Source organism: Triticum aestivum, chromosome 3D (genome assembly GCF_018294505.1).
Source record: "Triticum aestivum cultivar Chinese Spring chromosome 3D, IWGSC CS RefSeq v2.1, whole genome shotgun sequence".
Lineage (NCBI taxonomy): Eukaryota > Viridiplantae > Streptophyta > Magnoliopsida > Poales > Poaceae > Triticum > Triticum aestivum.
The window spans coordinates 348,794,104-348,865,087 of NC_057802.1; the positions used below are offsets into that span (position 1 = coordinate 348,794,104).

A 70,984-nucleotide genomic window follows, 5' to 3' on the forward strand; every position below is an offset into this window, starting at 1 on the left:
AATGAAAATATAGCAGCATAACTGATTCGCCCACCTTTCCTTCGTTGGTACAGAAGAAAAATGGCAGAAGTGAGTAGCCTGGAGTGAGGTTTTCTTCAAGAAAGGGAAGAAAGGGCTTGAACGAGCGTTCCAGTGAAATGATGGTTGCTTCGTCCAGTCCAACTTGGAGGCCACCTTACCACTGCTGGTAAAGGTGTGGGTTTTGTGATATGACGGGTCATGACGGCCACACCGGGGTGACAGGTGAGTCTCGACTGTAGCACCTCGCTGTGATTTGGTGGATGGCACACGGGCCTGGATGCTTTGAAATGTCCCGCATGTAGATAGAGCGGCTAGTCGTATAGGAGTGCTCAATATTGTGCACCGCGACCAAGGCGGAGAGGAAAACGAGAGAACTATGTAATTAATGCATGAGTTTAATTAGGGTAGTTTTGTAAAGTACGAGATACATTCCTCCAATCGCAAAATGCCTTGGTTCATGAGATTTGAGCCCTATAAACTGGAATGGAGGGAGTACTGCACACGGTGTAGTCTAGTCACTTGTTGAAATCTCTAGAAAGGCAAATACTCCTTTCCGGTTTACAGGGCTATACTACTCCCTCCGTCTAGGTGTGTAAGTCATCTTACGAAAACCAAATAGTCCCAAAACACTTAGGCGCGGTGCATTAACTTCTACCTTGTTTCTTGTTTCTTGACATATCAACCAATAAGAGATGAGAGGTGTGCATGCTTTTAATGACTTGCAATGGCTAGTTCATTGCATGCAATGCTATTAATTAGCAAATAAAAATTGGTGACCCCAGGAGGAAACGGTGCTAAGCGCGTGGACCTATGCAGAATGAGTATCAACCAATGGATAATGGAGTTTAATTGTTAAACAATAGCAATTTTGTCTCATACAAGAGCCTGGCTAGTACTCCAAGGAACCGCACCACGCGAGCGTTCGCAACTGCCACGTTCAGGTTGCGCTTGGCTCTTCGCCTCTTCGAGAAGACGAACAATGATGTTACTCCTACTTCTACAGTATCGAATCCACTGCTGCATGTCCGTCCACCTCGTGCGGGAGGGATAGCGTGTAGAGAAAGCTTGTACTTCTTGCTCCTGCCTTTGCGTCTATGACAGGTGGGCCCAACAGGTGGTTGGCCCTCCTGTCATGCAGCCAAAGGCAGGTGCAGTTAAGGCACCGGAGCTCAGTCCGTGAGGGAGAGGGCGTTGTAGTAATCAAATTTCTCGGTCTTGTACGAGTTGACGCGACACATCAAAGCACTGCACTCGATATAAGTCTTTTTACACATTTAAAATGGGCTACTTCGTATGTAGGAGTAGACATATTCTGCTTCGTATGTAGTCACTTGTTGCAATCTCTAAAAAGACTTATATTTGGAAACGGAGGGAGTACAACGCATGCATGCATGCATGCCGTGACTTTCCTTTTGATACTTGCATGTGTTGATTTGATGCACCTTGCCAAATTTTGACTATAAATTTAACTAACCAAAATTTCATGCATGTCACAAAAAATTACGGGGCTGTTTGGATTGTGACTATGTTTGTCTTATGTTGCCACATTATTTTTCCCACACTTGCCACACTTGCCTAACCTGAGTTGCTCAAATTGTTAGACACACTTTGGCTTGCCTAAGGGAATCTTGCCACAATTTTTGTGTCTATGACATGTGGGGTTCACTGCTAATAAAAAAATTCTTGTCTTAGGTGTGGCTTATAAAAAAGACTTATATTTAGGAACGGAGGGAGTAGAAAATATAAATAATAATGCATGTTGGGGCAACCCACGTTTCTGCTAATTTTAGCCGTGGGCTTGTTCACAATTTTTACGAGGGGTTGGTTGTTCATTTAATGGAGGGACTTGTAGTACCAGACTTGAACGATACAAAGTGCGACCTGGCACACCGTATCACCACTTGGAACAAGCGGGTAGCCATCTCAAAAAACAATCAACAACTAAAAAAACCACGACCTGGCATGTAGTAGTACACAATTTTAAACGATTGTTTTGATGGAGTGAAAAAGGAAAACTACCCCACTACGTATATATAGGCCAGAGCCTCCGCGCTTGCTTGCTAGGGTTGCTCTATTCACACACTCTCATCCTCTCCAGATCTAAACAAGATAGGGGTAGTAACACTGTCTTTATCCCTTCAAAAAACACTGGCTTTCTATCCTCACCGCTGGTTACAGATCCGGACATATCCCCCTCCGCCAGTGAAGGGGAGGAGGGGTAGCGTTTAGGCCGTCGTCGACAGCGAGGGAGGAGACCCACTGCCGGCCGCACTATTATCTCTGGCCGAGCGCCGTCGCGGGAGGTCCTCCGATCCCTTCGTCGTTGCCTGTGGGCGGATCCGGCCTCCCGCCGCCCACCTATCCACATCCCGATGACCTTCAGGTATATCTTCGTTCGAAACCGCCTTAGCTCTACTTCCCCAGCTCACTACGTCGCTGCATGTGCATCATTTTGTACCTCTCAGCCCCTCTCGATCGGATGGTCCAACGTCACATATATTTTTTCTTCTATTGTTAGAGGTAAAGCTACTTCATGGAGTCGAATCTTGTAGTCCCTCCGTCCGAAAATACTTGTCATTGAAATGGATGTATCTAGATGTATTTTAGTTCTAGACACATCCATTTTGATGACAAGTAATTCCGGACGGAGGGAGTACTTGGTTCAAACAAGAAATAAAGTGGGGGTGGGGGAATTTAGTATGTACATCGGACTTGGTACAAATAGGAAGGAAAGGGAGTGAAAGTAGTACAGACTGGTCATCCAACCGGTCTCTTGGTCGAAAAGGGAAATATAGGGGTAACGTTGTACACAGTGGTATGACCAGGACTAGATTTGCTATCCACACATAGGAGTAGGTGGCTAGAGTGAACAAAAATGGGACCAACCCAGATATGTTTCTTGGATGTTTGTTTCTCGGGGCAACAAACTATGAATCACCACTTTATGCCCCTGTTTACGTACATGGTGCTGGACTGCTGGTGCACCCACTGTCCCATGCCCTTATACCAAATATTTAGGCTCCATTCGGAATAAAGGGGCAGAAAACATAGGTCTTGATGAAAATAGAGGAATAGGAAAGGAATGTAGGTATAAAACTATGGAACAGCGAACCGGAGGAAACTCTCAAGAGAATGTGTTCGGATGGACTACGAAATGTACAGATTTGTTTTTTTAGAGTAGCATGCTTGGCAGTATGAGATGCTATTTGTTTCTTCAGCTGCACAGTGACTACTCTTGTCCTCACCTCACGTACCACACATAGGTTGATTTTTTTATTCCGGCAACACAGCACAGCAACCTGTCTAATGCATGGCAGCGAGCGCCTACCTTGGGCTTCCGCCCAAAAAATGAGCAGCACGTGGATGTTTCTAATCCTATGGAATCAGTACTACCAGACCAGCTTTCCTATGAAACACTATTCACCTTTCCCGTGTTCCGAACGGTTGGAAGGGAAAGAATACCGTAGGAATTGTGTTCCTACGAAAATCCTGCACCAAACCTGTGAACCGAACGCAGCCTTAGCTGTTCTTAATCTAATGTCCCTGGTAAAAATGAAGTCATGCCACTGTTATAAGCCATGACAAGTTTAGCCAAATGTTTTTGACTGTAATTGTTTGCGACTATGACTGTTTCCTCTGTGCCTTTTTGTGCAAACATGGATATCCAATTCACCTGGTTGCTGTTGTGACCTTTTGGTGCACTACACAAAACTCTTCTTAAAAGAAGTGACTTTTGTGCTGTTTAACTGGAATGTCAGAATGGAACAGTTGGTTCATTTTGGTGGAACTGCACAAAGGGAGATCTGTGTTCCAATCCTCATCATCCATATTGGCGCCATAACCTTCCTTTAGGTAAGAATGATATTTAATGCATGTGTTCATCTCTATTTTCCGACTGCCATGAGAAAATAATGTTGTTTTTTACTAGTACACTTGTACTCCCTCACTGACAAAACCAATTCTGAATTAGAAGGCCAATCATGTACTTGGTTTCACCAACTGGTGAGGAGAAAGAGAAACAGATCATGAAGAGGAGGAAGAAGAAGAATAAACAGTGCCAAGGCGATCTTGCTGAAGCCAGAGGCCTCAGTCGAGGCCATTCAAGGGCTCCGGCAACGACTACCTTACATGTGAGACGATCCTCCAGGGAGCCCTTCCACTTCTGCTGTCTCACTTAATTAATTAGGAGTACTTAAGTACCACTAATTTATTACTGCCTAATTTTCCTGTTGGAGTTAAACAAATCTTTAGTAGGACCCTATGCCTGAATCATGTACGTGTGTATGTTTGTCTAGGGAGGTGAATCATGTGGTGGAGCAGGGAGGGAATATTATTAGTGTCATGACATAATAGTGCTATTTTTTGCATGTCAATTTATTGCCATTGGTTCAATGAGGCAATGTTTTGCGTATTGTCCATCATGAATTTGATGCCGCTGTTTGAGTAATATGCTAATGTCTTCTTATCCTTTCTCACTAAGCTAATGAAGGTTTCACCTTGTTCCTACTTGTGCAAACAGGGATCATGTTGTGCCAATCATACATTTTAGTGGAACTACACAAGACAATACAATGAACTGTATCCCAGCCAGTGCTTTAACTCTGCTGGAAGTTTCTTGATAATCTTTTGATATAATCTCAGCACTGGTAAACAAGAGTGATTTCAACCATACATTTGAAGTGCACAAAAATATATACTATTGTGTGATTCCAGTGAGTGCTTTATCATCTCTTATGGGACTACATGAATAAGTTTTTTTTCTCACGTTGGTACGGGCCTAAGGCCTTCATCCATATTAGTTTGTTGTCATCTCTATTTGTATCGTGCTACCTGTCATGAGAAACTCCTTTATCTTTGCACGTTAAAGTTTTGCAACCTATGATAAATGGCAATGCTTTGAGTGTTGAGTTGAGTTAATTGGCACTGATTAAATAAACTAATACCTCTCTCTAAGCAAGACTACTATGTTGCTAACTTTACCCATTAAGATAATGAGGGTGCTTCTATTTGTTAGTGTATGTTTCATCAACTAGTCCCACTATTACAGTAATCTCACTCTCTCAATATATGTGCCAACAGGGATGCTCGATTTTGGTGGAACTGCCCAAAAATTTGGGTGCTTCATTGCCTCGACAGCTTCCGTCCTTTCCTGTCAGTCGCTAATCTCCGCTTGCTTTCCTTCCTTTGCTGTCAGTCGCTTGGCTTATCTCGGCTTCCAGTCAAAGGAAATAGTAATTGATATGCTACCTCACACAGGTTGGTACTGGTATTTATCCTGATTATTGTGCCTGTCATATGTATTGGTAATTTGGTATTGTGCTACTGTTTGCCGATTTCATAAAGGAGTAATTTGGAGCCTGAACTCGCAGGCAAATCATTACATCGGGGTGATTTCAGTAGAACTGCACAAAATGATCAGATGGACAGGTACTTATGCTGCTGCTATGTACTCCAAAGTTCACTCAGACAAGCATCGATGTTGACAAGAAGTGCCTATATTCATTCGAGTATCAACCGGCATCAACCAATTGTCAAACGTCAAGTATTAGGAGAGTGAACGCCAAAAATATTGCTTGGTGCATAGCCCAGAAAAACGCAGTCCAGTCTTTGGTCCCAACTTGTGCCTTTTGGTTATCGGCACATATGGTAGCGAACTATATGGCATGGAGTCTAAAGATTCCAGACAAGTTGGTTGACGCGTATATTCATCTGGCACTTAATCAGTCTGCACGCCAAGGATGCTCCATTTCAGTTGAACTGCACAAAAAATTTGGGTGGTTCATTTTCTCAACCGCCTCCTTTCTCGTTTGGAATGTAGAATTTTGGCGAGATACAGGACCAAGATGAGCCAGTAAACTAGTTGGATGAAAGTAGTGGCCAAGTTGCTCAAACCTCCCTCGGCACGAGGCCACTATTTGAGGATAAACCTACAAGCAAAGTTCAGATTGTCTGTGCTGCCTCTTATGTACTCGAAAGTTTACTCGTACAAGAACTAATTTTAGCAAGAAGTACCTCCGATTGAACACCATTTACCAGTCTGTACCCTAGGTAATTAAAGTTCGTCCATGGATCATATTGGCTGTGATCTCAATCATTTGGATGCATAAACATACTGAACATGTGTATATCTGAATCTTTTTGTGAATTATGTATGAATATTGTCGTGTGATCTATCAATCATTTGGATGCAAAGATATGCTGAGCTTGTGTATATATGAATCTTTTGAGTTGTTGATAGTGAATGTTGGCTATGAGTATGAACGTGTCCTGTGAACCTGAGTTTGATATGAATGTTTACCTTTTCTGTTGTATTTGTGTGTGAACTTGTTAGTATGCGTACTGTGGGGTATAAAACGCACGTCTCTTATAAAAGTAATGCTGTGTCCAATTTATGTTTTCCCTTCTAACCACATTATATATATTTATATTATTACTATTATCATATATTTTATAGAGACTTATATATACATTATGAAAACATCCCACGTGTTATTAACTTATAAAAGTAAATGTTTAACGGAAGTTGGCAAGGAAAATCCTGGTTGTTTTTGACTCACAGGCAAGGAAAATCCTGGTGATTGCGTACAAAAGCTTGCGAAGATTTTAAGGACCAATTTAATAATAACGCGCTCATTTTTATTTTGAGCAATAACTCGCTAATTTCTTAATTATATATATATAATGTGCCTCTCCGGTTTATTCTTTGATATTAATTGCTCCTTATAACATAACATTATATATATAACGAGCCCACCTAATACGTGTATTTCAAGGAGGTGCAAATGGGCTGGGTGTTCTTAGAAAATATAAATGGGCCTGATTGACGTGAATTATTTGTTCACCCAGCCCAGCAAATGGACTGTACATTCTAGAAAACATGGGTTAAATATATGCCACATTTTTGCAGGCTGACATGTGGGCCAATAGGTCGAAGCCTACGCAGGGCGTTGTCAACTTGGTCAACAAATGATTGTGTCATCCACAGCCATTGAATTTATATCCAACGGCCGGCATGCACCTTCAATCTCTCGTTTTCTTCCTCCAGCGTCGCCGGGACCGCCTGGTCCGGCCTCCGGCGGCTAGCGACTCTGCTTAGCACGCATCGCTGTGAAGCGCTACCCCACCGCCGGCCAGGCTATCCCTCCACCCCTCGACACCTCCTGTTATTCTCCACAGACTACAGCCCCACGCCGCAACAGAACCAGTTATAACCCTTCTCCTCCTCTCAATCTGCGACTCCACTGCCGTGTTTTCCCATGTCCGAGTCATTCCCGTCTGGAGCCTCGCTGTCGTCCACCGCCTCGCTGCGTTCGGTGCGGCGTGGTCAACAAACGAGAGTCATAGGAAGAGGACTGTACATGGAGAGCCTGACGGCTGGGACCCACGAGGTCCATGGTCGCACGCAAGGAAAGTTCCTCCTTATTAAGCTGAAAAAAATGTTTCCTCCACCTGACAGCTGGGACCCACCGGTTGTATCTTCGCACGGAAGGACGTGCCTCCTTGTTTTGCAAAAAAAGTATTCATCCCGTTGACAGCTGGGACCCGTCAGATTTGGTGACTGACTTGTGGGCCTACTAAGCGGACGTGTACGCACGGCTTTGTCAACTTAATCAACAAATGATTCTAGCAGCTGGACCGTTGGATGTCGCGGCTGTGCTTTCGCGCACCCGAACCAGTGAAGTTTCCCACTCCTCTCCATCTGCGACTCCACTGCCCCGTCTTCCCCATCTCCGGGTCATTCCAGTCTGGGTGCGCTCGGCACGGTGTGGTCAACGTGGTCAACAACCGAGAGTCATCGGAAGATGACTGTACGTGAGAGGCTGACAGTGGGGACGCACCACGCCCATGGACGCATGCATGCAACGGAACGCGGCGAGGTCAACGTGGTCAAGGAACGACTTCCATCGGAAGTATACTGTACGTGGAGAGTCTCAGCTGGGTCCACGGCCGCAGCAAGTAAGTGCCTCCTTATTACGCGGAAAATAATGATTCCTCCAACTGACCGCAGGGACCCACTCGACGGGCCACCATATTTTGTGAAAAAACGTTTGCCCCCTGACTGCTGGGACCCACCTGACGGGCCACCATATTTCGCGAAAAAAACGTTCCCCCCGCTGTCATCTCGGACCCACCGGAAGTGCCTCCTTATTACGCACAAAAAAATGAATACTCCCCCGGCTAGCTGGGACCCACCTTGGTGGGAGGCTGACTTGTGGGCCTACTAAGTTGACGGGGACGAAGGGCTTTGTCAACTTAGTCAATATGAACGATTCTAGCTCCAGTGACCGTACGATGTCCATCCAACGGCCGTAGTGCTTCTTCAACCTCTGGTCTTCTTGCTCCAGCCGCCCAAAGCAGCGCTGGTCGTGTCGCATGCTCCTGCCTCTCGTGGCCGGCTGTGCTGCCGCGGAGGCCTCACCGCCCCCTACTATTCCCACAGCTGGCCAGGCCCTGCGGCGACGGCGGCCTCACACCGCAGCCGAACCAGTGAACCCTCGTACTCCTCTCCGCGCGGGCTTCCACTGCCGCGTCTTCCCCGGCTCTGCGTCGTCCCCTTCCTAGGCCTCGCCATCGTCCACCGTCGTGGTGCTCTCCGCGCGGCGTGGTCAACGTGGTCAAGGAACGACTTCCATCGGAGGAGTACTGTACGTGGAGAGGCTGACAGCTGGGTCCACGGCCATAGCCCAGTTTTTTTGTGATTTGCCAAGTAAGTCGCTTTGTTAGGCCTGTTGGGCTACAAATCTTTCAAGACGAGGAGAGCTTTCATTCGGCTGGCCGAGAAAATGGCCCATCAGTAATGAGAAATGGGCTGTACATTTTTAAAACACATCAAACCGGCAATTAGTTTCAAATATCTTTTTTTCATTTCGAGATTTTAAATTACATTAAATTTTATGCGTGGAGAATTTGTTGGATTTTATATTGATATACATTTATTTTTAAAATCAGTTTGAATGTGAGTCGAAATTTTGGGATTAAAAACAGTTCGGACCGCACCGAAATATGCAAAATTTCGTATAATTTTTTAACCGTGGCCGCAATATGGGCTGTAATGCTAACAAAAAGAATATGGGCTCCAAAAAAATCTCAATAATTAGCAAATGAGCTGTAAATTATTAGAAATAATGGCAGATGGGTTGTATGTTGTTTTCCATAGATTTGAGGCTTTCCTAAAAAAAAGGTTGACGCACAAGCAGTGACTGTTGGATGGCCATCCAATGGCCGTCGTGCTTCTTCAATCTCTGCTCTTCCTGCTCCAGCCGCTCAAACAAGCGCTGGCGGAACTGCCTGCTCCCTCCTCCCCGCGGCCGGCTCTGCTGCCGCGCAGGCCTCACCACCCCACCGTACTCCCATCGCTGGCCTAGCCATCCCTCTACTCACCCACACCTGCTGTTATTATCCGGCGACGGCAGACGAACCAGTAAACCCTCGTACAGTCGTATTCCCCTCCGCGTGGGAAACAACTGTCGAGTCTTCCCTGCCTCCGTGTCGTTCCCTTCCTAGGCCTCGCCGTCGTCCACCGCCCTAGTGCTCTCAGCGCGGCCTGGTCAACGTGGTCAACGACCGACATGCATCTGAAGTGGACTGTACGTGGAGAGGCCGACAGCTGGGTCCACGGCGGCACGCAAGGAAATGCCTCCTTATTACGCGCAAAATAATGGTTCCTCCACCTGACATCAGGGACCCACCGAAAGGGCCTCTGTATTTCGCGAAAAAAACGTTACCGCCGCTGACAGCTCGGACCCACCAGCTATATCTTCGCACGCAAGGAAGTGCCTCCTTATTACGCACAAAAAAATGAATACTCCCCCTGCTAGCTGGGACCCACCATGGTGGGAGGCTGACTTGTGGGCCTACTAAGTTGACTGGGACGGGGGCCTTTGTCAACTTTAGTCAATATGAACGATTCTAGCTCCAGTGACCATACGATGTCCATCCAACGGCCATAGTGCTTCTTCAACCTCTGGTCTTCTTGCTCCAGCCGCCCAAAGCAGCGCCGGTCGTGCCGCATGCTCCTGCCTCCCGTGGCCGGCTGTGCTGCCGCGGAGGCCTCACCGCCCCCTACTATTCCCACCGCTGGCCAGGACTGCGGCGACGGCGGCCTCACACCGCAGCCGAACCAGCGAACCCTCGTACTCCTCTTCGCGCGGGCTTCCACTGCCGCGTCTTCCCCGACTCCGCGTCGTCCCCTTCCTAGGCCTCGCCGTCGTCCACCGCCGTGGTGCTCTCCGCGCGGCGTGGTCAACGTGGTCAAGGAACGACTTCCATCGGAAGAGTACTGTACGTGGAGAGGCTGACAGCTGGGTCCACGGCCACAGCCCAGTTTTTTTGTGATTTGCCAAGTAAGTCGCTTTGTCAGGCCTGTTGGGCTGTAGATCTTTCAAGACGAGGAGAGCTTTCATTCGGCTGGCCGAGAAAATGGCCCATCAGTAATGAGAAATGGGTTGTACATTTTTAAAACACATCAAACCGGCAATTAGTTTCAAATATCTTTTTTTTCATTTCAAGATTTTAAATTACATTAATTTTTATGCGTGGAGAATTTGTTGGATTTTATATTGATATCCATTTATTTTAAAATCAGTTTGAATGTGACTCGAAATTTCGGGATTAAAAACAGTTCGGACCGCACCGAAATATGCAAAATTTCGTATAATTTTTTAACAGTGGCCACAATATGGGCTGTAATGCTAACAAAAAGAATATGGGCTCCAAAAAAAACCTTAATAATTAGCAAATGGGCTGTAAATTATTAGAAATAATGGCAGATGGGCTGTATGCTGTTTTCCACAGATTTGAGGCTTTCCTAAAAAAAAGGTTGACGCACAAGTAGTGACTGTTGGATGGCCATCCAACGGCCGTCGTGCTTCTTCAATCTCTGCTCTTCCTGCTCCAGCCGCTCAAACAAGCGTCGGCGGGACTGCCTGCTCCCTCCTCCCCGCGGCCGGCTCTGCTGCCGCGCAGGCCTCACCGTCCCACCGTACTCCCATCGCTGGCCTAGCCATCCCTCTACTGACCCACACCTGCTGTTATTCTCCGGCGACGGCAGACGAACCAGTAAACCCTCGTACAGTCGTACTCCCCTCCGCGTGGGAAACAACTGCCGAGTCTTCTCTGCCTCCGTGTCGTTCCCATCCTAGGCCTCGCCGTCGTCCACCGCCCCGGTGCTCTCGACGCGGCCTGGTCAACGTGGTCAACGACCGACATGCATCTGAAGTGGACTGTACGTGGAGAGGCCGCCGACAACTGGGTCCATGGCCGCACGCAAGGAAATGCCTCCTTATTATGCGCAAAATAATGATTCCTCCACCTGACATCAGGGACCCACCGAACGGGCCTTTGTATTTCGTGAAAAAAAACGTTACCGCCGCTAACAGCTCGGACCCACCAGCTATATCTTCGCACGCAAGGAAGTGCCTCCTTATTACGCACAAAAAAATGAATACTCCCCCTGCTAGCTGGGACCCACCATGGTGGGAGGCTGACTTGTGGGCCTACTAAGTTGATTGGGACGGGGGCCTTTGTCAACTTTAGTCAATATGAACGATTCTAGCTCCAGTGACCGTACGATGTCCATCCAACGGCCGTAGTGCTTTTTCAACCTCTGGTCTTCTGGCTCCAGCCGCCCAAAGCAGCGCCGGTCGTGCCGCATGCTCCTGCCTCCCGTGGCCGGCTGTGCTGCCGCGGAGGCCTCACCGCCCCCTACTATTCCCACCGCTGGCCAGGCCCTGTGGCAACGGCAGCCTCACACTGCAGCCGAACCAGTGAACCCTCGTACTCCTCTCCGCGCGGGACCCACTTGGTCGAAGCGTACGTAGCATTGTCATTCTGGTCGCGAACGTGTACGTACATACTGGTCGATGTAGAGGCGCGCACGTGTCATAGTAGAGGCGCGCACGTAGCATGTACACGTACGTACAGCGGCCACTGTGCAAGAAAGAAAATACGGCCACATATGTACATACGGGCAGGGTCTCGAACGCCTACTCGCGCATATGTACGGCCAGGGCTCGTGTACATGGCTGGGTCGGAACGGAGAAATAGCGTTGTCGTCGTGTTCATGGGGAGCCAACCGGCTGGGTCGGAACGGAATGCGTCGTCGTGTTCATCGGGAGGGCTTGGACGGAACAGCCGATGGAAACGAGGCCTGACGTACCGCAGAACGGAGGAAACGGCCTTGTGTTTGACCGGCCACATTTGAAACGAGATCCTGTTCATCGGGAGGGGTCTGGCGTACCGCAAAACGGAGGAAACGGACCTCCTACGGTCGAAACGGGGGTCCTGTTGATCGGGAGGGGTGTGGCGTACCGCAAAACGGAGGAAACGGACTTGTGTTGGAGCGCTACGGTCGAAACGGGGGTCATGTTCATCGGGAGGGGTGTGGCGTACCACAAAACGGGACTCCACGGGATACTGTTCATCTCAACCGTCGACCCCCTCCAGCCTCCATGGGCTACTGTTCATCCACCGTCGACCTCCTCCAACCTCCACATGCGACTGTTCATCCACGGGCTCCTGTTCATCCAGCCTCCACCACGCGCTACTCCACCGGCTATTGTTCAACCAGCCCTCTCCACGGGCTCCTGTTCAACCACCCCTCCACGGGCTACTGTTCATCCACCCCTCCACGGGGTGGTCCTGTTCATCCTGCCCTCCACGGGGTGGTCCTGTTCATCCTGCCCTCCACGGGGTCCTGTTCATCCTGCCCTAACCGGCTCGATCGATCGGGGTCCTGTTCATCCAGAGGCAACACCACGGGGTCCTGTTCATCCACCCCACCGGGAACTATTCATCTAAACCCCCCCCCCAGCAACGCTCACTGTTCATCCAGAGGCAGCATCGATCGGCTTCAGTTAGCAGCAGTAGCAAAGGAATCGCTCGATCGGGTTCAGTTAACAGCCATCGATCGATCGCTCGGGTTCAGTAACACGTAGCCTGCAGTGCAATCACTCGGGTTCAGTTAGAGCCCAACGCCTCGCTCGGGTTCAGTTAGAGCCAACGCCTCGCACACACGCGCGTACGTGTACGAGAGAAACGCGCATCGCTCGGCCCCCGACCTCCCACCGTAACCGGGAACTCCCCGAAATTTTCCTCGCCCTCGCTTCTACCACGGTTTTTTCCGTCATGGACAGCCCAAAGAATGTCATGCAGCTGCGTCTCCGGCCCGCCCAGGACGAAAAGCCCATTTTCTGTCATGATTTTTTGTCATAGAAGTAGGAGCCCACCACATCTATGATGATACCGGGTTTTGTCACAATTATCGTCATAGAAGTGTCATATGTCTGACAGAAAAAAAATTCGTTCGGCCCAAAATGTCACGGATGTGTCTTTTTTTTGTAGTGGTACAAGTTATAGTTGGATGTGACTACTAAAGTATACCTTCAAATTCTCACCTCTTTGACGAGGGACCGGTCATGTCTTCACTGACCTTCCTTTTGGAAGCCTTGCTCGGCGCCAGAGCCGCTCTCTTTGGAGCCACCCCCGGAGTAGCGTGACGCGCCGAACGCCTCCCCTGTGGAGCATGAGACAGTGCGATGGGTGAGGCAGTGCGAGGAAGCTCTTGCGAGTGAGATTTTCTCTTGATGACTTACGTGGGAAGCAGGAAGAAGACAGGGTAATCGGCGATAATGGCCACTTCCGTGCCATCGTAGCTCGCCTGGTAAAACACACCTTCCGCGAGTACCACGAATATATCCGGATCTTCTTCAAACCCAGGATCCAGCTCCCGGTTGTGGTTCTTAGGCTGTGGGGCGGGGCTATGAAACCCCTCGGTGATTTTTCGCCAATGCTGTCATAAGCGGATTAGAAATTTATCAAAGGTAATCCGGGAGGCAGAATGAGTAGAGCAGAAGGATTGGGGCTTACCCGACTGGGAGGATTATACATAGAATATCCATCTCTGCGATTGATGCGAAGAAATTCCTATTCCTCCCCTTTGAACAGCTCGGCTAGTATCTTGGCTAGAGCGGCAGGGGTGTCCGGACCTTTCCGACCACAGCGGGAGGCGTCGTCCTCCCCGTTGTAGTGCCACATCGGGAGCCCTCTATATTGAAGCGGCTGAACCCCCCACACTAGGGAGATTGCCACTACCTCAACCATTGTTAATCCAGACTGGGCGAGCGTATTTATCTTGCCCAGGAGCTGATGAACCTCTGCACTATCATCCTCTTCAAGGCTCCGGGGACGCCAACTATGGTGTTTCTTTAGCGGGACGCTTGCAAATTCAGGAAGGCCCTTTCGAACTGGGTCGGGAAGTGCAACGTCCTCGATGTAGAACCATTCGGAGGGCCATTCCTTTGCTGCCCTCCTTGGTGTGCCGGACAGGTATCCGGTATCGGTGATGCGCCACACTTTGGCTCCGCCCACTTCAAATATTGACCCCTCGTGGTTGCGCGGGACAAGACAGAATATTTTTCTCCACAGTTCGAAATGGGCTTCAACACCCAGAAATAACTCGCATAGAGCGATGTAACCTGCGATGTGCAGGATAGAGGCGGGAGTGAAGTTGTGAAGTTGGAGGCCATAATATTCCAGAAGCCCTCGGAGGAACGGATGGACGGGAAATCCAACGCCTCTTAGCAGGTAGGGGACGAAGCACACTCGCTCCCCCCGGATGGATTCGGGAAGTCCTCCGCCTGAGTCACGCTATTGAAGGAGGCCGACCCTGCTCGGACAGGGACCAGATCCATGGGAAGAAGAAATCCCTGCGTTTGCAACTTTGCTAGTTGACTATGAGACACAGAGCACTTCTCCCACTCGCTTCCCTTTGAGCTGGAATGGGGGGAGGAGCTGGGAATGCTAGCCATGATGGAATGGTTTCTCCTGGCGGTCTCCGGGGATTTTCTCGGCGCAGTGTCGCCTGGATCTAAGATCCAGTATCTTTAATAGGCGCTCTGTCTTGCGTGGACGGGGTGTTATTAGCAAAAATACCCTGACTTTCCGCATTTGCTCGACACGTGGAAGACGAAGTTATTAGCGCACAGAAGCCGAGGGGAGCGATACTGGATCAACGTCCGAATATATTACTTGGAGAAGGAACCCAAACCCCATGGATCGTACGTCCGGATAGGGATACTCTTTACCATATTCACATAGGCTAGACTTCTAGGGTTTAGCCATTACGATCTCGTGGTAGATTAACTCTTGTAACACTCATATTCATCAAGATCAATCAAGCAGGAAGTAGGGTATTACCTCCATAGAGAGGGCCCGAACCTGGGTAAACATCGTGTCCCCCGTCTCGTGTTACCATGGATCCTAGACGCACAGTTCGGGACCCCCTACCCGAGATTCGCCGGTTTTGACACCGACAGCCATCTTCCAAGAAGGGTGGGCAAACCCAGGCTGTTGCACATTTTAATGTACCTTCATAATGTGTAAGCACGCCCTTCAGTCTATCTTTCATTCCAGATAGATCAGATATAGCATCATCATGAGCAGCTGCAGTCTCAGTGTCGCTGGGGTCAGCTGATGCACAACTACTCTTGTGCAGTGTTGTCGTGCAATAAGCAGCATCCTCCATGCCCGCCTCCCCTCCCATCTGCTGGCTATCTGTCAGTGTTAGAGTCTTCTGCATCATCATTGACTCCTCAACATCCTTTCGAATAGCCGGATAAATCTCCTTCTTCAACCTTTCATACAATGCATTCTGCTTCATTTCACTCCTCGCTTTTTTAATGCCGAGCCTCTCTTCTTTGCTGAGTGTGAAAGCCCTCTTGTGCGGGACATTAACACCTATCCCCCTTGCACGGCCAGGGGGCACTTTTGTTTCCAGAGCAATGGACAGAATGTCACATGGCCCTGAGTTCCTGTAGAACCTTCCAGGGATCTTGCAAGCCTCTAACATCACTTCATACAGTTTGGCATCACGTGCGTTTTCAAAGTAATAAGTTCTGTCATCACGCCTCTTTGCACGTGCCCGCAAGTAGTCTCTGGCGCGTTCGCCCCTGATTTCACTAAAGGCCGGATTCCCACCCGCCGCTACTGCTTCTTTGTCCTCCTGTTCCCATATCAGTTTCATGTCGTAGTATCCTGCCACACCCATACGGTGGGGGTGTATGTTCTTCTTCTGAAGTTCCGATTGCTTGAAACTCTTCTCAGCAAACTCTTTAGTTGCCCTGGCCCTTTCGAATTCTGCCCAGTCTGCCTTTGTAATTTGGGGGTATGCGGGGATTGGGTCCTTGCCTTCACTCAAGTACTTCTTGTACAACACGTGCTTCCAGTTTCTCCAAGCATCCCTAGCCTTCTTCAGTGCAGCGTGTTCCACCTGCATTCTCCACTGCTCTGGAACGTTGAAGTGATCCATGATCTCCCGGACTATCCTTCGCCGTGTTTCTGTGTCAGCCTTCCGAAACCCCGGTAGATTAATGTTGAGCCTTGCCTGCCAACAAATCCACACACACTCCTGAACCTCATGCGTGCTTTATCTGGTTTAGTTGGAGCCCAAGACTTTAAATCAATTTTGGTTACTTCATATACACCTTTAGCCTGGTGTGTGGGCTTCCTTGGAGCGTTCCTCCGTGTCCTGACCGGAAGGGTAATTGCTGCAGCTCTATCCCGTTCAAGACTACTTGATCCCTCACAATCTGCTGAAGACCTAGGGTTGTCCAAATCAGATGAAGATACATGGCCTGAAGCATGAGTGTTGTCGCTGCTACTCGGCATCTAAAGAGAACACATGCGAAACTCAGGAAAGGAGGATAAGCATAAAACTAACAACTTGGTATCAAGCTTTCTAAACATGCCATGCAATAATCTAGAAAATGTACGGCTAATTTGTTAAGTTTGTGTGACTCGGGCGCCCGCGATCTGTAAATAGGCAGTAACTTATTGGAACAAATACAGCTTATATGTAGTAAGGAAGGTAGATAATGAACATATATACGCTCTCCGTTATTTTATAGCCAATTTGGGAACATACGGAACAAAATTGGAAGAGGGATTGCGAGGAAATATGCCTCACCGCGATGGAGAGCAGTAACTAATAGGCTTCTTAATGCAAACCCGGCCGGACCACAAGATAGGCGAGGGTTACTGCATCGATATGCTCGAGGGTGGCTGGCGAGCAAACGAAGACGGCGAGGCACGGGCCGCCGCGTGTTGGGAACGGCAGTGGAGGTAGGCTTGACGTCGAAGAGCGGGCACACGGCCGGGGTGAGCACGGCGGCACCGGAGAGGGTTCTGCTCCTACGATAAACCGTCTGCTAAGCAGTCCGTCCAAGCTTCACCGTCTGCTCGGCAGTCTACCTTGCAGGCAACCAGACGTTCTGCCAGAAATGCTTCAAGTACCAAGAAGGAAGTGGCCAAAAAGGCTACACCCACGACCACGAGGAAGCGCGCGGGAGAGTGAAGAGGAAAGAGAACGACTGCCTCTTACTTAAAGCACTCATCGCCCAGAACCAAATTAACAGCAGCTTGTTCGAATCAGGGAGTAATATTATTTCTGACGCCATGGATGATGAAGAAGTACGTTTGTTGCTTGCTAAAAGTAAAGCAGACGTACTTGAAGCACGCAATTACGTCCATGGCCACCCATTTCTTGTTGGCGAATACTTTGATGAGTGCAGCTCCAGTTGCCGCGAGTTACATGAATATTACATGGATCAAATGTCAGCAGGTCTTCATGGTTTGCTAGTTCACTACAATAGAGATCATTTCCGACACGATGCTGGTTCCATCAATGTGAGTTTCGAGGACTTACATCTCTTCTTCAACTTCAACGTGCTCGATGCCACTCTTGTTAGATGCCTAATTTTGTAAGTACTTAACAAAATCTGATCAACTTCTCCATACAAGGTTGTAAATGATAAAGAGCTAACTGCATTTTATTCCTCTCAGGGGATTGAACGCACAGAGAAGAAAAAGGGAGGGTGTGTATTTCATAGATCCTGAATTAGCAAATGGCACAACAATACATGGTAAGGACCTACGGGACTGGGCCGTTAAAACGGTCGTCCGTCTCTTCGAAAACACATCCCATCCAGAATCATTTCTCTGGCCATATCATGAACGGTAAGTCAAGTAAGTAACCACGCATACACTTATTGTCTTTCAGATTTCAACATAATTCGTAAGTTCATGGCTTTCTTAATATGTAGCGATCACTGGATATTGGTATTCATTGTTCCAAACAAGAACACAGTTTACTACATCGATTCTCTCAGAGAGTCAACAAACGCTCAGGATCTAACGCATCTTTAGCAATTCATGGATATGTATTGAATTCTAGGATGTTGAAATTAATTTGCATTCATATCTGATTCAATAATTGATGTTGTCAAAATTCATCATCATTTGCAGTGTGCTCGCATGGAAAACTAAACCAGGGAACCTGTTCAAGAGGGAACTATCTCTGCAGCACGAGATCGTTTCTCCGGTAACACACCGAAATCCATTATTTTCGGAAAATTTATCCAACAGTCTGCAAATACCTTTCCTTACGCTAGTCAAATGTCCAAGCTTCTAAATAAACCTCTTTCTATTTTGTCCAAAGAAGAAATAAAACATCTAACACCGGTTAGGTTGTTCCTAACAGGACAAATACATGACTAATTTTATACAAAAAATTTCAATGTCCCCAGCAAGAAGCAGGGACCAACCTTTGTGGATACTATGTTTGCAGACACATGATCTCCATCTGCAAATCTGCTGATAGTTGTGACGATCCTCGCGAATTAGTACCAGTAAGTCCATCTTAATTAATATCTTCTACTCCACTCATATGGCACATTCTGATCTTAAAAATACTGTAGCTCATCTTAAAACCGAGGAGCCCTGAACCGCTCCCGGCTGGTGAATTGCTGATAGTTTGGAGATTTATCAGCGACTTCTTCCTGGATCACTACATCAATCCCACTGGTGATAATGAAGATTTCAGCATGTCTTCTCCTGAAACATTGAGTAAGAGTTAGCCGCTAAACATATAACGCATGGATCCATTGTTTTCCATCTGATGAGGTCTTCGTATTTCGTACACTATGATTAATTATGTAATGCATATATGTGTGAACAAATCATTGGAATTCAGCTACCATATGTTCAATTACAATTGTTGCGAAATTTGACGAATGTTCTTCCTGTGGACACTATTTGTTCAATTGAATTTTATGGCGAATTTGCTTTTTGCGTACCAATTCAAAATGGGATATTTTTGTTTATTTGTTCAATTGAATATTGTGACAAATTTGCTTTTTGCGTGCCGATTCAAAATGGGATATTTTTGTTTTAACCTAGCAATTGCTCCGCACACGGTTTAACTAAATGAGTCTGTGTGATCCACATCGGAAAGCATACATCAATCGTAGCGGAACCGTCCGTGATACACAGCAGATCGTAAACGATTTGCAGCGCTACTGAAAGGATCGATATAGTTGACTAGAGGGGGGGGTGAATAGGCAACTAACAATTTTTAGCTTTTCTTTACCAATTTAAACTTTGCATCAAAGTAGGTTGTCTAAATATGCAACTAGGTGAGCAACCTATATGATGCAACAACAACAAGCACACAAGCAAGCAAGGGATATAACACAAATAAGCTTGCAGAAGTAAAGGCACGAGATAACCAAGAGTGGAGCCGGTGAAGACGAGGATGTGTTACCGAAGTTCCTTCCTTTTTAGGGGAAGTACGTCTCCGTTGGAGCGGTGTGGAGGCACAGTGCTCCCCAAGAAGCCACTAGGGCCACCGTATTTTCCTCGCGCCCTCACACAATGCGAGATGCCGTGATTCCACTATTGGTGCCCTTGGAGGCGGCGACCGGACCTTTACAAACAAGGTTGGGGCAATCTCCACAACTTAATTGGAGGCTCCCAACGACACCACGAAGCTTCACCACAATGGAATATGGCTCCGCGGTGACCTCAACCGTCTAGGGTGCACAAACACCCAAGAGTAACAAGATCTGCAAAGGATTAGTGGGGGGAATCAAATTTGTCTTGGTGGAAGTGTAGATCGGGGCCTTCTCAACCAATCCCTAAAGAATCAACAAGATTGATTGGCTAGGGAGAGAGATCGGGCGAAAATGGAGCTTAGAGCAACAATGGAGCTTGGGGATCGAAGAGGTAGTCAACTCGGAGAAGAATGCTCCCCCTTTATAGTAAGAGAACAAATCCAACCGTTATCCACCAACTCAGCCTGCGACGCACGGTACTACCGCACAGGAGACGCGGTACTACCGCTAGGGCATACGGTACTACCGCAGCGCACTGCGGTACTACCGCCCATGCAGCAGAATCCAAAGCAGCCCTGATGCGATGGAGCAGAGGGCGGTAGAACCGCTGGCGCGATACTACCGCTCCCCCTTGCGGTACTACCGCAAGGCAGGGATAGTCCAGAATTGGGAAGGCACGGACATATAAAATTACATCCGTGGCTACTTCCGCTGAGTTGGGATCTATGCAAAAATCCGACACGGTAGTACCGCACCTGGCAAGCGGTACTACCGCGTAGGGCGCGGATGTAAAAAATTACATCCGCCCCTACTTCCGCTCATGTCGCTGTGCTAGGCCAGGGCACACGGTACTACCGCACCCATGGGGCGGTACTACCGCGTAGGGCGCGGATGTAAAAAATTACATCCGCCCCTACAACCGCTCGAGCGGCTGAGCCTGGCCAGAGGCCACGGTACTACCGCTCCCAAGGAGCGGTACTACCGTGAGTACCTGCGGTACTACCGCGCCTACGGCCGGTACTACTGCAAGGCCCTGTGGTACTACCGCTCCGAAGAGCAGTACTACCGCAAGCCCCAGATCAACAACATTAGGAGTCCTTCATTTTGCAAAGACACGGAGAGACAGAGGATGCTCCAAAGAGCCAAAGAAAAGGTGGTGCAAAAGGAGCAAATGTGTACGTGTTGATTCCACCCAAACCTTTCCAACGCGGACCCCCTCTTAATAGTACGGCTTTCCTACGACTCAAATCCATCGAAAAGAAATGTAGAGAAACGCCGTCTTCAATAAGCTCCGAGGGGCACCAAATCGTCTTATGCTTAGACATGGTATATCTAAAATGCTCACTACACACGATTAGTCTGCAAAAGCATTGTCATCAATCACCAAAACTACTATGGGATAAGTATGCCCTTCCAGTTACTACGTGTGCGTAGGCTCTCCGGAACCATTTGTGATATCGCGTTATCGCACACGAGAACTGGGAGTAAACCGTGCCCAATGCAAAATACAATCCCAGTCGTAATTTTTTCAGGAAACGTGTGGAATCCCAAACGAAAAGCACACGTCACTCTTGCGGCAACCGTCGGTGATACCCAACAAATCACAAACGGTCTGCAACACTTGTATGTGTGCGAAGGGGCTCCTGAACCGTTTGTGATAGAACATTATCACATATGGTTATTGTTGGCAAACGTGTGCGATGGAGTCTAGCATGGCAGATGGGTTACGCAGAAAACTCGTGTGCGATGGGGCACAAATCGCACATAGTTCATATGTTGGCCCGTGTGCCTTACATACTGTTTCCCAAACGGTTCATTACGACAGACCATATGGTTTCACTGCATCATTAGAAACGCTTAATCACCGATACCACACGTGCGAAAGAATTTAGTGTGTACTGCATCGCACACGATTACATTTTGGAAGGCCCCTGGATCACTGCTCCATATCCCCGACGGTTTCTGGGTCATGTGGGAAGGACACCCTATCGCACACACTCACTTGGCGACGGTCCCAAATGCCGTCGCGGAAAGGGGTTAAAAACCGTTTGTATAGCACCTACGCGTACCAGTGATATCCTAAGATCCGGAAAACGTAATCACCAACAACACTTGAGGTAGTCTTAGAAGCGAGACTAGGAACCTTTATTTTATTCGTTTATCATTTCACACGTGCATATGAGTTTTCCACTGAATCACATATTCTAGGACCATAGCAGTTATAGCATGAAATATAAACAATTAATTATGAATTATAGAAATATAATAATACAATATTATTGCCTCTAGGCCATATTTCCAACACCTCGCACGAACCCCTTTCAAAAAATTAAGACCATGCCCCAGATCACATCGAATTCATCACCACCGCCTCCCCCCTCCCTCTATGCTTTCATTTTCTTTTCTCCTCCCGCGCGCCTCGCGACGAGCCCACAAGCCGCGGGAGAGATCGATTGTGACCGCCCCCATTCATGTCGACCTTGCGGAGGAGGACCCTCCTCAAGGTCATGGTCCTGGGCGACAGTGGGTAAGCCCATTCCCTCCCCTGGATTCACCCCCGGTGGATCCCACTAATTTCTCTGGAATTTTTAGTTTTTTTCTTTCGGGTGGGTGGGGGGCTCAATTTTCAGTTTTCACTTGCCACACTTATTTACTTTACATGCAGGTCCTCGTCCAAAGCCAACGCCTCCTTGCATGCATGCGCTTCGAGGGTAGGAGGATCTGTCACACTCGCTAGCACCATGTTGATGCTCCGAGCAACTGAATTTCCTCGTTCCTGCAAACTGTAGCTAGTACCCCCTTATTCACCGTCTTTGATACAACACCGTCCACATTAATCTTAGCTCTGTCTGGTTACGACTGTAGCCACTGTGTTGGCCTCGTTGCAACCCTCGGAGGAGCACGTATAGGTTGGACCAACCCGCTGTATTTCTCGAGCTCAGCAAGATATCTCCTGATAAACATGTGTGTGAACTGGGGGCTATGGAATTCCTCCTAATGTATCGCGCGACGTCGAGCCCACCATATCACCCATAGAGTCACCAGTGCTTCCACGCAAATATGTTTCTCTAGTGTTGTACTCAGGCTGAACAGCCAAAGCTTTGCATCTGGTGTTTCATCTCCGAAGAGTGGTATTGCTGCATCGTCCTCGCTAAGTGACCAGACACTTTTCGCCATATTGCAGTCTAGTAGAGCATGTCTCCAAGAATCAACAGCCGTGTTGTAAATAGGGCATGCTGCAGAATCTGCTATGTTATGGTACTTTCGAACCTCACCTGTGGGCAAAGATACCCTCACAAGCCTCCACACGAACACCCTAAGTTTTGCTGGGACTTTAACTTTCCATAGTCGACGCCAATTATTCTCCTCAACTTATGTGTTGGAGCTCCAAACCTAAACTACTGAAGTACTTCCTCTTTAAAAAAATATAAGAGCGTTAAGGTCATTAAAGTAGTGTTCTAAACGCGTTTAAATAACTAAAGTAGTTTCCTAAAAAAACTAAAATAGTGCTCTAAACGATCTTATATTTCTACCTATTTACTCAGCCAGGCTCTATCGGGTCGGGCCACAAATGATGCAAGGGGGCAATTTAAATCCAGTGAACCAAATACGCCCAAACCGTTTCAAAGCGGCCTGCCTCGCGCGTGGCCGAGCCGGCCCACCACACCGGCCATCTCTCTCTCCTCCTTCGCCTGGCAGTGGCAGAGTGGCACACGTCTTCCTCACCTCCTCTCTCTCTCTCTCTCCATCCACCACGGTCATCCTCGCACGAACCCCTTTCAAAAAATTTAAGACCACGCCCCAGATCACATCGAATTCACCACCACCGCCTCCCTCCCTCCCTCCGTGCTTTCATTTTCTTTTCTCCCCTCGTGCGCCTCGCCACGAGCCGACAAGCCGCGGGCCGGGAGAGATCGATCGCGATCGTCCCCATCCATGTCGACCTCGCGCAGGAGGACCCTCCTCAAGGTCATCGTCCTGGGCGACAGCGGGTAAGCCCATTCCCTCCCCCCCCCCCCCGGATCCCGCCCCCCGGCGGATTCCACTAATTTCTGCGAAATTTTCAGTTTTTCTCTTTCGGGTGGGTGGGGGGCTCGATTTGGATGTGGCTGTAATCCCCGTGCTTGTCTGATTTGGTCCTCCTGTGCTGCAGGGTCGGGAAGACGTCGCTCATGAACCAGTATCCTAGCATTGACCCCTAATGGGCCGCATTTGCTCCGCCATCGTTTAACCGCTGTCGGATTCATCCATGCTCTGCTGTATTTTTCTCGTTTTTGCTCGCTCTAAGCAATTGACGCACCGGTGCCTGACCATGTGCCAAATTTGTGCCTTTTACTCGTAAGCGTTTGACCCATTTAGCTGCAGGAACGCATTTGGCAGCAAAGCCCAGCTTCTGAACATGAATTTTGTGCTGAAAATCTCTTCTGGTGCATGTGTATGTGAGGATAATGATTCAATTTAACAAAGATGGAATTGGAAGAAGTACGCCCATGTATATGCTCTGAAATGTTAGCCTCATTTTTGTACTCTGTGCGCTTTGATATGCTTGACTCTATTTAGATATGTTCACAACAAGTTTAGTCAGCAGTACAAAGCTACCATTGGTGCGGATTTCGTCACCAAGGAGGTCCTCATTGAAGACAGGCTTGTCACATTGCAGGTGAGTGGAATGCCTAGTTGCAGCTCTTTCACAGTGAAGAAATGGGCTGCTGTTGTAATCACATCTGGGCTTGCTCTGTTTCTAGATCTGGGACACGGCCGGGCAGGAGAGATTCCAGAGTCTTGGTGTCGCATTCTACAGAGGGGCAGACTGTTGTGTGCTTGTTTATGATGTCAATGTTAACAAGTCATTTGATACGCTCAACACATGGCATGATGAGTTCCTCAATCAGGTAAGATTATTTTATCTTGCATGTCATTTGATGCCTGATCATGGTTGTAGATATACAATGTAGAGCAATTCATCATTTGTTGTTCCAACATTGTTCTTATGAGATGACAGCTTGATATGATGTTGCCATTATGTTTCCAAGGCTTCAGCATGCCAACATAGTACTCCATCAGATCTGAGCATGCTGGAGTATCTTTTTTCCCTATGTGTTCTTTAAGAGCAATAAAGGCCTATAAGCCAATAAACTACTCATATAGGCGCAGTTATGCTTTGCTATGATGACATATTAAGTTACCTTGCCAACTTTCATACTTCAGCAGTTTCACTATGCAAACTGGCAATTTATTAAAGCTGCACAGGCACCGTCAACATCTCTAGAACTGCAATTGAGCAATGAAAGCGTTTCAATACCTAACCTTTTGCCAGTGGTGGAGCTTAGTTAGGGGGTTCTTCAGATTAGCACTTATATTTACACTATTTTGGGTCCTCAACTTTGTTCAAGGCTCATTTAGCACCCTCTCAAATCTCGTTGAAGCTCCGCCACTGCCTTTTGCCTTGAAGATGCATATGTCATGGCATTGATGTAAATTCCGGCAAGGTGAACGGTCACTTCAAGTTGATTAGTGTTTGATACACAATCTAGACTTATTTAGTTTTGCTTACTGTTACGGCTGTTGATAATTCTGGAGTATGTAGCAAGGTCATTTATATTGTTATTAAGATCTTATGTTACTTCTCCAAGCATATATATAAATATCTGGATGTGCAATGCACATAATGTTGGAACAGAATATATTATTTACAGAGTACATTTGTTGCCTACAATGTTGGTTGATGCAGATTTTTTTTTGGGTATTTTGATTTTTATGTGAAGCCCTTTAATTGATTTCTGTATTTTGTTTGGTGGGCTATCAGGTTAACTTCTTTGTGTTTTTTAATGTCCAGGCATATGTTTAATCATACAAACAGATTTGCCATACTATCAATTCTATCTCTTGTAGTGCTTGTAGCGTCTTGATAAATTTAATTGACATGTCTATTTTCCATTTGATTTTTAGGCTAGCCCCTCAGATCCCAAAACATTCCCATTCATCCTACTTGGGAACAAGATTGACGTAGATGGTGGCAAAAGCAGAGTGGTCAGTTTTTGTTGCAAATATAACGTACAACTGTCTCTAGATACACCACTGACTAATTTTCACACAGGTTTCTGAGAAAAAAGCAATGGAGTGGTGTTCTTCAAAAGGGAATATTCCTTATTATGAAACTTCTGCAAAAGAAGACTACAACGTCGATGAAGCATTTTTGTCTGTTGCAAAGCTTGCTCTAGAGCATGAGCGTGATCAGGACATGTGAGTCAGCTTACTTGCATCATTTTTTGTCAGCAAGGTTTTGTTTAACATGGATTAAGCTTATCTAGGGAATTCATGATTTATCTGTTTTTCTTGAATATTCTGTCATTTTAAACTGGAAGTCCATACACAATCTGCTTGGATAGCTGTATTCTGTTATATTTCCTCTATGGAGGATTTTTATTTAGACAATTGTTTAGATGTCCTGTGTAAGGCTTCTGACAAACTTAAGATTTTTAGTATGAATTTTAAGCTTCTGTTCATACTTGTCCAGCACTTCTAACTTTGTTTTTTCAAACGCTAAGACTATCAATGTGCATGTCAGCTTTTGAGGAAACTCTGTTTTGTTGATCTTTTGAGTTATTGATGTGCTGAACCTCTGTACAGGAGATTGCTCCTAAGATGGCATGTCACGACAAGAAAAAATGCAACTCTTTGAAATCTAACAATTAGCTTGTGTTTATTAGGGTACCTCTAACTAGGTTCAACAAAGATAGAACAGCTGTTTACACCTATTCATGTTGTATTTTTGGTTGCTCACAACCTCCTCTTTTCTGCCGTTCAGCTACTTCCAAACAGTCGCAGATCCTGTCCCCGAGACTGAACAGAGAGGCGGGTGTGCATGCTAGCGATTAGCTGTCTTTGTCCTTCCAGATTTTGCCTACTGTGTGTGTTATTATTCTTTTTAAGTGATGCTGGGCATTCCTTTTGAGTTGACAATGTACACTAGGGTGGCTATGCAGCCACTCAATTCACTTTTGTAACCCCTGTAAGATAGTTAGCAACTATGGTTTCGGTTCATGGAGTACTGATGAGCAGCCTGCCCTGTTTCTTGAGTCGGCAATAAGAGTGCACAGTGGTACTACTGATACACTTTGGGATATATATGGCCGAAGCCTCAATTATATTCATGCAGCTGTAACTTATTGATCTCCAAAGCGTTGATTTTGGTCGAGGCGGGCATAATTCTTCTAAATGTTTGGGAATATTTTGCTCGATTGAAAATTTGAAATACTCAGCATTATGAATACTTCTTTCTTTGTTTAAGGAGCAACATTGTCATTGTGACTACTCCTGTGTCGTCTTCTATGGTAGTAATGTCCTTACAATTTTGTTGAAATTTCAACCCTGGCTAATAGTGTTGAGTATATGTGCTATGTGCATATTGTGTATTAGGCCCGCCTCCTAATTTCTTGTATAGTTGAGGTCCGTGGCTGTCGTGGTGGGCGCACGGCAGATGCCAAGGGATGGCTAAAGAGAGGAGGAGGCTCGAGGGCACTAGTGGGCTCCAGAGGCGAGGTCGGCATGAGCGAGCGCGGGACGCAAGACATACCTAGGTTCGGGGCTCTTCGGAGAGATAAAACCCCTAGTCCTGCCGAGTGTAGTTGATATGTATTAATATAGAGTTGCTCCTAGAGCTGTATGGAGGAAGAAGGAAGGCTGGCCAAGGCTTAGGCTGCTCCCCCTCCTCGGGTGTTGCTTGCTAGGTGTGTGTGAGTGAGTGGGTGTCTTTCGTGCTAGTCGCCTGTGCGAGTGAATGAGTTGCCCGTGTGCATGAGGGCTCCCGGGGGGTTTTATAGGTCAACTCCCCAGGGGTACAATGGTAATGCTACAAGGCCCGTAGGGCCGGGTTGTCAGCGTCTGGGAACCCGATGCTGGGACCCGCCGGGTACCAGGCCTCGCCGGGTTCCCCGGGCGTGGGACCCGTCGGGTACGGGGGCACTGTTCGCCGTCTTGTCGATCGTCAGGGAGTGGCCGAGTCGAGTCGGCTACAGTGGCGCTCCGTCAGGTCGCCGCTAGCTGGCGTCATGGGTGACGACGATTGCTCCGTGGCCACGCCAGCCCCGGTCAGCGGGTAGGTGGTGGGCACTGTTGCCACGCCCGGCTGACCAGAGGCATGGGCGGGGCACTGTTGCTTTGGTCATCAGTTGGTGGAGACTCGTCCCATCGTACGGCTGGGATGAGATGGCCGCTGACCCTTGGCCGGGTTGGAGAACACGCCAAGGGTGGAGCTGGCTTGTTGGAGAAGTCTTGGTGCGCCGGGCTCGGCTGTCTTGAGTTGGTTGTTGGGGCCGAGTTGAGGAGTCTGGCCGGGTTGAGGATGAGGCCGGGTCGAGCTACCCGGCCAAGTGTGGGCCGGCTCGAGGGGCGATGCTGGCCCCGATGTTTTTGAAAAGGATCCAGGTTTCGTTGCCTGCCCGGGGTTCATCCCCCCGACAGTAGTCCCCGAAGCTGTGAAGGTCCGCCGTCTTCGGTTGGATGGCCTTCGCAGTTTCCCCCTTTGAAGGAGGCGGATTTTGAGACCGCCGGGTCCGGCAACACCCACTGTGTGCCCGCTTCTGGAAGCCGGATCGCGGCATCCCGGTAGCGGCAGGAAACCGAGGAGTCCACCGAATCTTGGAGGTAATCTTTTGGGCTTCGCGCGGGCGCCACGTGGCGTCTGGGAGCCGAAGGGCCTGACAGGCCACGCGCGCGACGGGACAGGGCGACGCGCTGGGGCCCGCGGCCGCGCGCCCTCGGCCCATGCCCGCGGATTTACTGCGGCGTCCGCAAGTCGGTTTCCATTTTCGAGGCAGTTATTGCGCACGTACGTGCGCAGTTATTGCGGGGAAGCGGGAAAGGCGAGCGCAAACGATCCCATTCCCCCACGTTTCGAAACGTGGCTTATAAATTGGGGCGAGGAGGGGGCGGCGGAAATCATTCTCGCTCGCGCCCCTGCCTTCGTCTTCCTTCCTCTGCTTCTTGCGACCGCCGCACACCGCGACGTTCGTTGCCTTGAGCGGAGCTTTGTAGCCACCTTCTTCTTCCTTCTCTCGCATCTTTATTGATGGCGCTGCCGTCGGGCTCATGGATGGGCTCGACCGTCACCCCTGACGACATCGCCTATCTCCGCACCACCAGGCGCCTGCTGGGGGAGACGGAGGTCGCCGCGCGCCTACCGTGGGGGAGCGGGAGCCGCGGCCCAAGGGCACGGAGCGCGTCGTCTTCTTTCCGCACTTCAAGCGCGGGTTCGGGCTTCCCGCGAGCAGCTTCTTCCGTGATTTCCGAGTTCTTCGGCCTCCAGCCCCATCATGTGGGCGCCGACGTCATCGTGCAGCTGTCGGGCTTCGTCACCCTCTGCGAGGGGTACCTGAGGGTCGAGCCTTCGATCGACCTCTGGGTGCGCTTCTTCTCTCTGAAGCAGCAGGGGCCGAGGGCCGGAGAGATGTCTGAGTGTGGCGCCACCGTCATCTCCAAGCGGTCGGGCGCTAACTGCCCGAAGATGCCGCTGGAGGATTCTGCCAAGAAGTGGCAGAATTCTTTCTTCTATGTCCGCAACCTCGACGCGGACCGCATCAACTTGCTGCCCTTCGTCAACTCGCCGCCGAGGGAGAAGCAGAACTGGGGGTACTACCCCAAGCATCCGTCGCAGGAGGTGCTTAACCTGTGCGAGCGGGTGTCGATGATGAAGGAGCGGGAGGGGCTCACCGGCACCGACCTCATCACCGCCTTCATCGTCCGCCAGAGTGCTGCCGCTGCAGCAGCGCAGCCACCTCATCGGTCAGATGACCAGCCTTCAGGACCCCAACCGCATGGCGAACTTGTGGCTGGCGGCGGACCAGGTCACGCGCCGGGTCAACGACATCTCCAAGGCCAACCTGCGGGATGACTGGCAGTTCGGGAAAACCACGTACAGCCGCGTGAACCCAACACCGGTGGTGAGTCCTTGGTCTCCGTATTTCGCTGCTGCTTATCTTCTTATCCGCCCCGAAGCGACGCGGGAGGTGCTTCTGAACGCCATCCGGCATCCTTACGACCGGGAGCGGGCGCACGTGGTGCGCGTCGCCTCGGAGGAGCCTGAGGCCCACGGCGGAGAGGAGGAGGCGACCGCCGACGCGGGCGCAGGGCGCCGAGCTGGTAAGTTTTGTTTTTAATTCTTGAGTTGCCGGTCGTGGGCCGACATTGGGAGTGCTGATGTGAGCCATTGGTGTAGCGGCGCCGGGTGGAGGAGGCGGCGGCGCGGCCGGAGCCAGGTCGTCTCGGGGGCACCGGCGGCGAGGCGGCCGCACGGGAAGGACAACATCGCGCCGCGAACTTCGATCGCGAAGCGCGCGGCGGACCCGGCCAGGGCGGCGAAGCTGCCCCCAAGAGGAAGCGCGCCGCGCCGCAGGAGAGGGCGGCGAGGCCCGCCGTTCCGGTGGTGCTGGGGTGAGTTTCTTTTGGCTTGAACCGAGTTGCCGAGCGGCTCTGCCTGGCCTGTATTTAGTTCGTCTTGGGTTTCAGGTCGCCGATCTCGCCGGCGTTGACGGAGGTAGACGCCGCGTCCAACGAGGGCGTCGCGTTCCGGATGAGCCGGTACGGTACCGCCGACCGGGTTGAGGAGGAGGAGGAGTGGGCAGATCCGGATCTCGGTCTGGACCCAGCCGATGCCGAGGGCCTGGCCTGGCGGGACCGGAACTGGGCCAAGGCGGAGCTGGAGGCGGCGTCGACCCGGGCATGGGTTAGCGCCGCGGCGGCGTGGGCGCGAGCCGGCGTGGCCGGAGATGCCGGCAGGGTCAGTGATGGCGGCGACGGTCTTCGTGCCTTCGTTGGAGGGGGAGCACGGCCGAGGCGGCCGTGCGGATGTGATGGACCTCGACCAGGAGGTCGTGGTCGTTGGGGACGACACCCGCCGCAGACCGACGTGGTCGAGCGGGCGGGGATCGACGGAGGCGGCGGTGACGCCGTCTTGGAGGAGGTGCCGTGGATGGAGCCGGAGGGGGCGCCCCGGGCGCCGACGAGCGAGGCGCCGTTGGCGGTGGAGCCACGGGCCGCTCCGGCCACCGAGCCAGCGACGGTGCCGGAGAGGGCGCCGGCCGCGGGGAGTGCGGCCAGCGGGGAACATGCCCTGGTGCTCAGGTCAGGGGGTCGCCGGGCCGCCGGGTCGCAGGCGACGCGAAGCGGGACCGGCGATGTCTTCTTTGGGCCTCCGACCCAGGAGGAGGCGGCGATGGCTGCCGTGACCCGGCGCTTGCGAGGGCGGACGGACCGGATCCAGGCCTTCGCCCAGGCCGAGGTGGAGGCGACGCAGGAGCTGGAGCGCGCCGTGTTTGTATGTTTTCCGTTGCATTCTCTTTTTTTTGTTGCTTCTTCTATGTGGGGGCGCGCCAGCGCACCCACTGGGTGTAGCCCCCGAGATTTGGGCCAACTGTGTAGCTGTTGGGTCGAATCTTATCTTGCTGTCTTGTATTGATCGTTGCTTTCTGCAGCAACTGGACTCCTATCGGGTCGGCGTCTTCAACCGGCTCCTTGAGACGCACCGGCGTCTCAAGTAAAGGCTCGCCGCCAAGGAGGAGGAGCTCCGCGCTGCGGCAGGTACTTTTCTTGCACGCTCTTTTTTAGTGGGGACGCGCTAGCGCACCCACTGGGTTTAGCCCCTGAGATTCGGGCCAACTGCGTAGCAGTTGGGTCGAATCTTAAAGCAGTGCTTTGTTTCTGAGTCTCTCTTCTGCAGCCGAGGTGCTGTCTTGGAGGACCCGGCTGATTCGGGTCGGCTTCCCCTACGGCCGGCTCGTTGCTAACGCCGGCCGGCTTGGAGCCAAGGTGGAGCGGGCGAGGGCGGAGGCGGCGGGAGCCTGGCAGGCGCTCGATGAAGCCAGCCGTCGGTGTCAAAACCGGCGGATCTCGGGTAGGGGGTCCCGAACTGTGCGTCTAAGGTTGATGGTAACAGGAGACAGGGGACACAATGTTTACCCATGTTCGGGCCCTCTCTATGGAGGTAATACCCTACTTCCTGCTTGATTGATCTTGATGAATGCGAGTGTTACAAGAGTAGATCTACCACGAGATCGTAATGGCTAAAACCCTAGAAGTCTAGCCTGTATGATTATGACTGTATATCCCTCTTCTACGGACTAAGCCCTCCGGTTTATATAGACACCGGAGGGGTCTAGGGTTACATAAGGTCGGTTACAAAGAAAAAAATCTTCATATTTGGTCGCCAAGCTTGCCTTCCACGCCAAGGAGAGTCCCATCCGGACACGGGAGAAAGTCTTCGGTCTTCATATCTTCACAGCCCATCAGTCCGGCCCATGTCTAACAGGTCGGACGCCCGAGGACCCCTTAGTCCAGGACTCCCTCAGTAGCCCCTAAACCAGGCTTCAATGATGAGGTGTCCGGCACGCAGATTGTCTTCAGCATTGCAAGGCGGGTTCCTTCTCCTTATACCCCAACCCAGTCTTCGGACGAAACGAACGTGTCCGGTTCTGCAAAACAAATTCCACGCACAACCGCAGAGAGCATAATATTCCACGAGTACAATCCGCTGACAACTTTTGGTGATGTGACTCCACGTCATCACCCGGTCATTATTTTGAACCTTTTTGGCCTGACGCCCCATGTTTCGAGACGCGGTTTTATTGGCACGTCTTGTCGAAGTAGAGATCGTGTCCTCTTATTGCGGGATTCTCATCAATACAAACGTGGGTAACCCAACAGTTCGGTTGGTACGATTCCTTAGGAGTAGGCAAGTTTTAAGGCTTAGGAGGAGGCGTTCTATATTCATCGCCTTTATAAAGGGGCCAAGACCCGTCCTTCCCCTCCGCGCCAAACCTTTTCTCAACCTCTCCAACCTTGAGTTCCATCACCCAAGGTTCAGCTTAGTTTCTTCAAGCTTTCCAGTCATGTCCGGACCCAGCCCTCAAGGCCGGTGGGTGGCTTCTTCTGTCACAGAGGAGGATGTTGCGAAGCTCCGGGCAGCAAGATACCTGACCGCGGAGATCCCCCACAGGCTTCCTGCCCAAGGGCAAGTTATTCCCACTCCCAGATCTAGTGAGAGGGTCGTGTTTATCGCCCACTCCCTCCGAGGGCTAGGGTTCGCTGTCCACCCCTTTGTTCGAGGGCTCATGTTCTATTACGGGCTAGATTTCCACGATCTAACTCCGGATTCCTTCCTTCATATCTCGGCGTTCACTATCACATGTGAGGCCTTCCACCGTGTTCCCCCACACTTCGGCTTGTGGCTCAAGACCTTTAATGTGAAGCCAAAGGTAGTCGATGGGAAACAAGCAGAGTGCGGTGGTGCTGCAGTGAGCAAACTCATCAACGCTCCTTGGCTTAAAGGATCCTTCTCAGAATCTTCCGACTTATGGCAGCGGGAGTGGTTTTATATCACCGAACCCCGTGGTACCAAGTGGGCAGCTACACCTGCGTTCCGATCTGGCCTTGCAATTCAGCTCGCATCATGGGTAAATAGGGGATTGGACTGGGGATCAATTGATGAAGTGCAGACCCTGCAGAGCCGCATACGGAGTCTCCTTGAGAAGAACACCAAACTCATCGATGTGATTCAAGTAATGTTAGTCCGCCAGGTCCTCTCGTGCCAGAGACGACCACTCTGTATGTGGGAGTTCAATCCGGAAGGACCATGAACCCTTCAGCACTTCTTTGGTGCGACACACAAAGGAATGTGGAAGTTATTTTTCGGCACACGAAAACAATGGCCGGATACAACAGAGGACATAGGCCTCGATTGCAACCATCCGGATACCTTGGTAACCCCTTGAGTCCCGAACGCAGTTTGAGTTTAAACATCTCGTAATAGGATACTGAGAAAACCACCTCTTTCCAGGGCTGGATAAAGAAGGCGGAACGAATCCGGTGTTCGGCCCCTCTCCCTGAAGACTCAGCTAGTCCCATGCTAACAAGGATGCTGGTCCCGGCGCCATGCCAAGTGCCGGTGAGGGAGGATAATAAGGAGAGCGAGGGAGTCAAAGGTAGCCTCGGAGGTACACCAAACACTGTGTCCGGGGAGATTAAGGCTCCTTTTTCCAAAGACAAAAGAGAAGGAGAAGCTGTCATCCTTTCTCCTCATAGTAAGAAAAGGGCCGCCTCCGAAGTTTGGGAGGCAAAGGCTCCTAAGCGAGGCAAGACGCCCCTGTCAGGCGGTTCGGGCTCAGAAGGTGACGTTGTCGCATTGTTCCTTCAGAAGGACAAGCCTTCAGCCGAATCGTAAGTGAATCAAGGTGTTTTAAACATATCCCATTCCTCTTCCTGTTACCAGGGTGACATTTAATATACATATTTGCAGTCCGGCGCGCAGTCTTCCTCAACAGTCCTCCTCCTCGGGGGATCTGCTTCCGGAGATGATGGAGAGCGAAACGCGTCCACCGGTTTCCTCGCCCAATAGGGAGGACGACTTCGAGGTGTCATCCCGGAGGATCCTTCCCGATCAACAAGTGGTGCGGGGGACATCGAAGACAACGCCCGAAGGTGAAACTTCGGTTTCCCAGGGCCTGGGGTGTGCGGCCCCGACGGGGATCAACCATGAAGGTCTCGGGCTATCCGGTTTATAGCCGGGGGCGCCGGATACAATGACGCGCATGCTGCAACATGCATCTGTCTCGGAGGAACATCGTACCTTAATGAGTATGGTGGCCGAAAGGATTTTGTCCGCGAAAAGCGGGTTGAACGAAGCCTTCATGAGCCTGCTAAGAGGCTTCGAGGTACGTACTATCATATTTTCAATTGTGCTCTATACGCAAAATGCAACTGTGTATATGTAGTAGCCCCTGAGACTCTGGTTGACGTCCAAAGGGAGGCAATCAGAGGATCGAAAAATATGCCCAGGAGATAGCCTAATTAATGGAAACACAGGCTGCTACCTTCATGACGACTGCCCACGCTACGGAGGTTGCAGGTCTGAAGGAAAAACTTGATGTGGCGGATGATGACATCACGCTTATTAACAGGCGGCTCGACGAGGCACAAGGTATGTGTTCGGGGCAGTCAGTATATGTATGTATGAAAACATGAGCACGAAGCTAGGGTTGTATACTGAGACATGCATAACTGCAGATGGTGCTGCTGCGGTGGAGACCCTTCGGGCTGAAATTGCCCGAGCCAAGGAGCAAGCCCGAATGAGTAATTTGGCTGCCAATATGGCAGCTGATGAGTTAGAGGCCGAACAGGCTGCTCGGCGCCAGTGTGAAGAGAGAATTTCTATGATGGCGCGCGAGCTAAAAGAAACCACTGCCCGGTGCGAATTCCTCGAGAGGGATAACAAAGCCAAAGCGGCAGATCTTGACAAGGCCTTACGAGAGGCGAAAGAAGCCCGATCCGAGTCTAGAGCGGCTCGGGAGGAGATCCGGCAAGCTGGGGAGATAGCGGCCGGTAAGCCTTTCTTATTACAAACTAAATTCGGCAATCCGAAGTATGCCCCGCTTAATCAGATGTGGAGCTCCCCAAATGCATTCTTGGACTTGCCAAAGAGTGCCTCCGATGCGGCGCAATTTTACCAAGCGCAGGAAGGGTGCGCAACGGAGAAGCTTTTGTGGTCATAATTCGGCGCGCCGAAGCGTTCGTTGTTACTGAACAAGCAGATGGCCCAGTGGGCCGAGCTCCACAAGATATCCGGCTCTGCCATGAAGGACGTCATAGCCCGGCTGTGGCCGGCTGAGCCAATTCCGAATAGTTATTTTGGTCTGGTGCAGCGACTTGTTGATGTGGTGCCGCGTATCGACGCCGTTAAGCGGTCGACGTGCATTGAAGGTGCACTGATGGCCTTTGCCCGCGTCAAGACGTACTGGGCGAAGATGAAGGCCACCGATATTGCAGCGAAGAGTCCACCCAAAGGCAAGGACCATCACATGCCAGAGCATTATTTCGAGGATGTCTTAGAGGGTGCCCGCTTAATAGAGGGTCAGTGCTCGAAAGATATGATATTCGAGTGAAATGTATTGGGATTATAAAAACAATATTATAATACTTTAATTTTGGCTCCTCCTGTGCAGCCGTTCTTTTTTTGTAATTTGAAAGTTTTCCAGTCGTCGGCTTCAGCCCCCTCGCATAAAATGCGGGGGTGTTCGGAAAAGCGCTTGATCACTCTTAATCCAACGTCTTGGTCCGTAAATGAGGTATCAATGTGGCGAACTAGGCAATCGGACTATAGGGCTTTAACACTTTCACTTAGCCATAGGAGTTTTATGGTGGGACTACGATATAGCCCCTAGTATGCACGCAGTTTATCCGAATACGGTGCGTTACATGGGTGACCTTAAGAACGGCCCTTTGTTTAGTACGAAAAGAATCGCTAAAGATTCTGGCGAGTCATCGAGTGGTTGACCAGCTCTCGCCATATCATGACAGTCAGTTTTCGGCTTTCTCTACTGAGGTGCTCATCCGGATGAACCAGGACACAATCGCAGTAGTTCTCCCTTTACTACCCTAGCCGATATAGCGGAACATAAGGTAGTAAGCACAGGAGTCAGGCAACCCAACTATTGACCAAAGGCATGATTCGGAGCTGGTGCATATAAGGCCAAACTCGTGACGCCGAAGTGCGCTATAAAGCTGTTCGGACTTTGTCGGCAACTCATTTGTTCCCATGCTGAGCCCCTGGTGATTGTGCGGAGGTGCGAGTGTGAAACAACCAGAAAAATTTAGCTCTTTAAAAGAAGCAAATACTGGATACGGATTATGTTCACTGGAACTTGATTGATATGTCAATTGCCATTGTACAAATAACAACGCCACGACCCAGGCAATTTGACATGCCAGTGGTCGAAGGCCGAGGGAGAAGGTACTTTACAGGCTCAAAATAGAGAGTGCGGTCTACACAAAATTATTTGGACCTCCTGTCGCACGTCTGCGTTGCCTTGCCTAGGTGGGAGGATTCCTTAACAGGAATAACCTTTGGGTGAGTGTATGAAGCCGAACTCCGAGAGAGTCCGTAAGATGACCAATGTTTGAGCCACCTGTAATTAGAGATAAAAAGTGGTTAGAAAAGAAAAGGAGTAAATGGGAGTGCTTGTAAGCTTGTCCGTATTGTGCCTCCGCCGATGACTAGGATATTTTGAGTGCGTAGTTATGCATGCGCGGTGTAAACCGCACGAGTGTGTAAGGTGAACGGCGGAGGCCGAACTGCTATTCCAGCTCTGGGATTGATTGGTTCCATTTAATAGAGACCGGCGGCTTAATGGCCAATGAGTTATGCGGCTCGATGAGGCCACTTTGTAATTCGGCCATAATAGCCGTAGTGTGGTCATCTGTACGGAGGGAGTGTTCCGTATTTCCATTTACTGTTATGACGCCGCCTGGACCGGGCATTTTAAGTTTTGCGCGGGCGTAGAGTGGGACCGCATTAAAACGAGCAAGAGCGGTATGCCCCAGAAGTGCATGGTAGCGAATGTGAAGCGGGGCAATATCAAAGGTCAAGCCCTCGCTTCGGGAGTTGTTCGGCGAGTCGAAAATGACTTCCAGTGTGATAGAGCCCGTGCAGTGAGTTTCTACGCCGGGCATTGCTTCCTTGAGGATAGTTGTGGTGGGCTTGATTCTTGAAGGATCAATGCCCATTTTGCGGACAGTTTCTTGGTAGAGTAGATTGAGGCTGCTACCGCCGTCCATAAGGACTTCCGTGAGGTGGAAACCATCGATAATTGGATCGATGATCAGAGCTGCCAGACCGTCGGGATGAATATGACTAAGTTTTGGGGGGGTCCGCTCTATGGCGTGTATGTCCCGTGACGTGTGCTCCCTTGTAGGGGTGTGCGTCACATATACCATGTTTACGGTTTTCACTTCGGGGGGAAATTGCTTCTGAACCCCGGTGTTCGGCTGGCGAGTCTCTTCGTCATCACTGTCACTGGGTGGCCACTTCCCCTTGTGTTCGGCATTAAGTTTGCCAGCTTGTTTGAAAACCCAGCAGCTTCTATTTGTGTGAGTAGCTGGTTTATCGGGGGTGCCGTGAATCTGCCAGGGCCGGTCCAGTATCTTGTCTAGATTGGATGGTCCGTCTCTATTTGCCTTGAATGGCTTTTTTCGTTGACCGGGTTTGGAGCCGCTAAATCCGGCATTAACCGCTGTGTCTTGCGTTATTTTGTTATTATTGTGACGCTTGTGTATATTGTGTCGTGGCTTTCCGTTGCCGTCTCGGGCTTCTGAAGTACCCGGATCGCTGGCGCTGTTGCTTCTACGAGCGATCCAGCTGTCCTCTCCCGCGCAAAAGCGGGTCATTAAAGCGGTAAGGGCTGCCATGGATTTTGGTTTTTCTTGGCCGAGGTGGCGGGCAAGCCATTCGTCCCGGACGCTGTGTTTGAAGGCCACGAGGGCTTCTGCGTCTGGACAGTCGACGCTTTGGTTCTTTTTAATTAAGAACCTAGTCCAGATTTTCCTGGCTGACTCTCCGGGCCGTTGGACGATGTGACTTAAGCCATCGGCATCTGGTGGCCGGACATATGTACCGTGGAAGTTGTCGCGGGAGGCTTCTTCCAAGTCTTCCCAGCTGCCAATGGAGTTTTCGGGCAGACTGTTCAACCAGTACCGAGCTGGTCCTTTGAGTTTAGTGGAAGATACTTGATGGCGTGGAGATCATCACCACGGGCCATATGAATATGGAGAAGAAAATCCTCGATCCATACCGCGGGGTATGTTGTCCCATCATATGATTCAATGTTTACGGGTTTAAACCCTTATGGGAATTCGTGATCCATTACCTCGTCAGTGAAGCAAAGAGGGTGTGCGGCGCCTCTATATCGGGCCACATTGCGCCGTAGCTCCAATGGAGTCCGTCTGGGGTTTTCGGCCCGGGCGTGACTAGGCTTGTCACGTCCTTATAGGGAGCCGTTGTCGCGTGTCTGGGCACACCCTCGCGATCCGTAGATCGATCTGGTATGTCCTGCTCTATTGTACAGGTTCTGTCGAAGGTCATATGCATGACCCTGAGCTATTTTATCTCTGCCTTTACTGTGAGGTAGGGCAGGCTGGTGTTCGGCTTGAGTTGCCGCTTTGTCCTGACCACGTGGTGGTCGGTTAGCCGCGTTGCGTGATGATGGTACGGGCTCGAGTGCCTCATCATCGAACTGAGGTAGCAATTTACGCTTCGGGTAACTTTTGGCTGGGCGTTTAAAGCCGCATTCCTCGGCTGCCAGGACATCAGTCCATCTATCGTTGAGAAAATCTTGATCATCTTGAAGTTGCCGCAGTTTCTTTTTCAGGCTCCTTGCAGTGGCTATTAGCCGGCGCTTAAAGCGCTCCTGCTCAAGAGGTTCCTCAGGCATGATTAAATCCTCGTTACCAAGGCTCACCTCCTCCTCGGAGAGCGGAAAATAGTTACTGTCCTCCGAGTCTTTGTGTATGGCCTGTTCATCAGGGCTAGCTTGCCCATCCTCCCGATCGTCCTGTTCTTCTCTGTCTTCGGCACCGTCCGGAGTGTTAACGTCTCTTGTGTCGGTGTTGCTGTTTTTGATGCGGCGTGATTTAGAGCGGCGCTGCTGACGCCGGCGCTTTGGTTGTATCTTAGGAGGCTCATCCTCGACTGGATTTTCCTTGTCATCGCCGCTATTATCTTTTGGTGCATCCACCATGTATACGTCATATGAGGAGGTGGTCGTCCATCGTCCGGTGAACGGCGGGTTTTGGGCCTCTTCTTCTCCGGCATCGTCATCCGTATCGTCGATGTCTTCGGAGCCGTAATCGAGCGTATCGGTTAGTTCCTCGACAGTGGCTATGAAGTGGGCGGTGGGTGGGAAACGAAATTCTCCATCATCAGCCTCCAGTTCGAACCAGATATAATTCAGCTGTGAGTCCCCCGCCAAGGATAGAATTTTTAATGAGTTCAGCACGTCGCCCAAGGGCAAGTGCCGGAAGATGTCCGCGGACCTGAATTCAATGATCGGCGACCGATCAAGCTCGACGTACGCGGAAGCACAAGGTTCGGAACCTGTAGCCGGAGACGGGTCCATGGTTCCGGCGACACAGACGTCACTTGAAGTTAAGTCTGGGTGCGGCTCCAACGCCACTGAGTCTGCGGCTTCCGTGGCGGGGTTGCGCTTCCCGTCCTCGGATGGCGCGATCTGCTCCGGATCTAAGGCCAGAGCAGTTACAGGCGCTATTTCCTGGGTGTGGTCCGATGACAGATTTACGTCATGTTCATCGTGGTGGCAGGGAGCGGCTGCCGTGGTCTCGAATCCGTCAAAGATCAAGTCTTCGCGGATATCCGCGACGTAGTTCAAGCTTCCAAACCTGACCTGATGGCCAGGGGCGTAGTTTCGATCTGCTCCAGATGGCCAAGCAAGTTGGCCCGCAGTGTGAAGCCGCCGAATACGAAGATTTGTCCGGGGAGGAAGACTTCCCCTTGGATAGCATCGTTATAGATGATCAAAGGAGCCATCAAAAACCTTTTGACGACGGCACAGTGGAACTCTCAATGAAAGCACCAATGTCGGTGTCAAAACCGGCGGATCTCGCGTAGGGGGTCCCGAACTGTGCGTCTAAGGTTGATGGTAACAGGAGACAGGGGACACAATGTTTACCCAGGTTCGGGCCCTCTCTATGGAGGTAATACCCTACTTCCTGCTTGATTGATCTTGATGAATATGAGTGTTACAAGAGTTGATCTACCACGAGACCGTAATGGCTAAAACCCTAGAAGTCTAGCCTGTATGATTATGACTGCATATCCCTCTTCTACGGACTAAGCCCTCCGGTTTATATAGACACCGGAGGGGTCTAGGGTTACATAAGGTCGGTTACAAAGAAAAGAATCTTCATATTTGGTCGCCAAGCTTGCCTTCCAGGCCAAGGAGAGTCCCATCCGGACATGGAGAAAGTCTTCGGTCTTCATATCTTCACAGCCCATCAGTCCGGCCCATGTCTAACAGGTCGGATGCCCGAGGACCCCTTAGTCCAGGACTCCCTCACCAGCCAGCTGCAGGAGCAGCTGGCGGGCGACAAGGGCCGTCTTGAGGCCGAGGTGGAGCACGTCAAGGCGGAGGCCGCCAAGTTTCTGGAGGCGCAGCGGGCCCTTGCCAAAGCGGACCAGCAACACGGCAAGCTGGCCTACGACAAGGGGCAGCTCCAGGGCGAGGTGGAGCGCTTGAAGGCGCTGGTGGCCACGGCGGAGGAGACCCGACAGGGGGAGACCAGGCGCCATGAGGAGGCCGTGAAGGCGGCCGAGGATAAGGACGCCGAGCTAAAGGCGGCCCTTGCCAAGGTCGCCGATCTGGAGAAGACGCTCCAGCAGCGTGACCGCACCATCGCCCGAGAGCGGCGCGGTATGTTGCTCGAAGCGCGGCACCTGGAAGAGTCCTTCTCCAGTAAGTGCTTTCCTTTGGTTTGGTTGTTCCCAGGTTGGGACCCCGTCTTTTCTTCCATACTGACCTTCTGACTTGCTTTTCTTCTCGGCAGGGGCCTTCCTGGAGACGCGCCAGCTGGCGGAGGAGGCGGTCCGCTTTCAGTGCGACCCGCAAGGGATCGTTGGCTCCGGGACTGACCCGCGGGTGGCGTGGACCTTCCCGAAGATTGTGACCACCGCCGAGGCCCGTTTGCGAGTCTTGAGTGAGCAGATGGGGCGGCTCTCTGAGGCCAGCGTGGCGATGACGGCGGCCCTCTGGCCGGGTTCCGTCGCGCCGAATAGCTTCACGCGGCTGGCGCGGTGGTTGGACGCGGGGCCGGATCGGCTCCATGACTGGCGGGTTTCCGCCGCTCGTGCTGGCGCCAAGATGGCGCTCAGGTTCACAATGTCTTTGCATCCGGACCTGTCGCTGGACGCGTTGATGGGTCGGCGAGCCGGCTCGGAGAGCCAGCTGCAGGCGGAGGCCGGCCGGATTGCTGCTCGGGCCAGCTACATCGCCGGGTTCGCCTTCCATGACGAGTTCCGGCTGGAGCGGGCGGAAGACGGCGGAGTCGTGCCTGCTGACGACTACGGCTTGCTTCTGGACGACCCGGAGGGCAGCTCTGAGGAGACGGACGTCTACCATGACGCGGACGCCGGGGAGGAGGATACCGGCACCTCAGCGGACCCGGGAGCTGCATGTTCCGGCTGCGGGAATGCCTGATTTTTAACTTAGTAGAAATTTCTGTTAGGTAGCAGGTCCACCCACCCACTGGGGATTAACTGGGTGTAATGAACTCTGGCCTTAGGCCTGTTTCTGAATTTACGATGTATGAGCTTTGTGAATGTTTGGGCTTTTGCTTTCCATTTTTGAGCCGTTTTCCTGCACTCTCCAATCCTGGGCTCCCCCCCCCCCCCCGCGAGTCTGACGGCCGAGGCTCCGGTCCATGACAAGGGGTTCGGCCTTTGAGAGGAGCGTGCAATACTTAGGCTTTCCAAACATTGAGTGCGAGCGAAACACCCACTGGGCCGGCTGGCAGCGATCCGGCGGGGCCGGGTTGGCGAGCAGCCGGTCGTGCGGCAACTTAAAGTGGTGAGGCCGGGTTGAGCAACCCGGCGGTATGCAAAAACTTCATGGATGCCTGCGCTCTTGCTTTCCGTATTGGGAGCCATTTTTTCGCAACTTTCCCCCTTTGGTTCCCCCCCCCCCCGCGAGTCTGACGACCGAGGCTCCGGTCCGTGACAAGGGGTTCAACCTTTAAGAGGAGCGTGCGATACTTAGGCTTTCGAAATGTTGAGCGTGAGCGAAACACCCACTGGGCCGGCTGGCGGCAATCCGGCAGGGCCGGGTTGGCGAGCAGCCGGTCGTGCAGCGACTTAAAATGGCGGGGCTGGGTTGGGCGACCCGGCGGTTCTTGACTTAGTGTTCGTGGTGCGCTAGTGCTTTTGGTCTCATGTGCTTGCCAGCCAACAGCCGAAGCCGGTTCTGCGGCTTAGGGCGAAGTGAGAGGCCGTGGCGATCCAACGCGTCAGGAGCCGCTAAGGAGAACGGCGGGTGGCCAAGCCGGCCAGCCCCCGAGTCCCCGGGTCGAGCGAGTCGACCTGGCGATCGGGTTGGTTTAAGAGGAAAGCAATGCACAAAAGTAGGAGACACAATAGGTTGGTCGCAAAAGGGCAGCCCCCGAGCGTCATTCAGGGATCCCATAGTTTTCAGATGATTACAAAAGGCAGCGATACATATGTGCACACGGCTAACTGTAAAACAGGCGGAGGAGCTCTGCATTCCATGGCCGGGTTGTTTCTTCGCTGGCGGTGTCCCTCTTGCGCTTGTTTGACTTGCGGGCATCGATGAGGCAGTACGCGTTGCGGTCGCACAGGGCCTTGCTGACGATGAAGGGGCCCTCCCATGGGGAGGACAGCTTGTGCTGGCCGGACTGCTCTTGGACGAGCCGGAGGACGAGGTCTCCCTCTCGGAAAGCGAGGGGCTTGATCTTCTTGCTGTGGTAATGCCTCAGGCCTTGCTGGTAGATGGCTGAGCGACTGAGCGCTAGGAGACGTGCTTCTTCAAGCAGGTCGACGCCGTCTTCGCAAGCTTCCTTGGCTTCGGCTTCCGTGTACATCGTGACGCGCGGCGAGTCGAACTCGACGTCGGTCGGGATGACGGCTTCTACTCCGTAGACGAGGAAGAACGGGGTGAACCCGGTCGACCTGTTTGGCGTGGTTCGGAGACTCCAGAGGACGGCTGGCAACTCGTCAAGCCAACTGCCGGGTGAACGGATGAGTGGCTCGACGAGTCGTGGTTTGATGCCGGATAGGATGAGGCCATTAGCCCGCTCGACCTGGCCGTTGGACCGCGGATGCGCGACGGAAGCCAGGTCGAGGTGGATGCCGGAGACGGAGCAGTACTGCGCGAGCGCGCCCTTGGCGAAGTTGGTGCCGTTGTCCATGATGATGCTGTTTGGCATGCCGTAGCGCACCGCGATGTCCTTGACGAATCGAACGGCCGTCCGCCCGTCCAGCTTCTTGATCGGCCTTGCTTCGATCCACTTGGTGAACTTGTCCACTGCCACCAGCAAATGCGTCATGCCGCCTCGAGTGGTCTTGAAGGGCCCTACCATGTCGAGTCCCCAGATCGCGAAGGGCCAGGCGACCGGGATGGTTCGGAGTGCCGACGCCGGCTGGTGGCTGCGCTTGTTGAAGCGCTAGCATCCCTCGCACTTGAGGACGAGTGACTCTGCGTCTTCGAGGGCCGTGGGCCATTAGAAACCATGGTGGAAAGCCTTGGCCACCAGGGACCGTGAGGCGGCGTGGTGCCCGCACTCGCCCTGGTGTATGTCGAGGAGAATCTCAATGCCCTTGTCTTGCTCGATGCAGCGCTGGAATACGCCGGTGGAGCTGTGCTTGACGAGCTCGTTGTTGATGATGCTGTAGGCGGACGCCCGGCGCTGCACTTGCCAAGCTTCAGTCTCGTCCATGGGGAGGACCCTGTTCTCCAGGAACTCCGAGATGGGCAGGGCCCAGGATGGTGTCGTCGCCACGGCGATGACGGCCACTATTTCGGGCTCTGGGGTGGCAGCCCCCGAGCTGGGTTCAGCAGCCCCCGGGTCAGACACGGCAGCCCCCGGGTCAGGTTGGAGCAGTCTCCGGGTCGGGTTGGGGCGTGGCCGGGTCGGCTGGAGCAGTCTCCGGGTCGGGTTGGGGCGCGGCCGGGTCGGCTGGAGCAGTCCCCGGGCCGGGTTGAGGCGCGGCCGGGTCGGCTGGAGCAGTCCTCGGGCCAGGTTGAGGCGCGGCCGGGTCGGCTGGGACGTGGATGGACTTGGAGTCCGGAGAAGGCTTGACGGACGGCTTGTGCGGATGCTCGAGGGAGACGCCGGACGGAATGGACTGTCGGGACGATGTGATCTTGGCGAGCGTGTCGGCCGCCTCATTCTCTACGCGCGGGACGTGGAGGAACTCACAGCCCGCGAAAAATCCGGACAGCTTGCCATGTTGGAGTCGTGGGCGTCCCACTCGCCGGAGCACTGCTGCACCACCAGGTCCGAGTTGCCGTAGCACAGGATGCACCGGATGCTGAGTTCCTTGGCAAGCCGGAGGCCGTGCACAAGGGATTCATACTCGGCGACGTTGTTGGAGGCGGCAAAGTGGATCTGCAGTGCGTACTTGAGCCGGTCGCCCCTGGGGGAGGACAGCACGATGCCGGCCCCTAGGCCGAGTCGCATCTTCGAGCCATCGAAGTGCATGCGACAGTGCGTCGAGTCCGGCGGCGGTAGGTACTGGGTCTTGGTCCAGTCGACGAGGAAGTCGGCCAAAGCTTGGGACTTGATCGTAGTGCGGGGCTCGTAGAGGATGGTGTGGCCGGCTAACTCGAGAGCCCACTTGGCGGTCCGGCCAGAGGCATCCCGGCACCCGATGATTTCGCCGAGAGGGGCCGTGCTGACCACGGTGACGACATGCTCTTGGAAGTACTGCTTCAGTTTCTTGGCGGTGAAGTACACGCCGTAACACATCTTCTGGTAGTGTGGGTAGTTCTCCTTCGAGGCGAAGAGCAGCTCGCTCAGGTAGTAGACGGGACGTTGGACGGCTTGGACCTTGTCGTTCTCTGGTCGCTCGACCACCATCACCGTGCCGACCGATCGTGAGGTTGCGGCGATATAGAGCAACAGCGGCTCCTTCTCTGCCGGTGCGGCCAGGACTGGTGCGGTGGAGAGCATGCGCTTGAGATCCCGGAAAGCCTCGTCCGCCTGGTTCTTCCACTCGAACGGCGTTGTCTTCTTCATCAGCTGATATAGGGGCAAGGCCCTCTCGCCCAGCCGGCTGAGAAACCGGCTGACCGAGGCCAAGCAGCCGGTGAACTTCTGGACATCGCACAGCCGAGCCGGCTTGCACATGCGCTCGATGGCCTTGATTTTCTCCGGGTTTGCCTCAATGCCGCGCTCCAAGATGAGGAAGCCGAGCAGCTTTCTGGCCGGGATGCCGAAAACACACTTTTCGAGGTTGAGCTTGACCTTGTAGTCGCGCAGGTTGGCGAAGGTCTCCTTCAGGTTGTCGAGGAGCGTGAGGTGCTGCTTGGTCTTTACCACGATGTCGTCCATGTAGACGTGGATATTGCGGCCAAGTTGCGGCAGCAGGCATTTCTGCATGCAGTGCTGGAAAGTGGCGCCAGCGTTCTTCAAACCGAATGACATGGTGATGTAGCAATACGCCCCAAAGGGCGTGATGAAGGACGTCTTCAGGATATCGTCTGGGTCCAGCCTGATCTGGTGATAGCCGGAGTAAGCATCCAGGAAGGACAGGAGCTCACACCGAGCAGTGGAGTCGATGACTTGGTCGATCCGCGGGAGGGCGAACGGGTCTTTGGGGCAGGCCTTGTTCAGGCTGGTGTAGTCGATACACATGCGCCAGGTCTTGTTCTTCTTCAGGACGAGGACTGGGTTGGCCAGCCACTCGGGGTGAAATACTTCCATGATGAAGCCGGCCGCCAAAAGCTTGGCGACCTCTTCACCGATGGTCCTTCTCTTCTCTTCAGAAATACGTCGCAGGGGTTGATGGACGGGCTTGGCGTCCTTGCGGACGTGGAGTTTGTGCTCGGCATACTTCCTCGGGATACCGACATGTCCTTTGGAGTCCATGCGAAAATATCTCGATTCTCACGGAGGAAGTCAACGAGCTCGCCTTCCTATTTGCTGTCGAGGCGGGCGCCCGCGACAACGTACTTGCTGCAGCTGGGGTCTTCCGGGTTCAGCTTCACCTTCTTGGTCTCCTTGGAGGGCTTGAACGTGGCCTTGTCGGCCGGCTCCTCGGCCGGGATCGGCGTGGCCGACGCTGCTTGGGCCAGGGCGATGATCCGGTCGAGCTGGCGCCGCTCCTCGGCTACGACCAGCGACTTGGCCAGCTTGGCGCCGTCTCGGGCGCACTCTATGGACTTGTGGTAGTCGCCGGTGACGGTGATGAGGCCCTTCGGACCCGACAGCTTCATCTTCAGGTAGGCGTAGTGGGGAACCACCATGAATTTGGCAAGCGCGGGCCGGCCCAGCAGTGCATGGTACGCGCTGGACAGGTCCACCACCTCGAACCAGATCGGCTCGCATCGGAAGTGGCTGCTGTCGCCGAACAGGACGTCGAGCCGGACCCGACTGATCGGAGAGCAGGAGAGGCCGGGAACGATGCCGTGGAAGACCGTCCGGGGTGGCTCCAGGTCCTTGGCCTCGAGGCCGAGCTTGGTCATGGTGTCGCGGTAGAGGATGTTGATGCTGCCGCCGTCGATGAGGACTCGGGAAAACTTGCATGTGCGCCGAGGTGCGACGATGGTGGGGTCAAGGACGAGGGCATAGCCACCCGGATTCGGCATGACGGCCGGGTGGTCCTCCCGGGTCCAGGTAACCGGGCGCTCCGAGCAGTGCATGTATTCCGTCTTGGCCGGGATGACGGTGTTCACCTCCTGCTGAAGGAGGCGCTCGCTACGCTTGTCGTCGCCGAGGCTGGTGAAAACGATGTAGGTTACGTTCTGGGCCGGATAGGCGTCGTCGCGCATCGCGCCGCCAGCTGGCGGCGGGGGAGGGGGCGGAGGCGGCTGTCCCGCTCCTGGAGCCGGGGCCGGAGGAGGCGGGACGTCACCCCTCATGATGTGCTTGGTGATGGCGCACTGCCGAAGCGTGTGCGTGGACGGCCTCGCGCCACTGTGGTGCTTGCAGGGAGCGTCGAGCATCTCCTCGAAACTCATGGCGGATTGCCACGCCGTCTTGCCGGTCTGCCGGCGTTTGGCAGCCGGGTCGGCTACGGGCGCCTGCTCGGCGGCCGCGACAAGCCGGTTGTCGTAGCGCTGGGCCGATTGGTCGGCCTTGCGCTTGTTGTTCTGCTGGTTGTGCTGCTGCCGGCTTCCTTCGCCGGCCGGCTTCGGGGGGGGGGGGTACCGGCTTTGCTTTGCCGGCTTCATCCAGCGCCACCTGGATCTTCATGGCGGAGTCAGCGTTGGCGTACTTCTCCGCCCTCACCATGAGCGCGGCCATGGTGGCCGGCTCGGAGCGCAGGAGCTTGTGCTTGAGGAGGGTGCCGTCCCGGCACCCGTTGACGAAGTATTGGATCGCTTGGACTTCGTGGACGCCCTCGCAGCTGTTTCGGAGCTCGGTCCAGCGTGCGAGGTACTCGCGGCCGGTCTCCGCCGGACCCTGCACGCACATGGCGAGTTGACTGGGGCGGCCGAGTCGCTTGTACGTGCCGATGAAGTTGCGCATGAAGGCTTGCTCGAAGTCGACCCATGCGTTGATGCTGCCCTCCGGCAGACTGTTCAACCAGGTGCGGGCCGACCCCTGGAGCATGAGAGGCGCGTAGCGCACGACGAGGCGGCGGTTACCGCCGGCGATGCCGATGGCGGTGGTGTAGTCGGTGAGCCAGTCCTCCGGCTTCACGGTACCGTTGTACTTGGGGGTGTCGCGGGGGAGCGTGAACCATTTAGTAAAGGGCTCACCCCGGATGCGTGGCCCGAAGCACGCTGGTCCGACGGGGCCGGTCTCCTTCATCTCTTGGGAGAGGGCGAGTCGGTCGAGGCGGTGACGGGCGTCGGTTTCGTCGATGGCGCGCAGGCCCAGCCGGTCGGTGACCGTGCCGCGGGGGGCCGGGTCGCCTCCAGTCAGACGCCCGCTGGGTTGGAGCAGAGGGTCGAGTCGGCGTCGGACCTCCGAGGCCGGCTGGTCGCCCAAGCCACCGGCAGTCGTTGGGGCGGGGTTGCGCTGGGTGCGGGTGCGGCCGGAGTGCGCCTCGCCGGGTGGCGAGGATGCCGTGTGCTGGATGTCGCCGGGTCCAGCGATGCGGGCGTAGCCGGATCCGGCCGGCTTGGCGAGTTTGTTGAGGCGGTCCTGCTGTGCGTTGCCCACGGCGAGGAGGTCGTTCACCCTCTTGAGGCGGTCCTGCAGCTCTTCGCCTGCGAGCTGGTCCAGGCCGACCGCGGCCGCCTGGGCAGCGCGCATGTTCTTCACGGGAGTCTCGTAGATGGGAGGGACGGCGCCGAAAGCACGCCCGATCGCGCCGCCCCGGGTCCGCATGTCGGTGACCCGGCTTGGCTCGGGCGTGGCAGGTGTGAATCCGTAGGCGGCGTTGCGCTCCAGCTGAGCGGAGTCGAGGCGACACTGCGTGGCGGCGAGCGTCTCGGTGAGGTCCAGCAGGCGCTGACGGTCCTCGGCGAGGCGAGTCCGGGCCTCGGCGATGTTGGAGGCGTTGATGTCGGTGCCGATGGGGACACGAAGGCTCTGCATCGTGGCACGCAGCGGGTTGGACGGGCTGGCCCGCTTCGCTGCGGCCTTGGCTTCGGCGGCCTTCCTCGCCGCGCTCGACGAGGTAGAGGCGCCAGTGTAGGTGACGAAGACCTCCACGCGAAGGTCCATTGCCCCGGCGGAAGTGCCGCTGCCGAGGGAAAGAGGGGAGTCGGAAAATTCAAGTACCTCGCTGGGGTACTGGTCGACCGTAGGCGCGTCGGAAATGCGCAGCGCGGTGAAGGAGGCGGCGAGTGCGTCGATGACATCGTCCGCCAGCGTGACGGGCTCGTCGGAGTCGGAGAGGAGCCCCGTCTGAAGCATGCTCCCGGCCAGGACCTCGAGCTGCCCCACGGTGGGCGCCAACTGTCGTGGGGGGCGCACGGTAGATGCCAAGGGATGGCTAAAGAGAGGAGGAGGCTCGAGGGCACTGGTGGGCTCCAGAGGCGAGGTCGGCATGAGCGAGCGCGGGACGCAAGACATACCTAGGTTCGAGGCTCTCCGAAGAGATAACACCCCTAGTCCTGCCGAGTGTAGTTGATATGTATCAGAACAGAGTTGCTCCTAGAGCTGTATGGAGGAAGAAGGAAGGCTGGCCAAGGCTTAGGCTGCTCCCCCTCCTCGGGTGTTGCTTGCTAGGTGTGTGTGAGTGAGTGGGTGTCTTTCGTGCTAGTCGCCTGTGCGAGTGAATGAGTTACCCGTGTGCATGAGGGCTCCTGGGGGATTTTATAGGTCAACTCCCCAGGGGTACAATGGTAATGCTACAAGGCCCGTAGGGCCGGGTTGTCAACGTCCGGGAACCCGGTGCTGGGACCCGCCGGGTACCAGCCCTCGCCAGGTTCCCCGGGCGTGGGACCCGTCGGGTACGGGGGCACTGTTCACCATCTTGTCAATCATCAGGGAGTAGCCGAGTCGAGTCGGCTATAGTGGCGCTCCGTCAGGTCGCCGCTAGCTGGCGTCATGGGTGACGACGATTTCTCCGTGCCCACGCCAGCCCCGGTCAGGAAGTAGGTGGGGGGCACTGTTGCCATGCCCGGTTGACCAGAGGCATGGGTGGGGCACTGTTGCTTTGGTCATAAGTTGGTGGAGACTCGTCCCATAGTACGGCTGGGATGGGACGGCCACTGACCCTTGGCAGGGTTGGAGAACACGACAAGGGTGGAGCTGGCTTGTTGGAGAAGTCTTGGTGCGCCGGGCTCGGCTGTCTTGAGCTGGTTGTTGGGGCCAAGTTAAGGAGTCTGGCTGGGTCGAGGATGAGGCCGGGTCGAGGGGCTTGGCCGGGTTCAGCGACCCGGCCAAGCGTGAGCCGGCTCGAGGGGCGATGCTGGCCCCGATGTTTTTGAAAAGGATCCGGGTTCCGTTGCCTGCCCGGGGCTCATCCCCCCGACAGTGGCCGACCTCTGTACATCGTGCAATCATAATCTCATACATGGTATCAATTTTTAGGTTCTAACCCTAGTCTTCCGCTGCCGCCGCTGCGCTCCTCCGCGCCGCCGCCACCGCCCCCACCTAGCCGCCGCCGCTTGCGCGCCTCCCGCGCCGGCCGCCGCTCGCGTGCCATCCTAGCCGCTGCCCCAATCGCCCGCTAGCCCCGCATCCCGCCCGCCTCGCCAGCCGCTGCATCCCACCCGCTAGCCGCTGCATCCCGATCGCTAGCTCGATCCAGCCCGCTAGCCTCGCAAGCCGCTGCATCTCGCCCGCCAGCCTCACAAGCTGCTGCATCCCGCCCGCCGGCCACTGCCCCGATCGCTAGCTCCGCTTGGATCGTACAGTCACATCGTCCGCCGCCGCCAGCCACTTCCGAGCCGCCAGCCAGCCACTGCTGAGCCGCCAGGCGCCGCATCTCTCGCCTGAGCCGCCGAAGCCGCCGCTACACCCGAGCTGCCACAGCCGCCTCACCATTGCCATGTCGTCCGTCACGTCCTCTGCGTCCACCAACTCCAACCCATTCGCCGACTCCAACCCTCCCGACGTGAGCGACATCCGCAACCTGAACATCTTCGAGCGGGTGCCAGTTCGTCTCTCCCAGGCGGATCCCTCCTACTACACGTGGAAGACGTACTTCTCCCTCGTGTTCCGAGAGTATCATCTCATCGACCACGTGGACGGCACCGTCGACTCCAGCCTCGTCCCCGAGTACCATGACTGGTCCACCATCGACACTACGATCATCCGCTGGTTGTTCCTCATCATCTCGCCGGACCTCTTCCAGACGGTCGTGGCGGACGGAAACGAAGCCTGCGCCGTGTGGACCAAGCTGAACGAGCTCTTCACCGACAACCAGCTCCAGCGTCGCGTTTTTTTGCAGCAAGAGTTTTTTGGGTGTCACCAGGACAACACCTCTGTCGACGACTATTGTCGCCGCCTGAAGACTCCCTTTGACGAGCTCCATGATATTGGCGCGAAGATCGATGATGACCTCCTCCTCAGCACGCTCACCGCCGGGCTCAACGAGGACTTCGGCAACGCCGCGGCGAACCTCGGCCTCATCCCCAACCCATCCTTCGCCAAGTTCGTTGCGTACCTCCGCTTGGAGGAGCGGCGGATGAAGCAGGTGAAGGCGCGGGCCATCCACACCGCTCTCGCCGCCGGCACCACCCGCGGCGCCTCCGCATCGCCTCCAGCCGCCCCATCCGTGCCCCCGCTGCAGCGCCACCCGGCGCCACCGCCGTACCCGGCCACCCAGCAGCCGGGGCTGCTCCCGCTGCCCTATGGGCCGCCTGCCCCTCCCTCCCCTCCCGCCGAACGGTGCCGCCGGGGGCCGACGCGGTGGGGGCCGACGCGGCGGTTAGTAGCAGCAGCCGCAGGGCGCCGGCCAGCCCCGTCAGCAGCAGCAGCAGTTCCAGGTGCCCCCTCCGTGGGCCTCCGGCTCCAACCCATGGACTGGTGTCGTTCATGCCTACACCATGGCGGTTCCGCGGGCTCCTGCACCGACCCTTCCCGTGCCGCGCCCGCCGGTGCATCGGGCGTACTACGCAGATCCGCAGCCGTACGGAGGATACCCACTGCCGCAGCTGAGCGGCGCCTATGGTCTCCCTGCGGCCCTGCGGCTGCCCTCGCCGGCCCTGCCACCGGCGCCTTGGGATCCGGCGCTCCTCACCGCGCTGGACACCGCACCTACGCCGAACGACTAAACTGGAGGCGGTGATTGGTATATGGACACCGGGGCTACGGCTCACATGTTTGCTCATCCTGATAATCGTGCCTCCTTCACTCCCGTCACCATCGACCGCCACATCATTGTCGGCGACGGTTCCACCCTCCCTATCACACATGTCGGGCACACTTCTTTTCCTTCTAATTTCATGGCTATTACTTTGTCTAACATACTTGTGTCACCTCATCTTATTAAGAACCTTATTTCCGTTCGTTGTTTAACTCGCGAAAATCCTGTTACTGTTGAATTTGACGAGCTTGGTTTTTGTGTCATGGACACTCGAACCAGGATGGTACTTCACCGATGTGACAACCTCGACGAGCTCTATCCGGTGCATCCGCCGTCCACCTCCACCACTGCACTGGTTGCTCTCTCCGCCGGTGTCGATCTCTGGCACGCTCGTTTGGGTCATCTCAACCCCGTCACACTTTGTCATATTCTTAGCGCCTGTGGCCCCCTCGGCGCCCGTGGCGCCCCCGGCGCCTGTGGTCGGTCCGGTCACCCGCGCCCGAAAGGGCGTTTTTCGCCCGAGCTCGCGCTACGCCTCGGATGACTACGTCCATGCGGCGTCCACCTCTGAGCCGTCACCGTTGCCGTCCTCCATTCGAGCCGCTCTTCGATACCCGCTCTGGATGGCTGCGATGCAAGAGGAGTTTGACGCCCTGTTGCGCAACCGGACGTGGCAGCTTGTTCCCCGTCCCCGGCACGTCAACGTGATTACCGGGAAGTGGATCTTTAAACACAAGCTCCATCCTGATGGTACCCTTGATCGCTATAAAGCGCGCTGGGTCGTTCGTGGCTTCCGACAGCGTGCTGGCATCGACTTCACCGACACCTTCGCTCCGGTCGTCAAGCTCGGCACGATACACACGGTTCTCCACCTTGCGGTCTCCCGTGCTTGGCAGGTGCACCAGATGGACGTCTCCAACGCCTTCCTCCATGGTCACCTCGAGGAGCAGGTCTTCTGCCAATAGCCCACCGGGTTTGTTGACCCGACGCTTCCCGACCACGTGTGCCTACTTTCGCGGTCCCTGTACGGACTCAAGCAGGCTCCGCGCGCTTGGTACCAGCGCATCACCGCGTTTCTCCACGAGCTTGGGTTCCGCTCTACCTGCTCGGACGCTCGCTCTTTGTCTATCATCAGGGCTCTGACACGACCTACTTGCTGCTCTATGTCGACGACATCATCCTGACGGCATGTACGGCTGGTCTCCTCAGTCAGCTCACGGCTCGTCTTCGCGCTGAGTTCGCCATCAAGGACTTTGGTCCTTTGCACTACTTCCTCGGTGTCGAGGTGGTGCGCCGTCCGGATGGCTTCTTCCTTCATCAGCGGAAGTACGCTCACGAGCTCCTGGAGCGCGCCGGCATGCTTAACTGCAAGCCCGCCGCTACGCCTGTTGATACGAAGGCCAAGCTTTCTGCCACGGATGGTTCTCCTGCTTCGGATGCTGCTTTCTATCGGTCTATCGTTGATGCTCTCCAGTACCTCACTCTGACTCGACCGGAGATCCAGTATGCCGTGCAGAAGGTGTGTCTTCATATGCATGCTCCTGGAGACGTTCACTGGGGCTGCCGTCAAGCGGATTCTCCGCTATATCTGTGGCACTATGAATCTTGGCGTCACGCTTCACGCCTCCGCTGACACCGCCCTCACCGCCTACTCCGATGCCGACTGGGCGGGCTGTCCTGACACTCGTCGCTCCACTTCGGGCTATTGTGTACCCTCACTTATCTCTTGGTCGTCCAAGCGACAGCCTACGGTCTCCCGTTCCAGTGCTGAGGCTGAGTATCGTGCGGTGGCCAATGCCGTCGCCGAGTGTTCGTGGCTTCGTCAGCTGCTTCAGGAGCTCTCTTGAGCAATACATCGTGCAATCATAATCTCATACAAATAGAAACCCCCTGCGTGTACCCTCCGCAAAGGGTACGCTCCCCTGACCCCGAGTGCCTTTCGAAACATTATCTTCGTATCAGAATATAAGACGTGTTGGTAGGCTATTTTAGCCAAAAAAATGTCTTATGTTTTAGTACGGGGTAGTATTTTTTTTTTGACGCTTAGTACGGGGTAGTATACTAAACTAAAGATAGTAAACATGTTTCCAGCACAATTGTGAGGGATATGATGCTGGTTCTCTTCTTGAAATTTTAGCCAACTAATAAGCCCTACCAGCTCGTGCTTTTCTTTCTGTGATGACTTTAGCTTGTTTTGACAAATGATACTTAAAACTATTCCCTTTGTCTCATAATATAAAAGCGTTTTTATCACCGGGAGTATCTACTTCTCTCATCCACCTTGAGCTGCGGGTGTAGTTTTTCTATCTATTTGCTGCATTATTACTTGGTCCAAAACTCGGTGGCGAAGCAATCTTTGCCGGGAAACCATAGTGCAAGGACCTTTCTCTGCTGGTCCTGGCAGATATGGTTGACGTCGGTGGGGGTCACAGTCGATGAATCTCGCAGATAATGTCTCGTGGAACCGCACGAGCTTTATAAACCATGCCGTCTTCCCGGATCCTGCTGACCTGGTGGCTAGAAGGTTCAGAAACGCTACCTAGTGGACTAATGGCTTTTGACGTTTCGGTGAGAATCTTCGTCCCCAACCCCATGGACGTATCCTCCCAGGATCAACTTTTTCTTTTGCACGTTGCCACCACCCTTCACCTCCCACACTTTGGCCCTGTTTGGTTCGGCTGTGAATTTCTAAAAGCAGCTGTGTAAAATCTGCTATGAAAAATCTAATGTGAAAAAGATGTAGGTTATTTGGCAAACCAGCTGATACAGCTTTTTTAGATTTTGGCCCGCAGCGGAATCAGATTTTGGAAAACACGTCCTGGGCTGGTTCCGCTTTTGGTTCAGATTTTGGCAGCGGATTTCTGGAATCGGATTCTGCTGGGTTCGCCCTTTGGTTCAGATTCTGCTGCGCGGCGGCGAAATCCATCGATAAAAGCTGAACCAAACAGGGCCTTTGTCTGCCACAGATGGGCGTAAGACCATGCATGACATGAAGTACAACGACGAAAGATTAGGAGGGTAATCATGGAATGCAGACAAGAAAAGCACTACTCTTTCCGTTTCTAAATATAAGTTTTTTTAGAGATTTCAATATGAATTACATACAGATATATATAGACGTACTTTATAGTGTAATTTCATTCATTTTGCTCTGTACGTAGTCTATATTAAAATCTCTAAAAACGAAGGGAGTACTGAATTGGGAAAAAAAATCTTTGCCGAAAGGTACGTACCGTTTTTTTGAGTAACCGAAAGGTACGTACCTACATGTACTAAAACAGTGTGCAATGGATTGGGCTGGATCCGGAATTTGGACCGAGTGAGGCCCTTCTCAAGTGCATGCCCACGTGCTTGGACCGCGACAGAGACTATTCCGGGGCGGCGGCGAGGAGGAAACTAGTAGTAGAAAGAAAGAAAGGTAGTGAGTGGCATGCACTAAAAAACACGAGCCACATATTGAAACTTCTCCTCGTGGACATGGAGTATTTGATCCCGTGCTTCTTCTAAAGATTATACTCCTACTTACACTGTGGTAGTTCCGGTGCTTGTCCTCTTTACGGGAGCCGAGCAGCCACTAACTTGTTTCACTCCAGACCCCAGTGAAAGTGGACCTCTGGATCATCTTGGTGGTTCCACAAGGGCAAGTGCGTTTCTTCTCTTTTTTGACTATCGTCGCTGTCGATGCTTTCTCGTGCTTGTATGGGATGGCAGCAACGTCCGGTACGGTTTTTCTTCACTTCCCTCGACGTACCCCGGGTGCCGAGAAGCACTCCATTTTCAATGCTCGTGCTGCTGCATCTGCATGCATGGTCTGTTCCTTAGAGCATCTACGGTCGGACTTACGAAATCCGGCACTCTATACACCCTTGGACATGTCCGGTGTGTCCGTGGACAGTGACCGGGCAGTTCCTAAATTCACGCATCTACAACCGCGTATCTCATATTCGGCACTCTATATCCATACAAATTCATCAAATGTAGTACGTATATCATGAAATGATCAAAATCGACATAAAACGGACATATAAACCGATACGAAACGGATATAATTCACATAAACATCATCAGAAGATCACAAAACAGGCAAAATTCACACAGTTCAACGACCTGACACATTCTAACTAGATACTAGAGCTAGATTATATAAAAGAGAGGGTCGAGCTTCACCACTTCCTCGCCGGCCCTTTGCCCTTCCGGTCACCGGCGCTGCTGTAGCCGTCCGCGGCAGGAGGTGGGTCGATGTCGGAGCCGTCGGAGTCGGACCTGTCGGAGGAGGAGGAATCGAAGATGACGATGTAACCGTGCAAGCACCAAACGATGCGGGCCTGCTTATGCTTGAGCTTGGCCACCCTCGTCGCCTCCGCACCTCCCACTCGGACTGCTCAATGTCGAGCCGGAGCTGCTTGGCGTTGATCCTCCGGAGCCTCCGGGCGTCCGTCTCCGCTGTGGTAAAACGACGGCACACCCATTGTAAGAGACGCTCCTCCTCGTCGGGCACCGGCATCACGCGGGAAGGGCGAGCGGACTACGCAGCTGCGTCGTACGCGCCCCCCATCTCCCTTGCCCTCTGCCTCTCACGGTGGGCGGCGCGTGCCTCCGACTCCAGAGTCCGCATCCTCGATACCGGCGGAGCGGGCACTAGAACCCACCGCTGCCCGCCCGGAGCAGTGGCCAGAGGTGGAGGAGGCCGTCGGGCGGGCGGCGCCGATTGGGCATGCCTCGCTGATCCGCGCGCGGGGCGGGAAGTCTGGGCTCGGCTTTGCGGCGCCGGACGACAAGTGGCGTCGCACCTGACCCGGAGCTGCTGCCCGCATTGATCGACCCGCAAGCGCTAGAGCGCGATATGAAGTGCCAGCTCGTCCTCGCCTCCAGAGCTGTCGTCGGAGTAGCTGCCGGTGCTGGACATGCTCGCCGGCACTAAGGATTGTACGGATTGGAAAAAAGGGAGCATCGGGGAGCGGAGTGAAGTGATCTAGGGTTTACTCCGAAGGGGGATTTTGTGGGGTCGGGATGGGCCAGCGGTGGGCCAGGCTGACATGGCGGACGCCCGGCCCACCTCATATCCACCGTACATTTGGGCTGGATATGAGGGGTGCCGGTCAGCTCGAACATTTTGCCGCGGTTTGAGAGCCTTAGTTGGGTCGTATTTTGTGACCGGACGGCCTAAACCGACGTTTAAGACGTGTTTGAAAGGTCCGGCTATAGATACTCTTACCTCATTACCTCAAACAACTATAGGAAATAGGACCATGCGTTTTCCTGGAAGAATGAAAAACAACTATAGAACGATACCAACGATGACGCAAGGACGTGTATTTCTTTTTCTTTTTCTATTGTGCGGAAGGACGTGTATTTCTTCTTAAAGACGTTTATTCCGCAAGAAGTCTGGCTTAGTCATATGTGCTATTTCATACCTTGTAATGGTTCCACGGTGGTGGCATTTGGTTGTGCTCTGCTTAATTCGTAAGAATTGATTGTGTGCATCGCGGGTTCCAACCTCTTTTTCGAAAAAGAAAAAAGAAAAAAAAACGTTTTACTCGCCGACAGCCTACAGTTGCCCATGTAGATTAACACAAACGACCGGCAATACAAAATGGACGTCACCGGCTGCGATTCTTTTGTCTGGTGTATGTTCCTGGCAGTTTCCAGGCAAATAGCAAATAGCGATGTTTGATTGCGAAAACTCATTGGCGTGGACGAGCTCGCCTGGTCACGTTATCACGAGCCGTCCGCTCGTTTTAGGATATGCATCATACGCTGTATTGCTTGGCATGTACGCGCCTCATTTAATGCCTATTGTGGACGGGAGGAGCTGACGTTGTGCCGATTGTGCAAACGGCAAGTAACGCCGGTTATGGGTTGTAGATGGGCTGGGATCGGCCACCAACTCCATTTTACTCCACTTCGGGCTGGGATTTGCCACCAACTCCATTTTACTCCCTGCAAAAAAAAAAAACTCCATTTTACTTCACTTGTCGCTCTCTCACGGCCGCTCAGTCTCTGCCAAACGATCCCTCAAAAATGTTCCACGAGCATATTAGTCTCAATGAGCTACTACCACCCAGGAAAAAAACAAAAAGTTTATGACAAAATCCAAAAAATCTGTTTTTTCTTTATTCTCTTTTGCAAAATCACTATCAACTAAAATACAGCTGCGCTAAATTTGTCAAATATGCATGAGTATCACTGAGATCACAGGTTCATGCAAGATTTGAACATTCTTCAAAGTTCATTTCAAAAAAATTATCAAACCTGTGCCCCACCCCCCCCCCCCCCCCCCCCCCCCTCCAAAAAAACAATTCAAATTGCCCTCCCAACAACCACATCACAGACACAGCTTTTGATTCCCATGTGGAGAGACATATATAGAATTGGCTGAATCAACACCTTGTACTGACCAAAAGCTGATCATAAAAAAAATGTTCAGAAAAAAGGAGGTTCGTCGATCAGCATTTGAGTGCATTACTCTTCATACACAATATAGCTAACAAATCATTTAGAAGATCCACGTACTTGCTAGTTCCATCCTAATAAAAAGTACTCCCTCCATAAAGAAATATAAGAGCGTTTAGATCACTAAACATACCGTCCAAACCCTCACAAGGTGATGAACAAATTGCACACTACATAAGCATTGACGATAACACTCATTCCTCATTGTCTTCTAGAGCAGCCCGTAACGCATTGTCAGCCACAATTTCCGTGCTCATCATGCAAACGAAATACCTCAAAAACAGCTATTTGCTGAGAAGTGGCCAAGTTTTTCTGCAGATTTCAGAGCCAAAATAGCATCCAAGCTCTGGCTGCTGAAATTCTCATCCAACAATTTTATGAAAGAAGTAAGAAAGTTAAACAGACTATGAAGCTTTCGTCAATGACCACATCATCTTATCCCCATCTTACTGCCTGATTGCATGAAGCATACACATCCCAGACTCGTCCCTGCAAAAAAGGGCATAACATTTGAATCTTCGTCAGGTCTCCAGAAGTAAAACTTATGACATACACAGGTCTGTGATAAAAATGTCCATTTACCTAGTGAAAACATCGTGCGTTATCTGTCAGGCCCCTTATCTGAAGATCGACAACAACCATCTTCAGTTAACTGCAGGTTATCGCTTCAGCTGTTGATTCAAACTCCACCGTCTGAATCACATCCAACGATGCTGGCCTCCACTTATCGATTCGCGCCAGAGGCAGCTGCTGAGAGATGTTGATCTTTCATCGGACAGCAGCCGTCGCGTCAAGGATCGCTGTTGATCGTCCAACAACTTCACCTTTCAGTTCACTTTCTGTTTTGTAATTGCTATAAAGCCAGGATTTGGAGATCGGTAGAGGCATCTAGAGTTGTAATAGGATTAAACCCCAGCCGCCGTGACCCGGCTGGCTCAACCTGTTCCTCTTTGAGTGCTACAAACCCTAAGCAAAGTTCCTCAACTTCCTTCCTGTTCTTGATGTTTATCTGAATTTGAGTGTAGTTGGGCCATCATCTAGCTCAGCTTAACATTATCTTGGGGAAGCTGCCCTTCCATCTGTCAGCTGGACAATGTCATTTCGCAAAGAACTCACTATAGGCAGCTGAATAATGCGAGTGAATCTGTGAGACAGCCTCCTGGTGGATCATATGCCGCTGCACTCCTCCAGCAACTTGAGCACACAATAAGTCCAAAACATGAATCTCCTTCTTCAGCATATCCCACATGTATGCAGCCCATCCATGATCTAGAATGACAGGAACAAAAAACAACAAAAATAAACCTTGTATGAGTCTTTCATCATGGGAAAATAAACTATTTACTGAAGACAATAACACCGGCTCATACCATCTGGTATCCTGTGATATCATGATTTGTGTGTGCAAGTTTAAGTTGTACGGGCTTGCCCCCGACTCCCGTGTCGCTCCCGAGGAGTAACCTAGTGCCGCCACCAGCAGCACCCCCGGCCAGCACCTCTCCGCCACCAGGAGCCGCGGCGGCGGCGGCCCGGCTGCGCGGTCTCGTCTCGCGGCGGCGCGTCTCCTGCTCGGGAGCCGTCAGCCTACTGAGGCGGCAGATCCCGGCGGCGCGGCTGCTTCGGTGACGGCGGATCCGGGCGACGCAGCTCACCTCCGCGGGGCGGTGGCGGATCCGGACTGACCCATCGCCTCCCTCCCGCCTCCGCCATCGCCGTAGCTCAGAGTTGCTCGCCTCGTGCGGCGGCTGAAGAGATAGATTTTTTTTTTTACTATAAGTGTCGGGAGGTGGGCGGTGCGGGGTGGAAACGAAACCGCCGTTTGTGTGACGGGCCGAACGGTCGCCAAACGTTATCCATTGTCAGCCGCGGCACCGTATGTTACTGTTTGACTACGATCGCATTCAACATATGAACCGACACGCCCTTGTCCCATTGGTACACGTAGTGAGAGCGGGCGAGCTCGTCCGCTCCATCGCCACTCTCTGTTTGATTGGTGCTAATCTACGATAGCAGTGTATATATGGGAACACAGCGAACTAAATCGACAAGGACGTACGACATCAAAAGTGAGCACCTGCAAATAGTGTCCCTCGAATTGGGTCACTGCTAGAGGCTGTGCTTGTCATGTTAATGTTCACAAAGTTAAATGATGGGAATAGAAAGGTCCCAAACTCTCACTCATCGTGTGTGCCTACCAGACTAGCTAGATCCACATATGCGCCTAGCTTCTACGGCCTCAGTGGGGTCCTGGTTTCATAAATAGGAAGCGCTTTTCCATTTCTTGACCTGGGATGAAAGGTTACTCTGCCAAGACAGCACTCATCTTGGGGTGAGCTTTCCTATGCTTTCAGCAATTAACCTCCACACTTGGTTAGTCATTGTTTATTTTAGGCATGATAACTGGTAAGGGCATGGACTATGAAAGCATTACTAGACGGTGGTGTCATGTCCTCTATGAAGCCATCGTTTCGTATATATACTCCCTCCGTTTCTTTTTACTCCGCATATAAGATTTGTTTGAAGTCAAACTAAGCAAAGTTTGACCAAATTTACATAAAAAATATCAATATTTACAATAATAAAATTATATAGTATGAAAATTAATTTCATACGCATCTAATAATATTGGTTTCATATTGTGAATGTTGATATTTTTTAATATAAACTTAGTCAAACTTTATATTTTATAAAGTTTGACTTTGATCAAATTTTATATGCAGACTAAAAAGAAACGGAGGGAGTAACTATCAGCCAACATAAGCATCAGCAGCCCATAGGTCTCTTGTTTCTTCCTCTGGCTTACTTTTCCCATTTATTTCACTTTTCCTTCCTCATTCACACACCCATTTACCAGGAGATAAACAATGGGCTGCTGCTAATTCACCCCTTTTTTTCTTTTTCTCTAGCTTTTCCCTGAAGCACCCGCCTCTTCTGCAGGCGACACTAGTACCCTGCGAGATAGCCATTCCTGACACCCGAGCCTAGCTGGCTTGCGGAGCACCTAGTTGGGGCGACACATTGGCTATGCCCTAACTAGTACACCAGAGGCGCGTTCCTGCTTGTTTCATGAGAGAAAATGTTGAATAAATAAATAAGGGGCAATGTTGAGTTGCCTGTTTTTTTAAAGGATTCGGTGGCTTTCATTTGGACCATTAATTGACATTCAACGGCCGTCTTGTAGCCCGCAAATGCTATCCATACCCCTTCGCCTGCCGCGACCTTCTCCTTTCCGGCCACCCTCCAGCCCAGGTCGGATTGCCTGCTGCCACCACCAGAGGCTGGCGGCGCTACCGCACCACCTCGCCGCGTCCCCTCTGTCGGGGTGTCGCACCTCCCCGACAATCCCTCTAAACCCCTACCTTCTCCGGCGTTGGCGTTCGCTCCTGCACCCCGCACCCGAACTGGTCAAGTCTCGAACCTGCTCCCGCCGGCGATGCCACGAAGAGAATGGTGTGAATACGGGAAATATGATAAATGACACGTCACTTCTCACTCAAAACAGTCATCATGAGAGAAAATGTAGGAATCGAAAAATATCAGTTGCATGAGGATAAGCAAAACCCCCAAAAAACAAATCTTGACCCTTAGCGCAGGCATTTGGTAGTTAAAAAACATCATTTTTTTCTCGGTGTATATACAGGAGGTATGATAAATGACATGTCACTCCTCACTCACACAAGTGGTTTGGGCCACCTGTCGGTGACATATGATGGGGAATTTTATCTAAAGCTTTGCTAAACTAACACATGACATACATAAGACATTAGTTGTTGCATGTGGCCATCGGAAAAGAATGCAAGTAGTATAGATTACAACATGTCAACATCTGGCAAGCTCAGGCCCCAAAGCAAAGGAGGTGGGAATACATTCATGGGCAAGAAATGGAGAGAGATAACAGTTCAGAGCTATTCGAGTTTTGGTGGCAATAATAACAGATGGATACAACAAGAGCAAACTAGAGGTTTGCTGCCAAAAGGAAAATGAAAAGAGCAAACTAGTTATAGTTGACGTTTCAAAGACTCGCCTTGACGCAGTCTCTGTTGCTTACTCATACTATATTCGTCGAGGCACAGCGCCCGTCGTCGCTGTCGATCGACATTGCACACCTAACATTCCGTTGTATCCATCTCCGTTCGCCTCGGCGAGCATCAGTAGTAGGCGAAGCGTACGTGTAACCGCGCGCCTGCGATTTGTCAGAGCTGAGCCGTGCCCCCCATGCACAAACAACGAGACAAGACAATAGGGCCATACGTGGGCGTAGCAGGCAACAATTCGAAACGTGCGGGTGCTGCTGTCGCACATACTGCTACTTGCACAGCGTAGAGACGGCGCCCGCGCGCGCCGAAGCTTCCGCTGAGACGGGACCAGCAGGAGGAAGCTCGCCGCGAAAGCCCGGCGCCCAACGACGTCGCGCCGCTATAAATATACGACGCCTCGCCCGCTTGTCGTACTAGCTCCCCATGCACTGATCCATCGGCATACGCATGGCGGTAGCTGGAGTCGGGACAGCGTATCGCTTTCGCTTCCACCCACACGGCGCCGGCGTCGGCCGCTCGATGGCGTTTCCCCCGCCGCCGGGATCCGGCTGCCCGTACAGCTCCGGAGCCCCGTTGAGCTCTCCCGCCTTCGGTGCGGCCACCGGGCCCGGGGTGCTTCAGCAGCAGCTGGATGTCCTGGACTACTTGTCCGACGACGGCGGGGTGCCCGGCACGGTCGGCGCGCCGCTGCCGGTTGAGGCGGCGGTCGTGCCGGATGTTGGCTACTGTGATCATACGAGGTGAGTTTATATGACTCAGTTCGTGCATGCATGCCAAGACCAAGATGCACATTGTGATGTGAATCAAGTCGCATATATGCACAAACACAAGAGCGTGCAGAGTTTTGATCGGATCGGTTTGGGGATTGTTCTGGGCATAAATTTCAGTAGGGCGTCCGCGGTGGCGGCGAGCGGCAAGATCGCGTTCCGGACGAGGTCGGAGGAGGAGATACTGGACGATGGCTACAAGTGGAGGAAGTACGGCAAGAAGTCTGTCAAGAACAGCCCTAACCCAAGGTACCCAAAACTAACGAATAAATTACATCAAAAAAAAACTAACGAATAAATTTAATTTTGGATTGAATTGGAAAAGTTTAGCTCAAGGGTGCAGGAAGGGGTTAATTGGCATGGACTATAGCTCTACCCAAGTGTGTGATGACCATACGTTTGGGTGAAATAGCTAAAATTTTAATGTGTTTATTTCTCCAGTTATCTTCCATGGTTCATGATTTCCAGCCAGTAGTTTCACTGGCCTAGTTTCTAGGTCAGCTGGTATGGACCAGCCTGATGCGGTAGCTGATGGAACAATTCTGTTGCATTTTGCTTGGTTCTTGCTTGGCTAAGCATTCTTAAAAAAGGAAGAAAAAAATCCTAGCTTGTTGATGGACCCTTTAGGTTTTCCCAAATGATAATTTATTTGTTCTTATAATTAGTTCATCAAATCCACATTTAGATCCGTGACTTTAGTTCGATGATGTTTGACCCGATTTGATCGTGTTTGGATGTGACCAATTAAAGAAAAACGGATTGTATATGATGAGATTTAGTGTTTGAAGTAGCTAGGAAAAAAGATGATGAATTCTCGGCAAAAAAGAAAAAGAAGATGAATTCGAGGTCTCAATTTGCTATTCTTCTGTCGATCCAGAAATCCCTGTTTGTTAAGCCGTCTAAGATGTACAATCAAATGTAAATTGCTCGAGAAATCCTTATCCTCGGTCGCCTGAGTTGTACAATATCTAATGTAAGTTGCACAAAAATATGTGTAATTTCAGGCTAGGAAATGTGTGACTGCTCAATTGCGAAATTAGACTTTTTGAGTGTTCTTACTAAACAACAAATTTTCATCCGTTTCGAAAAAAAATTCAACACAAAATTTACACATAATTTCAATTGGTAACCATCTGAGTTATTGTTGGGTTCTGATCCTAAAGCTTGTAGAGTTGACCGAGGTATAAATAAATCTTGATCGGCATAGCCTTTGGACATCTACATAGAAATCTCAATTGGTGCAAATTATTGTTGTCTAACATATGTGTCTAGTTCCACGATTTTATTTTATTTTGCGGAAGTGTCTAGTTCTACATTGTAATGAGACAAATTGCTGTTTTATGTTTTGTGAAATTTTCGTAAAACTTTTGTGTAGCACATGGTTCCCGTTGCATCTTTTATGATGTCATGAGCTTTGATTTTACAATAAATTTTTGAGGGGTGAACACTAAAATCTACCAGAAATATGTCACTAAATATTTGAATCTTGTTGTACACGTTTACCATGTCTATATAAACAAACTTACACTTGATCCATCAATCAGTTAGGATTTGTTGGCAAGTCTTAAATTTCCCCTATTAGTTCTTTGCCAGAAACAAATATTACTTCTTATAGAGGAAAAATAACCTCTTACTTTTTCTTAGTGTAAATCTCTTGCTATGAGAGCAATGGGCTAGCAAATTTCTTGCTTCTTAGGCCCCTCAGGACCTCATTGTCCATGGCCTCACAACAAAGTCTTAGGTGCGTCCTCAATAGCCTAAGACTTTATTTAATCTAAATTTCATTTATTATCACTGCAGGAACTACTACCGGTGTTCAACGGAGGGGTGCTACGTGAAGAAGAGGGTAGAGAGAGATAAAGACGACGCAAACTATGTAGTGACGATGTATGAGGGGGTTCACAACCATGCGAGCCCTGGCACAGTTTACTATGCTGCTCAAGATCCTGCTTCGGGGCGCTTCTTTGTTACTGGGACGCATCACCTAGCTCCTTGATCAAACACTGGATAACATTTGGCGTCTGATTGGTCTTCCTAGAATGAAACTTAATGGAGTTGCTTGTAAAGTTGTGCAATACCTCTTTTAAGTGTACATGTCTCATATTTTAGAGAGTAGATCAATCACTAAAAAAAAATACACTTCCGTGATGATACGTGTTTGTCACAGTAGGTCGCGTTTTTTGTCATGCATGTACATCCATGACAAATTTATGACAGAATCAAGATAGTCATACATGTGCTGTCGTAGAAGTGTTCCATGACATTACCAAAATTATCATCACGGAAGTGTCCACTTCCATGACGATAAATCGCGCGTCACAGAAGTGCTTTCGTCAAGGGTGACCGACACGTGGCATCCACCGTAACGGAACGCCGTTAAGCTATCGGGTCGGGTTTTGGATCCGGTAACCCGTTAACAGCCCCGACCAATGGGGATTTTCCACGTGTAAAATCATCATTGGCTGGAGGAAACGCGTGTCGGCTCACCGTTGGGACAGATGTCATCCGCTCATTGGACCGAAGGCGCCTATGATACGGCGACACGTGGCACGACCCAACAGAGGCTCATTCCTGTGAAAAGGCCGGCCCATTTGACTTGGTCAAAAGGTGGCGGGCCGGCCCACGGAAAGCCTGTTAACGGCCTGTTCGCATATAGCCCATTTACAGCCCGCTAACCCAGGGCCCGTTACGCCCTATCCGAATTAGGCCCGTTTTAACTTCCGGCCCATGTGTGGCCCATGACTTCTTTCGGCCCATATGAGGACCTTTGTAACTCTTGGCCCATTAACGGCCCGTGGTGAAACTGGCCCGTAATGAACAGTGTATCACTTTATACCCATTAACGGCCCGTTATTCCATTGGGCCGTTTCCAGCCCAAGTTATCTTTCGGCCTTCTCAGGGCCCATTGATTCTTGGGCTCATTTGCAGCATTCGGTTACATATGGCCCGTTACTGTCATTTTCTGCTTATGGGCCAAATTCAGCCCGTCGTTACAGTCGGCCCGTTTGCGGACCGTTAATACGTTGGGCCGTTTTCATGTTAAAAAAAATCCGTTGGGCTGTTTTCATAGAGTTATCAAATACGGCCTATTAACGGCCCGTTATGGTCCACGAATAGTACGGCTCATGATTGGCGAAATGATGATACGCCCCGTAGAAGGCCCATGGATCCTACGGCCCGTATGAGGCCCATGGATAGTACGGCCCGTAGAAGGCCCATGGATCGTATGGCCCGTAGAAGGCCCATGGACCCTACGGCCCGTAGAAGGCCCATGGACCCTAAAGCCCGTATAGAAGGCCGATGGATCCTACGGCCGGACGAAGGCCCATGGATCATACGACATGCAGGAGGCCCATGGTTACAACAGTCCGTGTGTTGCCACGATTATTTTGGCCTAGTTACCAAAAATAAGCTATTGTGGCCACTAGAAAAAAAAGAAAAAGAACTGCAGTGACTACAAGCAAACAACTAAACAAGACAATAAGGAAATAAATAAGCAAGCAATTAACGCTAGCCTATTACCGCTATTACACATATTACATCCACTAGGCATCAAAGTTCGCCACCAGTGCAAATATAGGGAACAAAGCAGCACATTACATACACTGGCCGTCAAAATTGGCCACCAGTGCAAATAAACGCGGCAGCAAAACAAGAGCATAACTAAAACAACTTCAGAAGAGCTCAAGAAACGTTATCCTGGGTATCCACCATGCTGGCAATAAGCTTAGCAAGCTGATTAGGTTTGTCCTGTTTGGCGCTAAAATCCTCCAATGCTTGCTGTTGCACCAGAAAGTATGCATCTGAATGCTCCAGGGACTTCCGCAGTCCTTCCGCTTCTTGTCGCAGCACAGCTGATCGATGTCTTTCAGCTTGTAGTTGAGACTCAAGAAACCAAACTGATTCAGACAGTGAGTTTGAATAGCTTGTGCAAGCGGTAGTGGCCAGTAACTCGAACACTAAACCAAGACAGGACTTTGGGGTTGTCTCGCTGTCTTCAAGATAGTCTTCCTTAGCTATTTTATCAGCTTTGTTGGAGACCAACAAGGATGTGTCACTATCCTGAACCTTATCTGCATTACTTCCTTTACCATTGCTTAATAAGGCACTCTTCCGCAATATTCTGTCAGCATTCTAAAAGAAGAAACAAGCAGACACATAATAAGTTTAGCATGTACTAGTATATGAAACTCATTTCGGTGAACCAGTTCATTAGTAAGGTGGAGAGGATTAAACTACCAAGTATTCTATTGCCAAGTACTAGTACATAATAAAAGTATCAAACAAACATATATCTATGTCCTATGGTCACTGCATTGTCTTGCCAAATCAAAATAGAGACACGGTTCAAATCATATCAGTTCAAGACAAAGCAGCAGTGAAAGAATACAAAGCGTGGAAAACTACACGGCACAACAAGATTTCTGATGGGTACCACGGGTCTACATGTACAACAACACTATTGGCTCTGTTGTGATGCTAGTAATGTGCATGATATGAAAGTCAACTGTATACACAATTGAAATTGAAATCAACAGAGCTATTGATAAGAGCAAACCTGTTAAAGAAACATGCGTGAACATACCTGCTGTGCCATTGGAGTTTCGATTGGATCCTTCAATTTAAAAAATAAGTTTGTATGAGTAAATACAGTGATACAAGAGCAAAGCAATCATAGTTAAAAAGGCGCGCCTAAGCGAGCGCTTAAGCGCGCCTAGGCTCTAGGCGTTGGCAAAACGCATTGTGCATAACTACGCATAATCTGTGCATAACTGCGCATAAGCATGCGCTTTGGTCAGTAAAGCGCAAGACGGTGGCAAAACGCACAATTAACACCTAGCGCTTTTTTGAACTGTGATAGCAATGGAATCTTAAATTAGAACAGTTGTTCTTCAGGTTTAGGCACTTGTTCTACATGAACAGAGTATAGTAAGACGCAAGAATATAATACTTAAAAATAGAAAATGAGCTCATAGACCTTACCACATTCTTGGTCCGGGACCAGTACAGAACAAGGCGTTCCCAGTCATCGTCCAGTAAATGTGTCTCAGGAGAACGTAAGGGAATTTGATGAGTTTCTTTGCCGGTGAAGTACGTTTTCTTCAGGTAATTCCGATACTGCCACCAAGCATTCTTGAAGATAGCATAGGTATTAGCACAGGTTACCTCATCTTGAGTTTCCAAATCGGTCCTTCTCTATAGAGAAAAATGGGAAAATTTGATGTATTATAACCATCATGGAGGTAGGATGTATGGGACGAAGCAAAATAATTGCCATGAATAACATTACTTACACATAACTCCTGGATAAACACCTGCAACTGGCATTTTCCTTCATCTTCAGTATAATATTTCCAAGATGGGAAGATACGCACATACGATTTAACAACATCAAATGCGATAGATGCTAAACTACGACTAGCTGGCTGTGCTTCCTCCACAGGAATAGGCGTACTAACTGGTGGAGTTGGGGTTCGCCGTGATAGTACTGGCCCTTTGGGCACTGGAGCTGCCTTACTAACTGCTCTTGTTTGGGAGCTCTGTGGTGGAGATGGTGCTGTGTCAACGGGAACTGGGTTACTATCGGCTGGGATTGGGGTTAGATTGGATGAAGCTGGTTCTCTGTCCATTGCAGTAGGGGTACAATCTGCGAGAGTTTGGGTTATGTGTGGTAGGGCTGGTTCTTGTGCATGTACAACCGGGGTGCTATCTCCACCAAGAGGTAGCACTGTTTTATTTTAAGACCGTGTTTTTAGTCCGCTAGATACTGGCATCACCCGCTCCAATTCAAATGGCTGATAAACAGGAAACATAGTTGAATGTACAAACATTGTATGAGAGACAGATGCAATAGATAGTGTGGAAAAAAGAGGGCATGAAATAGTTGACATGTATATTGTTTAACTAAAACGGATAGCATGACATAATTTCACATATATGATGTCTATCTAAACTGGATAGCATAGCATAACATAATTCAAAGATATGATGAATAACTAAACATGATCGCATGACATAATTCACCTAAATGTTATCTAAGTAATCAGGATCGCACCATTTAATTCACATATGTGATTTATATGCTAAACAGAGGGCATTCGATATGATGTCTGAACTAAGAACATGGTGTTGAATATTGTGTATATGATGTCTAAACTATGCAATGCAAGACACCGTATGCATGATATGAGCAGTATAACCGTGCCAAGTTAGAGCATACACCTCAGTGGGGGAATAGGACTGGTCATCTGTCTCTGAATCCATCTCTGAGGAGCTATCGGGACCCAACAAGAGATCTGCTTCGACAGGTAGAACTGTCTGCTCTGAAGGCCTTGCTTTCACTCCAGATTTTTCCATCTCCCACCCAAATGGCTGATTCACAGGAAGAGTAGTTTAATGTACAAACATTGTCGACAAATGGAAATGTAATGAAGAAAAGGATGGGCAAGATATCATTCAAATATATGGTGCCTGGTTAAACAGGATGGCATTGCACATTTCACATATACTATGGCTGGCTAAAAGACATGAGACTGCATAATTCCCATATATGATATAGAAACTAAACAGGTGGCATTACAGAACATGTCTAAACTAAGCAGATGACATATATGATGTCAAAAGTAGGCACTGCAAGGCAACATATGCATGATATGACTAACATCATCATGCCAAGGTAGAGCAAACACCTTGGGGGTAAATAGGAGTGTTCAGCGGCGTCTGAATCCACCTCAGAACAGATATCTTCCTCTGGATTACAATCTGGAGAGGGGTGGGGAGGGTTTGCCATTGAACCCACAATGGAGCGATGTCTGCATGACATTGTATTGCCGCCCAAAACTCTTCTCTTTTTCTCTACATGTTCAGCATGACTGTGTACAATATCTGACATGCATACGAAAAAAATATGGTGAGATTATGTAAGGAGAGCATGCAGAAATTTAGAGTGATGGCAACAACGAGTGGATCAACGTTTTTCCGTTGAACCAAAATAGCCCTAATGGATCGACATGAATGTATAGTAATATGTGATGCAACAAGTGTACAACCTCTTTGCCGTAGTCGCGTCGACCTCAGCATCATTGGGTTGGTCGCTGAAGCAGTTGAGACAGAGGTGGCTGTCGGAGGTGTGGAGGAAGATCTGAGGAATCTGTAGACGGTGTCCAGGGCACTGCTCTGTTGTGATGGATCGTTCTGTCGTTGGAGGAGCTCCGGTGAGCCGTAAGACGTCAAGGCTGAAGTAGCACAAGACAGACATCGTCAATCTCAAGTGGGATTCTAATAGCATCTCCAATAGATGATGTAAAATGGATGTAAAATTAACATCACCAAAAACCACCTGACTACAACATATGAGGTAAAAACTGTTGACTCTGAACTTAACTGTCGAAACTGAAATTTACTGTGGAATCTGAATGCTACTGTCGAAACTGAACGCAATGGTAGCAGAGAGGCACTTGACATGTAGTTTAGGGAGGGCCTGCAGTTCATCTTCAACCTGCACCCCCCTGATCCGCCAGCCACCACTGGCCGAACCGCCGGCCCCAGCGCCGCCTCGCCGCCCGAAACACCTCGCCACCGCCGCCCCGGCCAGCCCTCTAGGCCCCCCGCCCCCATCCTGAACCCTAAGATAGATAGTGGGGTACCTCTCCGGCGAGCCCCCGTCCCCGCTGCGGGTGGTTCTTCCATAACTCCGGCGAGCCCCCCAACCCCTGAAAATCGACTGACCCAAACGTCGATTCAGTCGACTGAAGTGTGGCTTAATCGGAGCAGAGCAGCAGCACGAGCGAGGGGGAGAGCATTAGCAGCAGCTGGGCG

At 51.7% G+C, this 70,984-nt stretch overlaps 2 protein-coding genes and 1 long non-coding RNA gene across 3 annotated transcripts; 2 read left to right on the plus strand and 1 right to left on the minus strand.

Moving 5' to 3' along the window:
• The first annotated feature begins 23,380 nt into the window (after positions 1–23,380).
• On the plus strand, positions 23,381–26,842 carry LOC123078809 (ras-related protein Rab7). Its single transcript, XM_044501422.1, has 7 exons — positions 23,381–23,680; positions 23,842–23,868; positions 24,249–24,348; positions 24,434–24,580; positions 25,638–25,718; positions 25,786–25,931; positions 26,497–26,842. Exons 1-7 carry the CDS (start codon positions 23,625–23,627, stop codon positions 26,558–26,560), a joined length of 621 nt encoding a protein of 206 aa, XP_044357357.1. The 5' UTR covers positions 23,381–23,624; the 3' UTR covers positions 26,561–26,842.
• A 31,505-nt stretch (positions 26,843–58,347) lies between these two features.
• LOC123074627 (uncharacterized) lies at positions 58,348–59,376 on the minus strand. Its single transcript, XR_006436021.1, has 2 exons — positions 58,945–59,376; positions 58,348–58,851 (listed from the first exon to the last, which is right to left on the minus strand). It is a non-coding gene; the product is annotated as an uncharacterized lncRNA (long non-coding RNA).
• Positions 59,377–62,833: 3,457 nt separating this feature from the next.
• Positions 62,834–65,178, plus strand: LOC123074628 (probable WRKY transcription factor 57). The gene is made up of 3 exons (XM_044497422.1): positions 62,834–63,139; positions 63,290–63,415; positions 64,967–65,178. Exons 1-3 carry the CDS (start codon positions 62,847–62,849, stop codon positions 65,160–65,162), a joined length of 615 nt encoding a protein of 204 aa, XP_044353357.1. The 5' UTR covers positions 62,834–62,846; the 3' UTR covers positions 65,163–65,178.
• The last annotated feature ends 5,806 nt before the right edge of the window (positions 65,179–70,984 follow it).

Excerpts from the sequence above, each read along its gene's own strand:
- LOC123078809 (XM_044501422.1), top strand. The coding sequence starts at position 23,625 with ATGTCGACCTCGCGCAGGAGGACCCTCCTCAAGGTCATCGTCCTGGGC. Across the intron at positions 24,349-24,433 it reads ACAGGCTTGTCACATTGCAG|ATCTGGGACACGGCCGGGCA; the intron begins GTGAGTGGAATG and ends CTCTGTTTCTAG. Across the intron at positions 25,932-26,496 it reads CATGAGCGTGATCAGGACAT|CTACTTCCAAACAGTCGCAG; the intron begins GTGAGTCAGCTT and ends TCTGCCGTTCAG.
- LOC123074628 (XM_044497422.1), top strand. The coding sequence starts at position 62,847 with ATGGCGGTAGCTGGAGTCGGGACAGCGTATCGCTTTCGCTTCCACCCA. Across the intron at positions 63,140-63,289 it reads GGCTACTGTGATCATACGAG|GGCGTCCGCGGTGGCGGCGA; the intron begins GTGAGTTTATAT and ends AAATTTCAGTAG. Across the intron at positions 63,416-64,966 it reads AAGAACAGCCCTAACCCAAG|GAACTACTACCGGTGTTCAA; the intron begins GTACCCAAAACT and ends TTATCACTGCAG.